This window comes from Tamandua tetradactyla, chromosome 7 (genome assembly GCF_023851605.1).
Source record: "Tamandua tetradactyla isolate mTamTet1 chromosome 7, mTamTet1.pri, whole genome shotgun sequence".
Classification (NCBI taxonomy): Eukaryota; Metazoa; Chordata; class Mammalia; order Pilosa; family Myrmecophagidae; genus Tamandua; species Tamandua tetradactyla.
This window is the reverse complement of record NC_135333.1, coordinates 131,333,276-131,398,394: the sequence shown is the minus strand read 5'-3', so window position 1 is coordinate 131,398,394 and position 65,119 is coordinate 131,333,276. Positions and strand designations below refer to the sequence as shown.

The 65,119-nt window shown below is 36.5% G+C and overlaps 1 pseudogene; it reads right to left on the bottom strand.

Annotated features, from left to right (window-relative positions):
- Positions 1 to 38,945: 38,945 nt before the first annotated feature.
- LOC143690679 (ubiquitin-associated domain-containing protein 2-like) lies at positions 38,946 to 43,775 on the bottom strand (annotated as a pseudogene).
- Positions 43,776 to 65,119: the final 21,344 nt, after the last annotated feature.

The following is a 65,119-nucleotide window of genomic DNA, read 5'->3' as shown; positions in this document are numbered from 1 at the left end:
GTCTTCAGTGTCTTGGAGCAGCTAGAAGGAAAAACCTGAAATTGTGGAACTCTAATACATACCAAACTCTGAAATCTGTTCTATAACTACATATTGAAATGTACTTTGAAATTTATTCCCTTTTATATACATGTGTTATATTTCACAATACAATTGTAAAAAAAAATGGCCCTGTAATTAAAAAAATATGAAAAATCAAAGCAAGACTGAGGAGCTTGCATACTGAAGAATACTAAAGAGATATGGCAACTCATTGTAATACATGGTCCTGTACTGGATCCTTTTGCTAAAATGAACACTAGTTTTTTTTTCTATGATTCTACTTATAAAAAGTATAAACAAAGCATACAATCAATGTTATTAGAAATCATGACAGTGCTCAGTCTTGATTAGGAGTTAATGATCATAAAGAGCATGAGGAAGCCTTTTGAAGGGTTGTTAATGGGTTAGTGCTGGTCACACAGATGTGTTCATTTTGTGAAAATTCACAGCACTCTATACTTTCAATACATGTGCTTTGTTGCATGTATAATAAACTTCAATACAAAAATATTATATACATACCTGGTGTTCTGGACAGCAAGACAGATCCTGAATATTTCTTTCAATCCCTCCCCTCCCAACAAAGGCAGCAGTAACCATTGTTTTAAACCCACCCAGACAGAGGAAGAAGTGGTGGATATTTAAAGACACAGCACTTCCTCAGGGTTGTGCAGGGACTGTTAGCTGTAAGGCTGCATTTGCTGGTCTGCTGGGAAAGCTCAGCTTTAGGGAGCCATTAGAGAAACTTTTGGTGCCTGTGCTGGTTTGAATCTGTTGTGGACTCCAGAAATGCCATGTCCTTTAATACTCATTCAATATTGCTGGGTGGGAGCTTTTTGATTATCCAAGAAGATGTGGCCCACCCAATTGTGAGTAGTAACTTTTGATTAGATGGGTTCCATGGAGATGTGTCTCCACCCATTCAAGGTGGGGTTTGCTCACTGGAGCCCTTTGAGAGGGAACCATTTTGGAAAAAGCTATAGAATCCATGCAGCCAGAGACCTTTGGTGATGAAGAGGAAAAACATCCCCTGGGAGCTTCAAAAAACAAGAAGCTGGTAGAGAAAGCTAGCTGACATCACCACGTTCACCATGTGTCTTCCCAGTTGAGAGAGAAACCTTGACTGTCATTGGCCTTCTTTAATTAAGGTATCTGTGCTGATTTGAAAGGATTTATATACCCTAGAAAAGCCATGTTTTAAGGCTAATTAATCTTGTGAGGGCAATGGTTCCTTCTAATCCTTATTCAGTATTATGGTTGGAATCTTGATTAGATTATCTTCATGGAGATGTGACTCAATCAATTGTGGGTATTAAACTTGATTAGTTGGAGATGTGTTGCCACCCATTCTGTGTGGGTCTTGATTAAGGTTTACTGGAATCCTATAAAATAGAAATTTTGGAGAGTTCCTTTTGAGGATGAGGAGAGAGTCACAGAACCACAACAGAAGGATGAAAGAACCACAGAGTCCACCAGCTAGTGACCTTTGGAGATGAAGAAGGAAAACACCAAACACCTCCTGGGGATCTTCATGAAGCAAGAGGCCTGGAGAGAAGGCTAGCAGGCATTGCCATGTTCACCATATGCCTTCCCAGTTGAGAGAGAAATGCTGAACTCATTGGCCTTTCTTGAGTGAAGATAACCTCTTGATAGTGCCTTGGTTTGGACATTTTTATAGACTTGCTTTAATTTGGAGATTTTCATGACCTTAGAACTGTAAACTTGTAACTTATTAAATTCCCCTTTTAAAAAGCCATTCCATTTCTGGTATATTGCTTTTCAGCAGCTAGCAAACTAGAACAGTATCTTTCTCTGGATGTCTTAGATTAGACATTTCTACAGCCTTGCTTTAATTTGGATATTTTCATGGCCTTAGAACATGTAAACTAGAACCTAATAAATCCTTCCCTTTTTAAAGCCATTCTGTTTCTGGTATATTGCTTTCTTGCAGCTTGCAAACTAGAACAGTGCCTTTCCTGTTCCCCTCTCCAGGACACTTTTGAGCTGGTCTTTGTCCCCTTCATGGGTCTCTGGGAAAGACTGATTTGGGGAAGTCTTGTCCTGGGTGACCCACCTCCTAAAATTTGACCTCAGGCAAAATCTGCATGAGACAAAAAAAAGGAGTATAAAAAACTATAGAGGTAGGCAGCCTGAAAAAAAAGCCTTCCAGCATCAAGACCTGGAGAGATAGGTCTGTTTCCTGGGAAACAGAGGAGACAACCAAACCAAACTCCTGTAAACAGGGAAACTCCAAAACAACTAAGAAGCAAAAGCCCAGGGCAAAGGGAGAGGCTCAGAAAGATGGAAAATCCTGCACAGTGCATTCGTCTTGGGCAGACCTTCCTGTTAGGAAGTGCTGACATTCAAGAAAATCTCTGTTGTACCACCAGCTGGTTTCAAAGCTGAGAAACAGAAATCCCAGGGAGTAAATCCCAGAGTTAACATTTTAAAATATTAAAATGTATGGTATATGACAAAAGAAACAGGAAATGATGTCCATCCAAAGGAAGAGAACAAAAATCCAGAAAGAAGATGAGAATGTGGACATATTGAACAACATCATTAAAAAATTGATGATCAAGCTGATCTGGTTGGGACTACAATCAGAATATAGGGCAAAGGATGATATTGTATGTATTCTAGAGCTTCATCTACTGTATGAGATCAAAGGCAGAGAGGCTTATTGTTTTTAGAACCTAAATTTTCTGTAACACAATCTAAATCAACCTGCCTGCATAGCCCATTTAAACAACTCAAACACATGGAGCCCAGAATGGGAATGAGGTCTTATAATTCTGTTCAGCTTAATTAATACACAGATACGTCCCAGACTATGATAAGCTGATAATTAAAAAGAGTTGGTAGAATCCCTTAAAGGGACTGGAGAGAAAATATGGAACTATTGAAGTTTCCCACCTGGGAAATCCCTGGTACTCTCTCAAACCTTAGGATTCCCAGTGAATTTGAACAAGATAATTGAAATGAGCCAGGCTGAGGAGCAGAAAGGAAAAAAGAAATATTATAAGTGAAAATAGTCTAGGACAGCCATGGGATACCATTAAGTGCACCAATATACACATTTTGGATATCCCAGAAGGACATGAAGGAGAGAAAGGGACAGAAGGAACAGTCAAAGAAATAATGACAGAACTTCCCAAACTAACAAAAGATATGAATATATACAACCAAGAAGGTCAGACAACACCAAACAGGGTAAGTATGGAGAAAAGTATACCCTGTTATCTATTGATCACACTATCAAATGCAAAGGACAAAGAGAAGTTCTGAAAACTGCAAGAGTAAATTAAAGCAATATGTTATGTTCATGGAGTCCCAATTAGATTGAATGCCAGTTTCTCATCAGAATCCATGGAGACAAGAAGGCAGTGGATTGAAATACTTAAAGTATTCAAAGTGCTGAAACAAAACAACTGACAATCAAGAATTTTACATCTGGCAAGACTTTTAAAAATGAGGGAGATGAAGATATTTTCATTAAACAAAAAGACATTCTCAAGTAAACAAAAGCTGAGGGAGTTCATCACCACTAGAGCTACTCTATAAGCAATACTCAAGGGAGTTCTTCGGACTGAAAGGAAAGAACATTAGACAGCAATTCAAAGAGGCACAAAGAAATAATGATCTGTGATAAAGATAACTATTTGGGTAATAGTTGTATTGTATCGTTTGGTATATAACTCCACTTTTTATTTCTTACAGGTGCTAAAATGCAAATGCATAAAATAATGATAAATCTAGGTTGATGAACATAAAATGTACAAAGTAATAAATGGTAACAAATACAAAAAATGGTGGGGATATAGAGGGGTACAGGATAAGTATATGTGCATGCTGTTGAAGTTAAGCTTGTATCAGCAAAATATGTTTGTTATATATTTAGGATTTTATATTTTAACCCCTTGGTAACCACGAGGAAAATAGATGAAAAATATATCCAGATGGAAGGGAGAAGGCACTCAATATGGTACAACACAAAAAGTCAAATAAATAAATAGATAGGCATTAACGGGAGTGAGGGACCAAAAAGTTATGAAACTTACAAAGGCTGTGCTGGTTTGAAGCTGTTATATAACCCAGAAAATCCCTGCTCTTTTAATCCGAGCTTGTGAGGGGAGACATATTATGGGTGGGGTCTTTTGATTAAGTTGTTTCCATGGAGATGTGACCCACCCAATTCAAGGTTAGTCTTAATCCTTTTACTGGAATCCTCTATGAAGAGTGTAAAAGACAAGAAACAGAGAGAGAGCTCAGAGTGGACACAGAGAACAGAAAGGTGAAACCAGGACACAGATGTTTGGAGATGGTACACTAAGAGATTAAATCCAGAGTTTGTCCCAGAGAAACTAAGTGAGAAACCACAGATGCCTAGAGAGAAAGCCACTGGAATCAGAAGCTGAAGGCAACAAACCAGGAGCAAAGTCCAAAGATGCCAGCCACATGCCTTCCCAACTGATAGAGGTGTTACAGATGCTGGCAGCCTTTCTTCAAAGTCAAGGTATCTTTCTCTGGATGCCTTAATTTGGACATTTTCCTGGCCCTAGAACTGTAAATATGTAAACTAAAAAATCCCCTTTGTAAAAGCCAATCAATTTCTGGTATATTGCATTTTGGCAGCTTTAGCAAACTGAAACAAAGGCTGAATAGTAAAATGGCAGAAGAAAGTCCTGTATCATCAGTAGTGACTTTAAATGTAAATGGATAAAACTGTCCAATCAAAAGGCAGATATTGGCAGAATGGATAAAAAGTATGATCCAACTTTATGCTGTCTGCAAGAGACTCTCCTTAAAGTGAAAGATACAAGTAGGTTGAAGGTGAAAATATGGAGAAAATATACCATGCAAGCAGTAATGAAAAAAGAGCTGGATGGCTATACTAATATCGGATAAAAAGACGTTGAGTAAAAAACAGCCATGAGGTACAAACATGGTCATTATAAACTAATGAAGGGGACTATTCAACAGGAAAATATTATATTATTAATATATGCAACCAACAGCAGAGCCTCAAAATATATGAAGAAAATATTGACAGATTTGAAGGGAAAAATCCATGGTTTTACATTAATAATAGGAGACTTTAATGCATCACTCTCAATAATTACAGAACCTCTACTCAGAAGATCAATAAGGAATTACAGGACTTGAATGATACACTACACCAACTAGACCTAACAGACATATATAGAATACTGTACTTAATGAAAACAGCATACACATTATGCTCAAATACATATGGATCATCCTCGGTCACAAAATAAGTCGCAATAAATTTTAAAAAATATTGAAATCACGCAATCTATGTTCTTTGACTACAGCAGAATGAAGCTAGAAATCAATAACAAAGAAAGAAACAAAAAATTCACAAATATTTGGAAATTAAACCACATACTCTTAAAAAAAACCAACGAGTTAAAGAGGAAATTTAAGCAAAATTAGGAAACATTTTGAGGCAAAAGAAAATACAATATACCAAGACTTATGGCTGCAGCAAAGGCAGTGCTGAGAGGGAAAGTATAGCTCCAAATGCTTACATTAATAAAGAAGAAGGACTTCCAATCAGAGATCTAACCTCAGAACTGGAAAAACTAGAGAAAGAAGAGCAAACTAAACCTAAAGTGAGCAGAAGGAAGGAAATAACAAATATTAGAGTCGAGATAAATGAAAGAAAACAAACAAACAAAACAATCTAGAGAATCAACAAAACCAAAACTGACAAACCTTTATCTGCAATCACAGAGAAAAAGGGAGGAGAGTCAAATAATGAAAATCAAAAGTGAAAAGGAGGGTATTGCTACCGACCCTGCTGAAATAAAAATGACCATAAGAGGATACTATACAGTATAGAAAAACTATACAGTTTTTTTCTAGATGAAATGGACAAATATTTAGAATCACACAAACTACCTACACTGACTTGAGAAGAAATAGAAGATCTCAACAAACCAATTAGTAGTAAAGAGATTGAATCAGTAATCGAAAACCTCCCAACAACAACCAAAAAAAGCCCAGGACCAAATGGCTTCACAGGGAATTCTACTAAACATTCCAGGAAGACTTACCTCCAATTCTGCTCAAACTCTTCCAAAAACTTGAAGAGGAGGGAAGCTCCCTAACTCATTCTATGAGGTCAACATCTCCTCATATCAAAGTAGATAAAGATACCACCAGTAAATAAATCTATAGTCCAATATCCCTTATGAATATAGATGAAAAAATTTCAACAAAATACTAGCAAACTGAATCCAACAGCACATTAAAAGAATTATACACCATGCTTAAGTGGTGTTCATCCGTGGCATGCAAGGCTGATTCAAGATAAGACATAAATTAATATCATACACCACATTAACACAATGAAGAGAAGAAAAGAGGCTCATCTCAATTAATGCAGAAAGACGTTTGCTAAAATATAGCGCCCTTTCTTGATAAAACACTTAGAATAGTAGGAATAGAAGGAAATTTCCTCAACATGATAAGGGGCATATATGAAAATCCCAGGGCTAACATTCTACTTAATGGTGAAAGACCCAATGCTTTCCCTCTGAGACCAGGAACATGACAAGGATGACCACTGCTACCACTGTTATTCAACATTGTACTAGAAGTTCTTCCAGGAGCAATTAGGCAAGGAAAAACAAAAGGCATCCTTTCATTGGAAAGGAAGAAGTAAAGCTTTCCACATTTGCAAATAATATTATCCTATATACAGAAAACCCTGAAAAAATCCACAACAAAGTTTCTAGAGCTAACAAATGAATTCTGCAAAGTGGTGGGGTACAAAATCAACACTCCCAAATCAGTAGTGTTTGTATCCATAAGCAATGAATAATCAGAATATGAAATGATGAAAAAAATCCATTCATAATAGCAACTAAAGAAATCTATTATGTAGGAACAAATCTAACTAGAATGGTAAAGGACTTGTACAAGCAGAACTACAAAATATTGATAAAAGAAATTAAAGAAAATCTAAATAAATGGAACAATATTCCCTGTTCATGAATTGGAAGATAAATATTATTAAGATGTCAATACCACTCAAAGCAATTTATATACTCAATGAAATCCCAATAAAAATTCCAGTGTTCTTCATAGACATGGAAAAGACAATCACCAAATTTATATGGAAGTATAAGGGGTTCTGAATAGATAAATTCATCTTGGAAAAAAAGAAAGAAGTTGGACGACTCATAAGTCCCAATCTTAAAAATTTATTACAAGGTCTCAATAATCAAAACAGCATGGTAGTCTCTCAAGGACAGATATATAGTCAAATGGAATAGAATTGAGAAGTCGGAACTTAACCCTCATATTTATGGCCAACTGTTTTTTTTTTTTTTTTGTATGCTATATGGCAGGGGTCACATTTCATTCTTTTTCTATGTGAGTATCCCCTTTTCACAGCACCATTTGTTGAATTTTTTTGTTTGGTGGTTTTTTCATTTTGTTTGCTTGTTTGTTTGTTTGTTTGGGAAGTGCATGGGCCGGGAATAGAATCCAGGTCTCCCACATGAAAGGAGAGAATTCTCCCACTGAACTTACCCTTGCACCCCTGGCCAACTGATTTTTGATAAGGTGGCTAAGACCACTCAATTGGGAAATAATAGTCTCTTCAACAAATGATGTTAGGGGAACTGGATCTCCATTTGCAGAAAAAAAAAGAGGACTCATATGCAAAAATCAACTGATAATAGATCAAGGACCTTAAAAAAATAGCCAGTACTATCAAACTGCTAGAAGAAAACCTAGGGAAGCATCTTCAGGACCTTGTGTTGGGCAATGGGTTCTTAGATTTTACACCCTAAGCACGAAAAATGAGGGAAAAAATAGATACATGGGACCTCATCAAAATGGAAAACTTTTATGTCTCAAAGGATTTTATCATGAACGTGAAATGACAACCTAATTAATGGGAGAAAACATTTGGAAACCACATATCCAATACAGGTTTAATATCCAGAATATATAAAGAAGTTATTTAACTTAACAACAAAAAGACAAACAACCCAATTTGAGAATGGGCAAAAGACTTGAACAGACATCTCTCCAAAGAAAATATACAAATGGCCAGAAAGTACGTGAAGAGATGCTCAACATCATTAGCCATCAGGGAATGCATATCAAATACACAATGAGATACCATTCCACACCCATAGAATGGCTACTATTTAACAAATGGAAAATACCAAGTGTTGGAGAGGATGTGAATAGGAACATTCATTCATTGTTAGTGGCAATGTAAAATGATGCAATGCTGTGGAAGACAGTTCCTCAGAAAGCTAAGTATAGAACTATCATATGACCTGGCAATCCCCCTACTGGATATCTACCCCCCAAAATTTAAAGCAGGGGCTTGAACAAACATCTGCACAGTGATGTTCATAGCAGCTTTATTCACAATTGGCGAACAATGGGAGCACCTAAAGTATCCATCAACCGATGAACAGATACACAAAATTTGCTATATACATGAAATAGTATTCATCCATAAAAGTAATGAAGTCCTGATACATGTGACAGCATGGATGAATCTTGGAGATATCATATGGAGTGAAATAAGCCACACACAAAAGGACAAATATTGTATGACTGCACTGTTCTGCAACAATAAGAATGAACAAACTGATGGAGTCAGTTTGAATTCTAGATTCTAGAATCTAGAATATAGGTTACCAGGCGATGGGGTGGGGGGGAAAGGGAATGGAAAATTAAGGCTTACTATGTTCAGGGGTTCTATTTGGAATGATGGAAATGTTTTGGTAATGGATGGTGATGATGGTAGCACAATATGATGAATGCATTTATCAGCACTGAAATATATATATATATAATCTGAATGTGATCGAAAGAGGAAATGTTAGACTGTATATATGGTAATAATATAAAATTATTTTAAAAACCCATGGAACTACACTACATAGTGAACTCTAAATTAAACCATCAACTTTAACTAACAGTACTATTATAGAAATATGCTATCATCAGTTATAACAAATGTTCTCCACCAATGCAAGGTGTTGGTGGTGGGGTGGTATATGGGAATCTTATAGATTCCAGAATCCAGAAGTCATGATTGTTCTATAAACCCACAACTTCTCTAGGAAAAAAAATACCCCTTCTCACCCCACCAAAAAAAACAAAACAAAACCCCACCTTGTTATTATAGGAGATTTCAAACATACAATAGTAAAGATCAGCTTCAGGTCTGATTTTGGCAAGGATATTTCTTAGCTAGTGCTTCTGATAACAAATCAGGAGGCATGCAATGGCCAACTGTTTCTCTTTTTGTGCTGTTGTGACTGATCGTTGGGTTCAGGCATTACCAACCAGGTCTAATCAGTATAAAGCTCCCATCAGCCTTCTTCTAGCACTAGAGACTGGCATGGAATAGAACAAGGAATTCAGATTATCCAAGAACAGAAGATTTATGGATACTGTGCTGGTTTGAAAGGATGGATGCCCCCTAGAAAAGCCATGTTTCAATCAAAACCCCATTTCATAAAGGTAGAATAATCCCTATTCAATACTGTATGTTTGAAACTGTAATCAGATCATCTCCCTGGATGATGTGATTTATTCAAGAGTGGTTGATAAACTGGATTAGGGGATGACATGTCTCCACCCATTTGGGTAGGTCTTGATTGGTTTATTGGAGTCCTACAAAAGAGGAAATATTTTGGAGAATGGGAGATTTGGAAAGAGCAGAGAATGCTGCAGCATCACGAAGCAGAGAGTCCACGAGCCAGCGACCTTTGGAGATGAAGAAGGAAAACGCCTCCTGTGGAGCTTTATGAAACCAGACGCCAGGAGAGAAAGCTAGCAGATGATGCCATATTCACCATGTGCCCTTCCAGCTGAGAGAGAAACCCTGAACTTCATTGACCTTCTTGAACCAAGGTATCTTTCCCTGGATGCCTTAGATTGGATGTTTCTATAGACTTGCTTTAATTGGGACATTTTCTTGGCCTTAGAACTGTAAACTAGCAACTTATCAAATTCCTCTTTTTAAAAGCCATTCTGTTTCTGGTATATTGTATTCTGGCAGCTAGCAAACTAGAACAGGTACAATTTATACTGGTTTGTTTTGCTTTTTTCCTGAGACAGCATCCCTTGTCTCTTTGGCTTCAGACTTAGTGCCCTTTCTTTGTTACAAATGATTCCTCTTATAAATGCCAGATGAATAAGTCATCTTAGAATGGCAAACAAGTATTTGAATATGTACATGTTTGTGAATGTCAAACATTTAAAATAGACCTTTTGAATTACTGCTATACCAAGAAAAATTTTATGAAGGAAATAAAATAAAGAATAGTTATAAGGCCATACCTTTGTTGATTAGCTGCTCTGTGGTTATCAACAATTTGTAAGAAACTGCAAAATTGTCTGCTTTGGGTCTTTTGAGGTCTATATCAAGTGGAGATGAGATAAATATCTTTTCTGCTGTAATTCTGGATGCCTGGATTTTCTTTGGATGAGTGTCAAATTAAAAAAAACAGCTATTTTCTTCATTATTACAATAATTTTCTTCATTATTACAATAATACATGTTCACCACATAAAATTATTAGACTAGCATTTTAAAATTCTGAAAAGCAGAAAGAAAAAGTAAGATTGCTCTTAACTATAACTCTGTGACAATCATTTTTAATATTTTTGGTAGATTTAGAGTCTTATTTCTCTAAGTACATTTTTACCAGAGTTGAGAACTTCTTGCAGGAAAGCACCTGGAACAGTGCCTGAGATATAGTAGGTATTTAATAAAGGTTAAATAGTAGGTATTTAATAAATAGTTAAATAAACTATTAATATAGATGTTATATGTTAATTTAAATTCTCTTTCTTAACTACTTTTTTTTTTTTTTTTTTTTTTTTTTTTTTTTTTTTTTTAAAGGAAAGACAGAGAGAAGGAAGGAAGGATAGAAGGAAGGAAGGAAGGAAGAAAGGGAAACATTTTTAAACATTTTCTTGTTTTATTGTATTCTGTTTCTCCGTTTTTGTTACATGGGCTGGGGCCGGGAATCGAACCGAGGTCCTCCGGCATAGCAGGCAAGCACTTTGCCCGCTGAGCCACCGCGGCCCGCCTCTTAACTACTTTTGATAACACAAATATTTTCTTAAGTTCTAACTAGAGACTTATGAACGTATTTTTAGCTATGTGGCTATCCATTATGAGGATATGGCATAATTTATTTAATTTTTTCTTATTCTTTGATATTTAAATCATTTCCAAACTTTATTTTCTTGTAAATAACATCATGTTGGCATATATAGGTAATCCAACTTTTTAACTTAGAATTTTTTTTGTTTTGTTTTGCAAGTAAGCTCCTGTCAATGCCCTGGGCATTCTGTCCATAGGGCAACACTTTTCTTTGCTGAAAATCATTCTCAGGGAGCTTGACCTTTTGGAATGCAATCCAGTGCTAGGAATCCTGCAATAAAATTTTATGAGCAGTCAAAAATGATGCTGTTCAATCTAAGCAATAAAGCTACTCTATTTAATGTATAACTGAGAGCATATTACTTTTCCAGAGCCCACTTATCCTCCATATATGCAATTCTAACCAGTTTTTCATCTGATTTCCCAACCCTTAGCACATGAGAAGTGGACAATTAGAAGGCAATTCGAGGAAAGTTGCCATATAGAGACACATCAGGCACTGAAGTAACTGACAGGTTGACATTGACCACGGAGAAGAAGGAAAGATTGTAAATTCAGATGCAAGAACACAAAAGCACAAGACTCTGAGGCCATATCATATACTTTCAGAGTTTTACACCATTATATGTATCCCCTTAGCTGAATTACAGCCTGCAACGGTAACTGATGTGTCTGATGATGATCCCAACAATAAAAAATTGCTTAGTACTTTCTGTTTAAATAAGGGCTGCCCTAAATAGCCATGGTGGTGATGACCCTAGGGCCTAGGGCTCAGACTACTTAGCTCTATCACTGATTTGAGTTTGATCTTGGGCCAGTACTTAAACCTCCGTACTCTTTAGTTTCTTTCTTTTTTTTTTTTAATTTTATTTTTTTATTAATTAACAGAAAAAAAGAAATTGACCCAACATTTAGAAATCATACCATTCTACATATGCAATCAGTAATTCTTATCATCACATAGATGCATGATCATCGTTTCTTTAGTTTCTTATTTATGAATTAAGGAAAGAAATATTACCTGTCCCATGGGGTTGTGCAAGGATTAAATTAGGTAATTCATTTAAAATGCTTAGCATGGAGCCTGGATAACAAGCACTCAGTAAATTACTATTATTATTTTTAAAAGATATTCTTTAGAAATTATTTTTAAATGATAAAAAGGTTTCATCAGGAAAATTAATGTAAATAAATTCTTTTTCTGTGATGATGTTTTATTAGTGAGGCATCATCATAATCAGTAAATACTAGTCAATTTATTAAAGTAGTTGTGTTGAGATTAAGATCAGGATTTCTAATTAAAGAAAAGTGTTCAGAATTTCAAGCATGAAGCATTTATTTTTTTTATGTTGTTTTAATAAAAGTCCATTTTACACAATGGCTTCTAGCTATTTATAGTAGAAAAAACAAATCATTATTAACATTTGCTTTTACAGATTTTTTTGCATGGATGTAGAATGCTAGAGGACATGATCATTTTATTCAGTCCAGCAACCCCATACTAATGCTGTAGTCTACCAGCCAACAGATCCAGAGAAGAGGATGCTAACTCTGCCAATGTTTTCTGTGAGATCCTGGGCAGGCCATTTTGGATCCATTGACCACAGTTTCATTACCCATTGAATGAACATAGAAAATACTATCACCAGCCTATGAGCACAGACAAGGTCACATTAATGCCCTGATTAGGACAACACTTTTCATCACCTGCTCACTAAGGATTTATCTGCAACATGGCAAATTCTTCTCAGATCATTATTTCTGATAGTCCTTGGGTGGTGGAGAGGGGTCATCTCAAATGTTCTCTTTGACAAGTCTTGTCTAATTGTCTGCTTTCTCTCCTTGTCATGGTGACTCAGCACCACTTCTTTTGCCACTTCTTTTACCACTTCAGGCAAATAGTGGCTTCAGGCACAGGTGTCCTTCATTTGTGTTGCTTAAATCCATAGGATACCATAACTGTACCTGAGCCCATAGCAGAATAAGGATAAGGTATTGCCTCCCATCTGTTCTGCCTGACATATTGTTAATACAATACCAAATGTGCTGTCCTTACTCTCTGAGGTTCATGGAATCAGCTCCGTAAGCATCTGTCACTGATGCCCCAACCCCCCCAGGCTATCAGCAGTCGGATACCATCCCATTCCCTGTCACACCCTTTCTCTCATTTCTCCCTAGAACTTTTATCTTCCTTCCATGACTTTCCGCCCCCCCCCAAAAAAAACCAAGCCCTTGCCTAGCAACTCATGGAAATATAGAATGATTAAAACTGAATTGATTAAAAAAAAATCTTTACTTAGTATATAGGCTGTATATGTGGTCAACACAAATTTGTACAGGGGCTATCAGAGTTATTTCTATAATTTTATAAAGGTCGTTGTGTCACACCATATAATCAATCATTCCAGACCTTTGTAAAATGGCTAAATTAAAAAGGCAGCCCGTGATACCACTTTTTCATTTCCTCAAGGCTGATGGGAAGAGGTGGTACAAGCATAGGGTTCTTGACATAGCCCCATGTGCATATTGATGTTAATTTATAATCTAGTCATTGAGTAATAAAAATGTTGAAAGTATTCCATTCTTTTTGATTCAGACATCACAACCAGCTAAATAACCTTACTGTAACCCTACCCTAACCCTGGTTTCCAAGCTGGTCTTCTCATTAGAAGCATTAGGCCAGGTGATATTTAAGTTTCTCCCATCTTTAATTTGTATGTTTACATTCTAAAGACAACACAGAATTGTGCTTTGGAAGAGGGTGATAAATACAAAATTAAAGAGCACAAGGGATTAACAGGGGTGAGAAATACAAAATTAAAGAGCACAAGGGATTAACAGCACACTGAAGGAAAACAAAAGAGAAGGAAAAATTGAATAGAGGATAAGAATTGGAAAACAGTACAAAAGCAATGGAAAAATACAGGGAACTGTAAACTATATTTAAATCAGCAATCCTATCTTATGTCTTTTAAATTCTTTTAGTAACATTTTACTTAAGCTATATCCTGTTTTTTCTGAATTTAGTCAGAATCCATGAAGTGGGTATTATAGTGGTGAGCAAGAACTAATTAGAGAGACACACACAAATTGGAGTGCTGCAGAATCTGGATTAAATGAAAATTCCACTTCGATTTTCGGTTTATTTAAACATTTTCTGTATGACTTTATGTGCAATCAAAGCATGGACTGTGCTGGGTGAGCCGTAACCGTTTCTGTTGGTGGATGTGGTAGGCAGCTACTAACACAGTCGCTGCATCCTGGAATTCATGTCCTTGTGTAATCAGTCCCTTCCTGGGAGTGTGCACTGGATGTGAGATTTGCTTCTAATAAATAGAATACAGAAACAGTGATGGGATTTCACTTTGAAATTGATTACCAAGAAACTCTGACTTCCATCTTGCCTCTAGCTGACAGGCCACAAAGAACTGAATTCTGCCAACAGTCCAGTGAGTGAGCTTGGAAGCAAATCTTCCCCAAGGCAAACCTTGCATTGAGATAGTGATACCTGGACTGTGGCCAAAGCGAGAAAATCTGAGCCAGAGGAATCAGGCAAGCTGCACCAAGATTCCTGACCCACAGAAACTGTGAGTCACTAAATGTTTATCGATTTAAGCTGCTAGGTTTTGGGGTATTGTGTTAAGTTCAGATAGATAGCTAATACAGTGGATAAAAGTGCAGGTGGAAAAATGATTATAAGACCAATAAAACCACATACAGGTAAATCAAGTCATGGCAATTAACGGAAATTGAAAAATCTCTTTCTTAAAATTGTACTCCTTTCCTAGTGGTTTAAAAGAGTATTTAAGGACTGTTGGCCCCCTGACTTAATGGTGTAGAGCTACGGTCCTAAAGTCATGAAGAAGTCTAGTCCAGGAAATAAGCAAGTACCCAAGTTGCATTTATATTGCCTATTTGTTTTATAATTCTTCGGCTGTATGTGGTATCCTCTAGGCCAAGTCATACACATTTGAATTCATCCATCATTCATGTCTTTGAAAATAAATTCTGAACGCAAATATTAATGACCCAATATGATTAAAATCAACTAGATGAAAAGAATGAAAAAGTAACATTAGGTTACATTATCTTTTCCTAGGAAAGTAATACATGGAAGGATTGATATTTCACTTTATTAAACATTAATTTACTGCTTTGACAACAACTACAAGGAGAATGACTCAGACACATGGGTGTTGTCTCATTTAAAAATATTAGACAATGGATTTAAAGAATTCTATTTTACTCCCCAGAAATTTAACACTTCTCACGGTGTAGGTCGCTATTAACTTTAGGTCAGTGCCTAACATGTCATCTTACACAGCTTCTGGATATTTTTTATGAGTGAATGACATTTATATTAAACCCTGTAGTAACAGAATCCTGATTTATTAATTTGTTAAATTATTCAGCCATATTCATAAAATTTAAACAAAGGTTAATTACCAACATTCAGTTGTACAACCTTTGTAACCACAAGTGACTGAGAAGTTTATGTCATTACATGATTGATTTTATGAACGTGTAAGTACATAGCAGAATAATACAGTTAGAATGATTAATATCCTAATCATGATGTTATTGGCCATTAAAAGAATTCTAGAGACCGGGAAACATCCTGCATTTGATTGTAATGAAAACTGCTCCAGGAGGGCAAGTAGGAAGAGGCTGTTAGATATTTATTAATTATCTAGAAGAGATTTCCACTGTTTGGCTTTGACAAGATATGGGAAATTTTTTTCCCATCACATTTTTTTTGGAAAAGCCCAGCTCCCTAGCTCCATAAGGTACTTAATGGAAATACGGCAGGATCCAAAGACATCTAGATTTTCTCGCAGGTTCTTTTACTTAGATGCTGCAGAAGCTTCCTGTGATGTCTCTCTAGATCTGATCTGAAACATCTCAAGTTAGTAGTTCACTTCTAGTTAACTTCTAGGTAACTTTTCTCAAGAGGACTCTTGTATTTCCCTAATTGCTAGATATTAGAGCCTGTACCATATTCTAGTTAGAGGGAAGAGAAAATAAAGAGGCACATTCTTGGCAGCATATAATTATCACAGCATGAGCCCACTTCTCACCCACGTGCCAGAACGAAAAAGCATTTTCCATGGAGACACACCTACCTTGTGCCTTCACTGACATTATTTCTGGAAATCTAGAATACATCTTGCTCTAAATTAATATCACAAAACCTGCGGCTCCCATGACAGCAAACTATAGGACTTCCGTGCCTATCTCTGAGAGTTGGTCAGTGAAGGGTTTGGTGAGGTCATCAAGTCAGTGCTCATGTACAGGAAATGAGGGCAGAGAGGTCCAGATTTATACAGTATTTCACTTGCTCAGAATCCTACTCTTCCTAAAAATAATATAAGGGAAGTAGCATCTTGTGGAAATTGCATAAAACTGAGATTTGGATTCACCTCATTCAAATCCTGGATTAGTCAAATGATGGCTATGTGACTGTTGGCAAATTCTGGCAGTTTGCTAAAGCTGCCAGAATGCAACACTCCAGAGATGGACTGGCTTTTAATACAGGGGGGTTTATTTAATTAAAAACTTACAGTTCTTCAGAGGAAAGGCAGTTAACTTTCATCTGAGGTTCTTTCTTACACAGGAAGGCACACAGCAATCTCTGCTTGCCTTCTCTCCTGGCTTCTGGGTTCCCACAGCTTTCCCTGGGGTGATTCTTTTCTACATCTCCAAAGGTCTGGGCTGAGCTGCCAGTGCTGAGATGAGGTATGCTGAGCTGTTTGGGCTGCATTACGTTGAGCTCTCTCATTTAAGCTTCTAGCCAATTAAATCAAATATCACTCATTGCAGGAGGCACTCCCCTTAGCCAACTGCAAATGCAAACATTTGCATGAGTTTCACATGCCAATGGCTCATGTCCACAAAACAGAACTAGGCACCTTCACCTGGCCAAGTTGACACCTGAACCTAACTACCACAGCAACCATCCAGAGACCTTAGTTTCCTCTTTTGTAAAAGGAGAAAAATTATACATCACTTATAGGATTGTTGTAAGACCCAAATTTTATGTCTTATATAGTGTTAGGCATATATTAAGCTAGGAAAGAATGTTAGCTGTTGCATAGAGTGACTCAGCTCATGAAACTGTTGACCAGACCCCACTTATAATGATAAATAGTAACTAGTATTTGTGTAGTGCCTCCCAGTTTACAAAAATACTTTCATACCCACTATCTTATTTGATATAGGGTCAGAGTCATTGAGAAATGTGGCTATCACAAACAAAAAATGGCAGGGTTGGGACTCAAAAACACATTGTCTGACTCCAAATTCCATGGTTTTATCACGAAGCACTGTATCTCAGAAATGCAATCTTCCTTTGAATCCTACGGATTATTTCTTTCACTACTCATTTGGCAGTTATTACCCATTGCTTTATACAGTAATTTTTTTTCTTATGGATCTATGTTCCATTTCCACAGTGAACTAGGGGCAGGCACCATACTTTATGAATCTCTGTAGCCCCTACGATGTCCTAGCTTAGTGCTAGATGTGTCTTGGGGTGTAAACAACAGAAATAGATGATTCTCACTATGCTGAGCAAATAGGAATCTACTGAAAGGCTTTTATGGGTTTACATAATTTATGGGAAGCTGAGGAACTGGGCTGGGAAATAGGTTCATCCAAGGCTGTTCTGGAGATAGAAGCAGGACAATGGGCTTATAATAGGGAAAGTATGGTCAGGATCCTGCTACTTAGGGGAAAAATCAAACGTTATTCATTTCTTATTTCTATGTCACACTGTTCAAGAGTGGGTATTTGAGTGACTTATATTGGATCGTGGGTCTGTCCCTTGTCTAGGGGAAGATAAGTACCTGCTTACAGTCCCACCAGCCCATATCCAATGGTGTAGTTAATTACTCATTAACTCAATGGGAAATCTGGATGCTGTTTGAAAGGAGAAATGAATCTAGGAAGTCAACCCCTCAGTCCTCAAAAACAAACAAGTGTTCTACTACAGGATTTGTTGAATCAGTTTAAAAATAAAGACTTGTTGCCATTTTCAATTTTTCATGACCTGGAATATAGGGTGTGAATACTGAATGACCTGGATCTATAAAGCTTATTGAAAATATCTTCTAGGATGCACGGTCCTATATCTTTAGTTTTCATTTCCCAAGATCTTGAACTGTACAAATGTGTTTGGAGAAAGCACCATGACGTTTTGTCTGGTTGAATGTGTATTGCCAATTCAATAATGGAGATAATTTTGAATCTCAATTCCATTATTTATCATATTGGCTTTATCAGTAGTCACATTAATTACAGTAACTACGATTTGTTGCACAAATACTACATTGCAGGCACTGAGCTAGGTGTTTTACATTTGTTATATTACATAATACTTAAACGGTGGGTGCTGTTGGTTTCATTTTACAAACAAAAAGCAGAGGCTAAACAAGATTAATGAATTTGCTTAATGAAGTTAAGCATTTCAGTTCAGATTCAAATCCAGGCTCTTATTAAATCATTCTACATCTCAATATCAAGGACTTTTATATTATAACTTAATTATGAATAAAAAATATGGTATGGTATGTTCATAGCACATTTCACCATCTTGCTCCACTTACAAAATATATTTCATAGCTGAATAGGAAACAACTAGCAGAAATAAATAGTACTCTAACATTATTTGGTAATATATGTACATGGAAGAAATGAAAAGATAATCATATTGTAGATTTAATTATGAATAATATACCATATAAAAAATTTAAATCCTGTATATTTTTGATGCTACAGAAGAAAAAAAATTCTCAGTATTTTAAAATTGTTTCAAAGTATTCAGGAAGCTGGCATATGGGTTTACATAATTATAATTAATAATAAAATGACAGATTTTTCCATCCAAGGTATCTAGGCAAAGGAATCATATTTTCTTAAATGGATTTTATTTTATTAACAGACATTTTACAATGTAGATAATTTACAATTTTAGTCTCTATTAGAAGGAATCTTTGCATCTGAGACTTCAGACTTGCATAAACTGGCAACATGATAATTTACCTAGGGATTTTTGTTTGTTTTTTTATGTGTCTGGAAGTCTTTATTTCACCTTTACTTCTTTTTGCCCAGGGTTTTGAATGGGAAAAAATATTTGTCTCATCTTTCCTATGCAAATGAAGCAATTGACTTCTGCTTGATGGGAAACAACTTTTTCAGAGGATACCAGTTAACACCTGGAATATAATTTAAAATAGGTGACAAGTAGCATCCACTAGATGTTTAGCCACGTACCCTAGTTAGTGCTTTAAATGAAATCATTGCATTTAATCCTCACAACAGACTTTAATTAAGGTTCCTTTTTGTTTCCACCATAGAAGGTAGTTCTGTATAAAATCCATTGAGGGATATTCAGAAAAAAAAGGCAGAGTGTCTGGGCTTCTATAAAGGGTGCTTTATTCTTCTATTCATTTGAAAGAGAACAAGAAGGGAGAGGGAGAAAAGTAAGAGTCTAAGGAACTCTTTGCTGGCTCTTGGATGATTTACTATGTGAAGGAGAAACAGGAAAGCCTTAATATTTGAGTGTCTTTGCTCATGAAGCTGCTCCACCTTGGGGCTGGCTTATTCAAGGTTTTAAATATTCTTAGTTATATGTGCCTGGCAAGAAAAGCGATAGAAGGTTGTACTCTAGGGCCCTCCAACCCGGGTGGAGGTTCTCACCTCCTCATCTATCCATGGGGCCTCACATTCTGTCTGTACTCTGTGGACCTTATGCTCTGATAGCATTGCAATTTAGCATTGCATGCCATTTTTTTTCTAGGCGCTCTCATCCCTTACCTATAAATAATATTTTTGGCTAATATATTTTTCTCTGTCATACTTTTAAATTATTAGAGAAGTGAATACATATGTCTATCTCCCCCAGAAGAAAATATTTCACCCAAGAAAATTACATATATAAAACCATACACAGGGTGGGCCATGGTGGCACAGCAGGCAGAGTTCTCGCCTGCCATGCCGGAGACCTGGGTTTGATTCCCAGTGCCTGCCCATGCAAAAACAAAACAAAACAAAACAAAACAAAACAAAAAAAACAACAACTATATACAGATGCTTTTTTCCTCCAAAGGGAAACAACTTATTTTATGGATCAGAAAACTTGAAGTTAAGTAAATTATCCCAGGACACAGCCAGAAAAGGATGGACTTGGGATTTGAGTTCAGGTTCGTGGTGGCCAGAGTATTACTGGTTTGAACAATGATCAGTTTACTCAGTACCTAATAATGGATAAAATACACAAGTAGAAATATTAGAATAAAAAAATAGGTTCTAGAGGTGTATCTATTTTGTGTTTAAGATTCACTTATTCTTTAAAATATATCTTGAGTCCTTAATACAATATACATGAATTAATCCTACAAATTTATTCCCAGGAAATGAGTGCCTGGGAATAAGTTTGTTGTCCGTTTGGGGTTCAACAATTTCTCAACGAACTCTAAAAATAAAAGTAACCGTTCATTGTCACATTCTTTACGTCACTGTGTGAACAGTTTTACTTTGCGTTTCCTGGAAATACTGACTCATGTTTCTCTCATTGGCAGCTATAAATCATATTTGAAAGACTTCTGAGAGAACATTTTTAGTGGAAATGGTCTTTTAATACGAAGATGCTCTACTGACTAATATGAAAGCACACATGGCTTTTAACTTTAGGTTTTACTGATGCCTATAGGGGTTAGACCAATTTAGATGTCCTCTGATAAAGCACTAGTTTCCGAGTAACAGAGGTGGAGATTAGCAGCAGAGTCTTTACCTCCTCTTCAATATGTATGGCTTTATATAGAAATCTGAACTCATTAAGGTATGTGTGATAGTTAGATTCAGTTGTCAACTTGGCCAGATGAGCATACCTAGTCTTGTTGCTGCGGACATAAGCCAATGGCATGTGAACCTCATCTGTTGCCAATTACATCTGCAGTCAGCTAGGAGGCGTGTCTGCTGCAATGAGTGACGTTTGACTTAATTGGCTGGTGCTTAAATGAGAGATCGCAATGTAGCACTGCTAAGCAGCTCGGCATTCCTCATCTCAGCACTTGCAGCTCAGCCCAGGCCTTTGGAGATGTAGAAAGAAGTCACCCCGGGGAAAGTTGTCGGAACCCAGGGGCCTGGAGAGAAGACCACCAGAGACCATCCTGTGCCTTCCACATAAGAAAGAACCTCAGTGGAAAGTTAGCTGCCTTTCCTCTGAAGAACCAACAAAATAAATCCCCTTTTATTAAAAGCCAATCCACCTCTGGTGTGTTGCATTCCGGCAGCTAGCAAACTAGAACAGTATGGATACAATGAATAGGTATTATTGCCACCAGATACCCCTATTCTCTCTGAGTTCCAGGGGAGAGGAAGAGGGGTGTGCTGGCCAAAGAGGGATAATGAGGATTACAATTTCTTTTTATTTCAAGGGCAATTTAGCTCTTGCCAGTTTTGAAAAAGAGGATCTGATCCTTTAGACTGCCTGAGGATATCTAAAGGAAACTGGTATCTCTGGTCAGTTTGGGGGGATCACTTCCATCAGTGCTCAGCATTGACAGTAGAAGCATGAACCTGATGGAGACCCTGTGGCCTCAGGCACACCAGCAGTGGTGGCCACCAGGCACTGCCTTCATGGCGACAACTGGTGTCTTTCCTAACACTAATTCAGACTAGCCAGGCATTTGGGAACTTGACTGCCCAAGCACAAATTACTCACCAGTTCTTTAAATATGTAGTAACAGCAAATTATACTCTTATGGCTCACAGCAGAATAGATGATTACAAAACAGCAACGTTATTAATTTGTCTTCTGCCAGCTTGTCATTTGAGTACTTCAAGTACTTTATGTGTGCTGTCCAGGGAAATATTGTAATTTTCTTAGGGAGACTCAATCAGTCCTCTTTTTAGAATGGTCCTGGAAACTCTTACCATGATACAGTTTGCATTAGCAAAAATATTTCATGCAACTGTGCATCCTGCCTGTCACTTCTTATTTTCCCTACAGCTATTTCCTCTTTCATTGTTCTTTCAATTTTTTTCCACACTTAAGGGACTTTTGTATACTGCTACACAATTTAATTGTTACTTTTCTCTTCAACATTATGTCATTAGCATTTTCCATACAGTTTTTTTTAAGAAACATTTTTTATTGAGGAGAAGACATGACAATATCACAAAAAGCAAATGGCTATAAAGTATTGGGGTGGTAGTATTTTGCCACGCTCTTGTTTAGAGCATTTGTGAGTATATATGTTGTCCATTTTAGATTATTATATTAGGTCTTTGAGGGATGGAATTGCATCTTCCTTCATGATAAGAACATAAGTTAGTAGTTTTTGTGGGTAAAACAAAAACTATAATAACTTTCTCCATCAAATATGGTAGAGAAATTAAACAATATCCCCATGTGAGAAATTAAATATGTCCCATGAGAGAAATTAAACAATATCTCTCCTCTTGGCCCCTTGTATCAAATACTTTCCTAAGGATTTGCACATACACACAGATGCAGGGTCTCATTTATTCTCAAACAACTCTCTGAGAAGGCATTGCTCATGATTCCTATTTTATAGCCAAGAACACTGGGTCAGAGAGGTTAAGTAACTTGCTGAAGCTCACACAGCTAGTAAGCAGCCACTAACTGGCATAGCTTTTTTTTAGACTACCGAGGTATAAACACAGCCAGAAAATTCACCTTTCAAATGTTTTTTAGTATTTTCACAGCCAACAGCACTATCTAATTCCAGAACATTTTTATCACTCAAAAGAAACCCTGTACCCACTTCCCTCTAGTCCCTCACAACCCCTAATCTACTGTCTATCTCTATGGATTTGCCTGTTTTGGACATTTCATATAAATGGAATCATATAATATGTGGCCTTTGGGGTCTGGCTTCATTCACCTCGCATAATGTTCTCAAGGTTCATTATGTTGTGGCAAGAATCAGAACTTCTTTGCTTACTAAGATGGAATTATCTTCCAGTGTATGGCATGGCCTTTTTAAATTTTAGTTTTAGAGATAGCATAATATCAGAAGAGTGGATACTGTATAATTAATAGTATCCTATAAAATTTTAAATTGTTTCATTTTTTTATTTCTATAACAGATAAAATAAGAGATTAACTACTTATGTATAATTTTTGTCAGATTTAGAATAATTTCTTTAGAACACAGTCCCAGAATTGGAAATCTTAGTTACCAATATTGCAACTAATATCAAATTGCTTCTAAATAAGTTTTAAAAACTTTGCTTTCACTGACAATATCTGATCATGCCCATTGCCTCCCATACTTGTAAGCTCTGACTACTACAATTTGGTAGATCAAACTTCTTTTACAGGTGAGAGTGAATATTTTTACATGTTTTAAAAATTTACTTTTCAATAAATTGCCTTTTATTTTTCCTCTAGAGACTCTTCCATGGATTTTGTTTTTATATAATCTTCTGTGGATTTTGTAATTTATACAAATTTTTTATATTATTAAAAAACCTAAACCTCTGTCAATTGTATTCATTGAATGTATGTTTGTAATATCTTGTTTATCTTAAATTTATTTTCTAATTCAGAAATTTTCATTTAAGTTTAGTAAAAGTTCCACCCAGATCAGCTTCATTCATATCTCTGATTGATGTTTGATCACTTTTCAGTGGTTTTATCAGTTACTGTGTGGGATAGTGCTGACTTTCATAGTTGCAGAATTCTAACTCTGATTCTCAGGTGTCACACAAATGCCCAAAGTTCCAAGAAATGACCAGGTTATAGGCAAATAGCTCAGCATCTCAGAATTTAGAAATATCAGTTACAAACTCTGGAATAGATGTGATTGCTCTAAGAGTTTACATTCTAGGAATCTTTACAGTAGGCCTTCACCTGATAACCTGTGCTCTTGAATTCAATTCTCAGAGTTTGCACATTATAGTTAGTCCATACCAGTGAGCATTGTAATACTTGTCTTTTCGTTCTGGCTTATTTCATTCAACATACTGTCCTCAAGATTCATTCACCTAGTTGCATGCCTCACAACTTCATTCCTACTTGCAGTTGCGCAGTAGTCCATTAAATGTATACTCCATGGTTCCCCCTTCCATTTCTCAGTTGATGTACCTTTAGGCTACCTCCATCCTTTGCAAATCACTAATATTGCTGCCATGAATTCCCGTGTGTAAATGTCCATACAACTGCTCTCAGTTCCTCTAAGTATACACCTAACCATGGGGTTGCAGGTTATATGGCAACCTCATCCCTACCCTCTTGTGGAGCCACCAACTGCCCTCTAAAGGAGATACACCACTCTACTGCCCTACCAACAATGAATAGGTACATCTCTCTTGCCACATTTTCTCCAGCACTTGTATCTCTCTGTTCATTTTAAAACCATTTTATTCACACATCATACAAACCAAGCTATGCAAAAATCAGTGGTTGGGCAGTGCGACCATGGCTCAGCGGGCAGAGTTCTCACCTGCCATGCCAGAGACCCGGGTTCAAGTCCCGATGCCTGTCCATGCAATAAATAAATAAATAAATAAGTAAATAATCAGTGGTTCCTGTATTATCACATGGCCATATGTCACCATGTAAGGAGGTTTTTGATACTGATTTAATCTCTTCATTTGTGATCAGTCTGTTGCAGTCTATTTCTTCTTGAGTCAGTGTAGGGTCTTTGTGTGTTTCTAAAAAGTGAATGAAACAGCATTTTATGGAAGTTGTCTAGTTTGTTGGCCTCCAGTTGTTCATGGTATCCTCTTATGATCTTTTTTTATTTCTTTGGGTTTTGGTAATGACCACTCCCTCCATCATTCCTGATTTTATTTATTTACATCTCTCTTTTTCACTTTGTCAGTGTAGCCAAGTTTTCGTTGATTTTATTGATCTTCTCATAGAACCAGCTCTTGGTTTAATGAATTTTCTCTATTGTTTTTATGTTCTCCATTTGATTTATTTCATGCCCTACCTTTGATATTTCTTCTGCTTGCTTTGTGATTAGTTTGCTGTTCTTTCTCTAGTGTCTCCAGTAGGTCAGTTAGGTTTTTGGTGTTAGCTCTCTTTTCCTTTTTAGTGAAGGCATTTAGGGCAATAAATTTTCCTCTCAGCATCGCCTTCCTTCTCTACATCTCAGACATTTGATATGTTGCACCCTCATTTTCATTCATCTCAAGATATTTACTGATTTATCTTGCAATTTATTTTTTGATCCACTGATTGTTTATCAGCGTTTAACCTCCATATATTTGTGAAATACCCGGTTCTCAGGTTGTTATATATTTCCAGCTTCATTCCATTATGTTCAGAGAAAGTGCTTTTATAGTTTTAGTCTTTTAAAATTTGTTAAGACCTGTTTTGTACCCCAGCATATGGTCTATCCAGGAGAATGTTCCAGGGTACATATACCCTGCTGTTTCAGAATGCAACCATCTATATACATCTGTTTGGTATAATTCATTTATCATATTATTTAGTTTCTCTATTTCCTCACTGATCCTCTGTCTATTTGTTCTTTTTATAGAAGAAAGTGGTGTGCTGAAGTTTTCCACTATTATTGTAGAGACATTTATTGCTCCCTTTAGTTTTGTCAGTGTTTGCCTCATGTACTTTGGGGCACCTTGATTAGGTACTTAAATATTTATGATTGCTATTTCTTCCTGGTGAATTGCCCCTTTTATTAATATATAGTGTCCTTCTTTGTCTCATAACATTTTTGCATTTAAAGTCTATTTAGTTTGATGTTAGCTGCCCCAGCTTTTTTGTTTTTATTTTTGTTTGAGTGGAATATCTTTTCCCCTCCTTTCACTTTCAACATATTTGTAGCTTTGTATTTAAAATGAGTCTTTTCTAAAAAGCAAATAATTGGATCATATCCTCTTATCCATCCATTTTGTTAAACTTTGTCTTTTCATTGGGTTGTTTAATCCATTAACATTCTGTGTTATTATGGGAAAAGTCATTCTTACTTCAACCATTTATCTTTTGGCATTTATTTGCCAGAGCTATTATTTCTCTATTTTTTACTTTTTGTTACCCTTAATGATAATCATCATTTTTATACTTTCCTCCAAGCCCCCTTTCCTGTCTTTTTTTTCCAACCAGCAGAACTCTCTTTAATATTTCTTTTAGGGCAGGTATCTAGTCAACAAATGTTCTTACTTTTTGTTTACCTGTGATATTTAAAATTTTCCCTCGTGTTTGAAGGACAACTTTGCTGGACAAATAATTCTTGGTTGTATGCTGGTTTTGAAGCTGTTATGTAACCCAGAAAAGGCCACGTTCTTTTAATCTGTTCCTGTGGATGCAGACCTATTGTGGGTGGCACATTTCAGTTAGGCTATTTCAATTGAGATGTGACCCAGCTCACTCAAGGTGGGTCTTAATTCTTTTACTGAAGTCCTTTATGAGAAGATAAAAGACAGAAAAAGCCCAGAGACCTTAGAGAAAAATCACAGGAGGAGCTGAGAGAGAAAGCCACTGGAGCCAGAAGCTGAAAGTAATGAAACTGGGAGAGAAGGACCAGGAGACGTGGCCATGTACCTTCCCACATGACAGAGGTGTTCACATGCTGGGGGCCTGTCTTCACAGTCCAGGTGTCATCCTGTTGATGCCTTAATTTGGACATTTTCATTAATTAAAAACTGTAAATTGTAAGTTAATACATCTTCATTGTTAAAAGCCATTCCATTTCTAGTGTAATACATTTTGGTAGCTTTAGCAACCCAAAACAGCTGGCAATTTTTCTCTTTCAGTATCTTAAATATATCATATCACTGTCTTCTTGCCTCCATGATGCCTGGTGAGTGGTCAGCACTTAGCCTTATGCAGTGAATCTCTTTTTCCTGCTACTTTCAGGATTCCTTCCTTCTCCTCGGCATTTGACAGTCTGATTAGTGTGTTGGAGTGGGTCTATTCAGAGTTATTCTATTTGGAGTACTTTGGGCTTCTTTGATTTGCATATTTATGTATCTTTTATAAGGGTTGGGAAATTTTCCACATTTATCTCCTCAAATATTCTTCCTGGCCCTTTACCCTTCTCCTCTCCCTTTGGGATACCTATGATTTATACAAGTGTGCTTCATGTTGTCAATCACATCTTTGAGATCCAGTTCAGATTTTTCCATTTTTTTTTCCATTTGATCTTTTGCGTGTTTGCTCTGTCTTCTTGTTTGCTAAACTTTTCTTCTGCCTCATCAAACCTGCTGTTGTGTATTCCAGTATATTTTAAATTTTATCCATCATATCTTTCATTTCTATAACATCAGTTATTTTTCTATGTACCCTTTCAAATTCTTCTTCATGCTGTTCTAATATCTTCCTGATATCCTGTATCTCTTTAACTATCTTTTTTTTTTTTTTAGTCCTCTAATGCTACCAGTATGCAACATACCAGAACTATGCTGACATTTATAAACGGGATTCATTAAGTTACAAGTTTACAATTCTAAGACTATGAAAATGTCCACACTAAAGCATCCAGCTAAAGATACCTTGATTCAAGAAAGGCTGGTGATATTTGGAACAACTCTGTCAGCTGGGAAAGCACATGGCTGGTGTTTACTGGTCCTTTTGCTTATGGTTTGAAACAGCTTCCCCTGAGGCATTTTATTTCTGCATCTCCAAATGTCTCTTTTGGTGTCACCTCTGAGGTTTTTACCACAGTGGTTCCCTCTTAAAGGAGTCTAGTAAGTGGATTAAGACCCACCTTGAATGGACAGAGATACATCTGCATGGAAACCATTCAATCAAAAAGTCTTGACCCAATTCCATGGGTCACATCTCCATGGAAACAACTTAAACAAAAGCTCCCACCCTACACAATAGGTCTGCCTCCACAAGATTGGATTAGGAAGAATAGCATGACTTTTCTGGGTTACGTAACAGTTTCAAACCAGTATACCATCTCATTGAAGTTATTTAGGATATTTGTTTGAACATCTTTGATTAGTTGTTCCAAATTTTGTGTCTTTTCCAGCTTTTTAATTTGATCATTTTGCTTAGCCATATCTTCTTGTTTCTTGATGTGCCTTGTAATAGTTTGCTGGTTTATAGGCATCTGATTAACCTGATAATATTAATTTGAAAGTTGGTTTCCCTCTTTTGTTTTAGATTTTGCTGTTACTTGAATTCATGTTGAAGGTCTCCTGTGGCACCTGATTTGTCAGTATTTTCCAGCCAAACCAGCACCAGGGTCTCATGCAAAAGGTGCAACCCCTTTCAGAAAGATCTTAAAGGGGGGCGGGGGGAGGGCAGAAAAGCAGCTTCCTGGACTGCACTTTCCCAGACTTCCCAGTAGATGGTGTCCTTGGGCAACCAATTCCCCACAACCCTTTTCTCCCAAACTGCAGCAGCCCGCTGGGCAGATTCCAGACCAAGGTTCCATTCAAGGCTGTTTAAGTGACCCAGAGGGGCAACTTGCCAGCCAACTCTCAGATCAGGACTTTTCCGCATCCCCCTCTCTTCCTGAGGGGAGGGCCTCCCCATTTCCACCAGATCCTGATGCCAGAAGCCTCAGGCGTGGGGAATGGGCACTGGGAACCACAGTGGGATCTTTGTGGAATAAGGGAGCTGCTGGCTCCTGAACTCACATGTAGAAAGACTCAAGGCTGTGGGACCAAGAAGGTTAACTTTGCCAGCCAGCCACCAAACCAGGACTGTGAGATGCTTCATCAGTCTACAAGAACCAGGCTGATGCACAGTTGCTGGTCTTGGGGGTATAGAACGGACAGTTTGAGTTCACTAACCCTTATTTCTCAGTCATAGTTTGTCTACTTTTCATCCAGCTCTTCCTTCTATGTTGCAGTAGTACTTCCCTGGTCTCTCAAGCCCCCAAACTATTGCACTGGACAGTTTCTACCTGATCGCAAGGTGTTTTTGGTGGTGAAGTGAGGTCTGCCTGTCCTTTTTCCACATCTTGGAGGAGCTGCTTTTAGCAATGTTTTGTAGTTTTCTTTGCACAAGTACTTTACATCCTGGTTAAATTTATTCCTAGATATTTGATTCTTTTATTTGCTATAAATTGAATTTTAAACTGAATTTTTTCCTTGATTTCCTTCTCAGCTTGCTTATTGCGTGTTATAGAAACACTGATGATTTTTGCATGTTGATCTTGAACCTGCCACGTTGCTGAATTTATTAGCTCTAGTAGTTTGTTGTCAAATTTTGGGGGCTTTCTACATATAGGATAATGTCGTCTGGAAAGAGTGAATGTTTTAGTTCTTCCCTTCCAATTTGGATGCATTTTATTTCATTTTCTTACCTACTCACTCCGGCTAGAATTTCCAGTACAATGTTAGATAACAGTGGTGACAGTGGGCATCCTTGTCTTGTTCCGTGTCTTAGAGGGAACATTCTCAGTTTTTCACCATTGAGTATGATGTTAACTGTGGGTTTTTCATATAAGCCCTTTATTATGTTAAAGAAGTTTCCTTCTATTCCTATTTTTCTAAGTGTTTTTATCCAGAAATGGTATATTTTGTCAAATGCCTTTTATGCAACAATTGAGATGATCAGGTGTTTTTTCCCTTTGATTTGTCAATGTGGTGTATTACATTAATTGATTTTCTTATGTTGAACCACCCTTGCATACCGGGGATATGCATACACTTGATCATAGTGTATAATTCTATTAATTCATAGTGTATAAACCCTTGCATACACTTGATCACGGTGTATAATTCTATTAATGTGCTGTTGGATTCAATTTTGCAAGTATTTTGTTGAGGATTTTGACATCTCTATTCATTACAGAAATAGCTTATAATTTTCTTGTGGTATCTTTATCTGGATTTGGCATTAGGGTGATACTGGCTTCATAAAATGAGTTAAGTAGTATTTCCTCCTCTACAATTATTTTGGAAGAGTTTGAGCAGAATTGGACTCAAGTCTTCTTGGAATGTTTGGTTAAATTCCCCAGAGAAACTATCTGGTGCTGGACATTTCTTTGTTGGGATGTTTTTAATGACTGATTCAATCTCTGTACTTTTAATTGGTCTGTTGAGGTCTATGTCTTATAGAGTCAGCACAGGTTCTTCCTGCATTTCTTGGAATTTGTCAATTTCCTCTAGGTTGTCTAATTTGTTGGTACACAGTATCCTCTTATGATTCTTTTTATTTTTGTGGGATAGCAATAATATCCCATTCTACTTGGCTAGCTGCTGGAATGCAATATACCAGAAATGGAATGGCTTTTAAAAGGGGGAATTTATTAAGTTGCAAGTTTGCAATTCTAAGGCCATGAAAATGTTCCAATTAAAGAAAGTCTATAAAAATGTCAAATTAAGGTACCAAAATGAGGTTACCTTCACTCAAGAAAGGCTGATGAAGTTCAGGGTTTCTCTCTCAGCTAGAAAGACACATGGGGAACATGGTGACGTCCACTAGCTGTTTTTTGTTATCATTTTATTTTTTTGGTATTATTCAAGTGCCATTGCTGCAGACTACTAATTCCGTGACCAGGGACAAGTCACTTGGTGGTAGTAACAGGCTCCTTCCATTTCATTTCCTTTTGTGTGCATAGTGTTACTGAGTTCTGGCCAAATGGAATGTGAGTGGAAGTCATGTGAGCCATAGACTCTGAGTATCCAAGGTATGGCAATCTCACAAGATGAAAAGAATCTGAATCCCTGCATGACCACATGGAAGTTTGCTCAACTAATATACCCGTAATTGGATGTGATATAAGAGAAAAATTAAGTTTCATTGTGCTAACCTATAGGAATTTGGGAATTTGTTTATTGGCACAGGTAATATAACTTATCCTAACTAAAATGGTTACCATATATGAACTGACAAGTCTTTAGCAGAAAATGGGGACTGTGCTGGTTTGAAAGGATTATGCACTCTAGAAAAGCCATGTTTTAATCCTGATCCAATATTGAAGGAGCAACTGTATCTTTTAATCCCTATTCAACAATGTAGGGTGGAATCTTTTAATTAGATTATCTCCATGGAGATGTGATACACACAATTGTGGGTGTTCACTTTTTGATTAGATGGAGATGTGACTCTACCCATTCCAGGTGGGATTTGATTAGTTTAGTGGAATCCTTTAAAAGAGGAAGCATTTTGAAGAGAACCACAGAATCCACCAGCCAGTGACCTTTGGAGATGAAGAAGGAGAACACCCCTGGGGTGATTCATGGAACTATAAGCCTGGAGAGAGAGCTAGCAGATGTCACCATGTTCACCATAGGCCTTTCCAGTTGAGAGAGAAACCCTGAATTTCATCAGCCTTCTGGAACCAAGGTATCGTCCCCTGGTTGCTTTGGATTGGACAATTCTATAGCCTTGCTTTAACTGGGACATTTTCACAGCCTTTGAACTGTAAACTTGCAACTTAATAAAAACCGCCTTTATTATTATAAATGATAGTGTAGTATATTTGTAGAAACATATTTATTGACATGAAAAGATGTATGAAATATATCTTAGGCTTTAAATCAAAGAAGAACAGACACTATATTCCCATATTTTAATAAATATGTAGAAGTCAAAATGTCTGAAAGTGTATATCCTAAAATGTTAGTTTCCTACCTCCAGACTTTAAAAGTTGTATGACATTGAAGCAGTCACTTGACCACTCTGAATTAGTGTTTCATAGAAAATATAAGAAAAGAAAAGGTAAAGTGATTAAAAGGTCATTAGCTACAAAAATGTTTTGGACAAGAAGCATGTTGCAAACTTCTATTTCCCTTTTGGTGACTAAGACAGGACTAAATAGTAGAAGATGCTCCATAAATGTAGTATTACATTTAATTTAATTGTATTTAATGGTTACAATATCTGTAGGTCATCTTACATTAATGAAAAAATGCAGAAAAAAACACTTTGCACAGAGCTTTACACATAGAAAGTGGTCAATAAACTTTAGTTATAAGTATCATCATTATTAATGATTTTATGACCCATAAAAATTTGTAAGTCTAAAATCACTATAAAATATCCAAGTGAGTTTGGGAATGATACTACAGGCAAGATGTTTAGACTAATTACTACAATGAAAACTGGCTTAATTAAAAACCTGTAGCCTGAAGATCTGAAAAGAAGAAAAAACACTTAGAAGCTAGGAATAGAAGGAATATTCCTCAGCATGACAAAGGGCACAAATAGAAACCCATGGCTAACATTGTGCTTAATGGTGAAAGACAGAAAGCTTTCTCTTTCAGATCAGGAATAAGACAAGGATGCCCACTGTCACCATGGTTATTCAACACTGTACTGGAAGTTCTAGCCAGAGCACGTAGGGAAGAAAAAGAAGTAAAGGCATACACATTGGAAAGGAAGAAGTAAAACTGTCCCTATTTGCAGGTAATATGATCCTAAAAACAGAAAATTCTGAAAAATCTACAACAAAGCTCCTAGAATTAATAAATGAATTCAGCAAAGTAGTGGGGTACAAGATCAACACCCCAAAATCAGTAGTGTTTCTTTACACCAGTAATGAACAATCTGTAGAGGAAATAAAGAAAAAAATTCCAATGACTGTAGCTAAAAGAATGAAATATCTAGGAGTAAATTCAATCAAGGATTTAAATGGAAAACTTCAAAATATTTCTAAAAGAAATCAAAGATGACCTAAGTAAATGGAAGAATATTCCATGTTCATGGATTGGAAGACTACTAAATATTGTTAAGATTTCAATTCCACACAAAGCGATTTACAGATTCAATGCAATCCCCATCAATATTCACACAACCTTCTTTGCAGAAATGGAAAAACCAATCATCAAATTTCTAAGGAAGGATAAAGGACACTAAACCATCAAAAACATCTTGAAAAAGAAGGATGAAGTTGGAGGACTCACACTTCCTGATTTTAAAACTTATTACAAAGCTACAGTAATCAAAACAGCATGGTAGTGGTAAAATGATAGCTATATAGGCCAATGAAATCAAATAGAGAGTTCAGAAATAAACACTTACATCTATGGCTAGCTTAGTTTTCTGAGCATTTTTTAAATTGTGAAATACGACATGCAAAAAAGGGATAAACTTCAAAGTCATTGTGACAAGTACTTATAGAACATATTTCAGACTTTGGTATGGGTTGCAGTCCCATAATCTTAAGTTTTTCCTTCTAGGTGCTCCAAGACACAGGAAACTTAAACAAATAACATAATGATTCAGCATCCATACTCATCTGTTAAATTCTATCTTCCCTGTTATAATGCCTCCTTCTCCTTTGATCCTTCTCCCAATCTTTAGGGGTTTTTGGACTCTTCCGCTTCTAACTTTTTCACGTTGGAAAGGGCTGTCTATAATATGGGCTGGGGGATGGCACTAGTTGATGTTCTAGAGAGGCTGGCCCCTCTGCAATTCAGGACTTATATGGTCTAGGAACCCATCTGGAGGTTGTAGGCTTCTGGAAAGTAATCACAGTGTGTGAAACTTTTGTGGAATCTCAGATAGAGCACTAAGCACTCTTTAGGGTTGACAGAAATGGTTTTGGGTAATGTTTTAGTTTGAAAGCTGCTGGAATGCAATATACCAGAAAGGGAACAGCTTTTAAAAAGGGAATTTATTAAGTTGCAAGTTTACAGTTCTAAGGCTGTGAAAATGTCCAAACTGAGGCATCCAGGAAAAGATACTTGATTCAAGAAAGACCAATGAAGTTCAAGGTTTCTCTCTCAGCTTAGAGGGCTGAGACCTGGCAATGTCAGCTAGCTTTCTCTCTTCATATCATAAGGCTTCCCTGGGGGGCATTTTCCTTCTGTATCTCCAAAGATCTCTGGCTGTGTGTGCTCTGTTAGTTCTGGTGGCTCTGTAGCTTTTTCCAAAGTGGTTCCCTCTTAAAGGGCTCCAGTAAGCAACCCGATCTTGAATGGGTGGAAACACATCTCCATGGAAACCATCTAATCAAAAATTACCACCCACAATTGGGGTGAGTCACATCTCCATGGAAGCAATCACAATGATCCCATCCAGCAATATTACATGATGATTAAAAGACATGGATTTTGTGGAGTACCTAATAGCTTCAAACTGGTACAGTGGGGTTTGGCAAACCATGGTAAATAGCAATATCTAGCTGAAGCTTGTATAAGAGCAACCTCTAGAATGGCCTCTCAACTCTATTTGAACTCTGCTAGCCACTGATACCTTATTTTGTTACATTTTTTCCCCCTCTTTTGGTCAGGAAGTCATTGTCAATCCCATGGTCATTCCTGGGTTTTATATTCCATGTTGCCAGGGGGATTTTCGCCCCTGGATGTCATGTCCCACATAGTGGGGAGGGTAATGATTTTACTTGTAGAGTTGGACTTAAAGAGAGAAAGGCCACATCTGAGCAACAAAAGAAGTTTTCTGGAAATAACTCTTAGGCATAACTATAGGTAGGCTTAGCTTCTATGCTACATAAGTAAGCTTCACAAGAGCATGCCTTAAGATCGAGGGCCTGGCCTATTAACTTGGGAATCCCTAATGTTTGAGACAGTATTAGGGTTACCCCAGTTGTAAAGGTCAATATTTCCATAATTTTTCTCCCACCCCTCAAGGATTTTCCCAATACTTTTAATCTCTTCAACATACTCTTGGGTGTGTCCACTCTCCTTGCCCAAGAGTTCTTGACTTCAGATCTCAGTCTCCATGGTTCTACCTCTGAAGACATTTTACCTTCACTTTGTCCCTTTTCTGAGACTTTTACCAGACTGGAAGCAGTTCCATTTGTACAGATCCTACAACACTCTTGTTGGCTTTCTAGTCAGTATGCTCAGATCATGCCATCAGACAAAAGGAGTTTCCACAAATCCTTTCTGGATAATTCCATCCAATCCTGGCCTTTTCTGAAATGGCTGACTGGTTCCACATTTGGTTAAATCCCCACATGGGGCTCTATTCTCTGGGGTCTTCCTTTCTGGAAACCCAGAATTTTCCAGAACATCTATTTCTGGTTTCTTTATACCCAAAAGTTCACTTCTCAAATTATCTCTTCCCTATCACATTTCACTATAAGCTGTAAGGAGAAACTAGGCTGCACTTTCCACATTTAATTTGGAAGTCTTTTCCGTTAAATATCCAAGTTCATGGCTTTTAAAATCTGCCTTCCAGCCAAAACTACTTGTCAATTGTGCCAAATTACTTGCCATTTTAAAATAAGGGCCACCTTCCTTCCAATTTGTGATGACACATGCCTTATTTCTGTCTAGAGCTTCACCAGAGATATCTTGAGAGTCCACATTTCTACCAATAGTCTCTTCAAGGCATTCTAGGTCTTTTCTATCACGCTCCTCATAAACCCTCCAGAACTTCCCCTTATCCATTTAAAAAGCTGTTCCAACATTTTGGTATTTGTAAACTGCAGCACCCTACTCTCTGTACCAAAATCTGTTCTAGTTTGCTGGCTGCTGGAATGTGATATACCAGAAACAGAATGACTTTTAAAAAGGGGAATGTATTAAGTTGCAAGGTTACATGATCTAAGGCTGTGAAAATGTCCAAATTAAAGTAAGTCTATAGAAGTATCCAATCTACATCATCCAGAGAAAGATACCTTGGTTCAAGAAGGTTGATATCATTCAGGGTTTTTTTTCTTAATTGGAAAGGCACATGACAAATTTGGCGATGTCTGCTAGCTTCCTCTCAGGCTTCTTGTTTCAGGAAGTTCCACAGGGAGCATTTTCCTTCTTTATATCAGAGGTCTCTGGCTGTGTGGGTTCTGTAGCTTTTTTCCAAAATGGTTCCCTCTTAAAGGACTCCAGTAAGCAACCCCACCTTGAATGGGTGGAGACACATTTCCATGGAAACCATCTAATCAAAAATTACCATCCACAATTGGGGTGAGTCACATCTCCATGCAAACAATCAAAAAGCTCTCATGCAGCAATACTGAATGAAGATTAAAGGACATGGCTTTTCTGGGGTACACAACAGATTTAAACCAGTACAAAGTTCCTCCTCCATAGCTTGAGCGCAATTAGGCCCTACCTCTCCAGGGCTGACCTAGCAAAAGACAATTTTCTGAGGAGTCTTGGCTTGAACCTCCATGTGAAAGAAAACCAGAACTTTCAGGTTTATGTTACATCCAGCTGCTGATTGGGGGAGCACCTTCTCCATTTCCTTCATGCAATACCATTCTTAATAAATAAGAAAGGTACATTTTAAATTCTGAGTCTATGATAGCTTTTCCACAAAAGCAGAGGATAACATGAAAGTTATGTCCAGTCATGCATCCCTTTGTGGTAGAGAGGATAAAGAACTATTATATTAATTTTAAAAGAGCATGTTTAAATTCTCATTGTAAATATGTCTTAGTTTTACTAGTCTCTTTAGATAAAAAGAAACTTGCTAATTTTGCTGGTACATATTACTCACCATTTAGTGCACAAAGTGTTATAGCCTTTTATTCTGAAATTATTTGATTTCAGATTTATTGGTGATTTTGTTTTAGTTTGTGATTATTTTTCCCAAATCTAACCAACCATAAAATCTGATGTCAAATACATTTCCATTTTTTCCTTTGCCTTCCTAAAATTTAATTAAAGCTCAATCTGTTAAAACATAAGTGTTTTTGCATGATTCCTGACTTAATACATATTCAAATATACTTAAAATTCAAATGTAGCAGTCACTGAATTATAGCTGACAAAAATATGGTACAATTTAAACCATTTTTTTACAGTTTTTCAAAACACAGTTCAATACCGAGTGATAATTAAGCAAGCAACTGAAACTTGTGACTCAATAAATGTTTTGAAGTTTATGTCAAAGCATCCATATGTTCTTCAACTGTTAGCAAATTATCCTATCATTTAGTATGGTACTTCTTTCTTCATATTGGAAAACTGAGGTTCAAGAAAATACATTTTCTCTAGGCTCAGCCAGTCAGTAGAAAAGCTAAAAAGGAATCCCTACATCTCATGATTCTTAATTTTGGTTCAGAAACTTTTCTTTTCTTTGCAGCTTTTTCCCCCAATTAGCTCAAATACTAACTAGTAGCAATTTGGTATGTGGACAGGAATTGAGAGTAACTGGGGAAGGCAATACCAAACAATAGGTCCTTGCAATAGTCCTACTAGATATTTTGAAGGCTTAAAATAAAGCAATAGTGATAAGGATGGAGAGAAACTAGAGAACTCAAAGACAAGCAAAACAGTTCTGTGATAAAATTGTTTTGATTTGGTGCTTTGTGAGATGCAAATATTCAGGCTGAAACAGAGGTTGAAGATGATATTGACTTGTCTAGTATGGATGGCTAGGTGAATGATGCTGCCTTTTACCCAAAGAGAAAAATTTGTAAAATGGAATAGGTGAGCTCATGAAAGAAGATGACAAATTCAATGAAAAAGTATTTTAAAATAAATAGTCTATAATTATGCTTTAAACGTTAAGACTGTATGAGTATACAATGGAAAATAAGTTTCACTTGCACACTCAACCCCTAGTTTCTCAATTTCCCTCCCCAGAGTCAATCACTGTTAGCACTTTTTGTGTCTCTGTGGCAGAAACTGCCAATTACTTATGACAAAGCAGTTCTCCCTTTCTTCTTTACCAACAGAACCTCATATTTTTGGATGGTTCCGCAAACATATTTTTCAGCTCTCCTTGAAAATAGAGGTGACCATGTGACTTAATTCTGATCAATGGTATTAAACAGAAACTATTAGATTGAACTTACAGGAAAGCTACATAAAAGGTATCAGGCAGCTTTTGCGTTGTCTCCCTTTGCTCCTCATTGTCTGTTGGCCTGGAACATTGATGAGATGACTGGATATCTAGGTGCCAGGGAGAAACTGCTATCAGCAGAGCTAGGTGTGAACAGTGAGGGCCAGGCAGTTTAGCTCTGCAGTTGGGCGAAAGTCAGGCAAAACCACAGGTTCAGATGTTTTGTCTTCTCTTCTCTTCTCACAGTCAGCAGACCTGGGACCACTCCCTGAACACACTGGTGGGGCCATCGTATGGCTTCAGGAAGCCCACTCTTCTCTTTTTCATGTTTTCATCCTCTAGCTTTAGTAGTTAACTCTGGATGTTCTGTGTTAAATTAACTCCAGTTAAGTTCCATAGCGTATTTCAGAATGTTGAACTAGTACTTTATTATTATTATTTCTAGTGGAAGTAGGGAGAAGGAGCTGTGGAAAACTCCCTGGACTGGACTGGGCTAGAATGAAGTGGAGCAGGATTTAGCTCCCGGTTCCTCCCTCAGCACATAGGCCTGGCTAACATTGTATACAGCAGATGGGTATTGCTCATCTCCTAGGAAGTCTGTGTACCAAACAGCCACTGGGGCTTAATAACAAATTTGAGAAGAAAAATACTGATTAAAAAATGCATGACAAATAATTTGACATACCCTTTCTAAAATAACATTGACCTTTTCCCTTTAAGATTATGATGATCAAATATTATATAGGATAATGCATTATAGTAAAAAGAATATTAAGACAGCAGTAATTTCCCATCTGGATTGCAATATCTGGATTGCCATTTAACTGCTTGCAGAAATCTGTAATTTCAATATGTATGGAATAAGTGATAATTTGCCAAATTAAGGAAAATATCCAATAAAAATAAAGATAGACAATACATGCTAATTTAATGACAAATTCATTCTGATACCGTTAACTGCAGTGATCTTGGAGTTTTGGATGGGGAGCAGTAGGGACTTCCCTGTACCCGCGAGAATATTGTATCTATAGAAAGTGCCTGGTCCACCTGGGCTGATTCGCAAGTGGGGACTGTACCCCTGTCATTCCACAGCACTGGGCCTGCCCCTGTGTTGGTGCCTCAGGACTGTTAGCGCTGCAGTAAGAAGTTGGTAACCACTATAAGGTTATTATTTGAATCTCTCAGGGTGTCCAAACATCACCTCTGGAAGATCCCATCTCCATGAATCAGGATACTCCATGATCTTCAGAAACCTCTAGAGGAGGAGGTACTTGTTCATACTTCCAGCCATCCTGATAGTTTATGTTTCATCCCTACTGTTAAGGAGGGAAAGGACTATTCCAATTGATCATTCCTCCCTGCTGCACTCTTCGTTGCCTCTCTTATGCAAACCGAGAGCATCAGTTGACGGTTAAGCTCCATTCTTTGCTGCCTCCAGACATCTACTGTTGCTCCCATCCTGATTCTCACTTCATTGGTGGGTTCTGATGATGAGAAATGGTGCAAGTGTCCAAGAAAATAACTTTGCCATCCAGTAGGGGATGCAGAGCACCTGATGAACCTTTTTTAAAAAACATTTTTATTGAGATATCTTCATGCACCACCATACAGTCCACCGAAAATATACAATTAGTTGCTCACAATATCATCATATAGTTGTATATTCATCATCACAATCATTTTTAGAACATTTGCATCACCCCAGAAAAAGAAATATAAAGAAAGAAAACCCCATATATCCCAGACCCCTTTACCCCTCCCTCTCATTGACCACTAGTATTGCAATCTACCCATTTTTTTTTTTTACCCCTTATCCAACCCGTATTATTCATTTTTTTGTCTTTATTCTTTTACTCATCTGTTCATACCCTGGACAAAGGAAGCATCAGTCACAAGGTTTTCACAATCACACGGTCACATTGTAAAAGCAATATTACTATACAGTATTCTTCAAGAATCAAGGCTACCGGAACACAGTTCAACAGCATCAGGTACTTTCCTTCAGCCATTCCAATACACCAAAAACTGAGAAGGGCTATTTACATAATGCATAAGAATAACCTTCAGGGGTGGGCCCTGGTGGCTCAGCAGGTAAGGATGCTTGCCTGCCATGCCAGAGGACCTGGGTTCGATTCCCAGTGCCTGCCCATGTAAAAAAAAAAAAAAAAAAAAAAAAAGAATAACCTTCAGGATAACCTCTTGACTCTGTTTGGAATCTCTCAGCCACTCAAACTTTATTTTGTCTCTTTCTCTCATCCCCCTTTTGGTCAAGAAAGCTTTTCCAATCCCTTGATTCCAGCTCCAGGCTCATACCTGGGAGTCATGTCCCACATTGCTTGGGAGATTTATAACCCTGGGAGTGATGTCCCATGTAGCAGGAAGGGCAGTGATTCACCTGTCAAGTTGGCTTAGAGAGAGAGAGGCCACATATGTGCAACAAAAGAAGTTCTCTGGAGGTGACTCTTAGGCATAATTATAAGCAGGCTTAGCTTCTTCTTTTCAGGAATAAGCTTCACAGGGGCAAGCTACAAGATTGAGGGCTGGGCCTATTAAACTGGTTGTCTCCAATGCTTGCAAAAATATCAGGAATTCCCCAGATGAGGAAGTTTAATACTTATTCCTTTCTCCCCAGTCGACTGCCACAAGGGGACTTCCCAAATACTTTGCTATTTTCTGCTCTGGGATGTATCAGGGCATCACACCAACCTGTATAAACCAATAAGATCTCACTCCTTATTCAAGATTCCATGTAATTATGGTGTTTGAAAAAACTGACCATACAAGTTAAATTAGATAGCATGCTACCAAAAATATAAATTTTGCACCAAATAAACATATCTTCCTTTGGTCTCAGACAGAAGTTGATGTTTTAAAATATAGCCCATATACCTGATGAACTTTTAATACATTGCTGTTATAGCAGACACCAGAAATGAATCCATTTATGACTACAATGCAAATGTAGGAGCCAGAAGTGAAAAGATAGAGTTCCAATACATAAATCAATGTCTTATCTGTGATGGAAAACTGACCCAGGACTTGTGTCATGTCACTTCGAACTCTTGGAATGGAGGAGTAAAATGGTACAAACAGAGGAAACACAGGTGCCAGGAATCCAGAAGGCAAACTGCTGGCTGCAGTGATAGTAATTGAAAATTGCATAGTTTCAATGAGGATAAAGTCAAACAAGTCTGACAAAAACCAGTGTTCTAGTTTGCTAGCTGCTGAAATGCAACACACCAGAAACGGATTGGCTTTTAATAAAAGGGGATTTATTTTGTTAGTTCTTCAGAGGAAAGGCAGCTAACTTTCCACTGAGGTTCTTCCTTATGTGGGAAGGCACAGGATGGTCTCTGCTGGTCTTCTCTCCAGGCCCCCGAGTTCCAGCAACTTTCCCTGGGGTGATTTCTTTCTGCATCTCTAAAGGCCTGGGCTGAGCTGCGAGTGCTGAGTTGAGGAATGCCGAGCTGCTTGGGCTGTGCTACGTTGCACTCTCTCATTTAAGCACCAACCAATTAAGTCAAACGTCATTCATTGTAGCAGGCACCTCCTAGCCCACTGCAGATGTAATTAGCAGCAGATGAGGTTTACGTACCATTGGCTCAAGTCACAGCAACAGAACTAGGTGTCTTCACCTGGCCAAGTTGACAACTGAATCTAACTACTACATGTCCACCCTTTGTCAACTTGGCAACTACACGCATCACCTCAAACAGGTGCAAAAAATTCTTTTCTGGCTGTGGACCTGTGAATCTCAAAACAAGTCATCTGATGCCAATATGCAAAGGAGGACAGTCACAGGATCCATAGGGAGAAAGTGGAAGAAAAACCCGCAGGGAAAACACCATTGGATTTCAAAGCCTGAAAGTCATACATCCTTCGGCTTTAAAAAGTGGCAGTCACACCCTTTCCGAGGGCCTATGCAGTGGCCTGCCTCTTTCCAAATCAACCTCAGGGAACATTGAGGAGACCATCTCTCAGCTCCACTCTCTCCAGGCATCAGGGCCACCCCTGGGCTCTCTGCCATTTCTGGGGCACACGCTCAACCCCTCCATGTGTTGGCAGCCAGGCTCTCCCTGTTCCCCAAGGAGCGTGCAACACCTTTTCCAAGGCCTGAGGCTGCACAACTCTTCCACTGCAATGAGAGGGGAGATTCATCCTCGCCCTTCAGGGTAAACTCACCCTCTCCATGTATATGGGTGGGTCCACTCTCCTGGCCGAGGTTTCTTGGCTTCAGACCTGAGCTTCCATGGTTCTCACTCTGCAAACTCCAATCTCTCCCTTTTGTGTTCTCCTTTGTCAAGATTGACAGTGGTTCCATTTACACCAACAGTCACTTCAAGCACTCCAGGACTTCTCCATCATTCTCTTCACAATTCCTCCAAAATCTTCCCCTTAGCCATGTTCCAACATATCTAGTATTTGCAAACCACAGCAGCAGAACTACCCTGAGCTCTGCTGGTCTACAGGTTTTAGTTCCAAAATGGAGTGTGCTTCCTCCAGGAGAAGCAACAATGATTCCACTGAACTGGAAGTTAAGACTGCCACCTGGTCACTTTGGGCTACTTATGCCACTGGATCAACAAGAGAAGAAGGAGAATATATTTTTGTCTGGGGTAATTGACCCTGACTATCAGGAAGAAGTAGGACTGCAACTACATAATGGAGGTAAAGAAGAGTTTTCTTGGAATATAGGAGCTCCCCAAGGGTGTCTTTTGGTACTACCATGCCCTATGATTAAAATCAATGGAAAACTGCAACAATGCAATCCAGGCAGGACAACTAATGGCTCTGAAACTTAAGGAATGAAGGTTTGGGTCACCCCACCAGGCAAAGAACCATGGCCAGCTGAAGTGCTTGCTGAGGGTAAAGGGAACATGGAATGGGTAGTGGAAGAGGGTAGTGATAAATATGAACTTCGACCATGTGATCAGTTACAGAAACGAGGACTGTAATGCTGTTTTGTTCATGTTATACTACTTAAGTTGTAAGATATCAAGTTTAAGAACGAATGTTTCCCAAGGATTTGCCCCCTATTCTGGAGAGATTTAATGTGTTTCCAGTATATGCAGGACAAGTGAGTATTGTCAGGTAAAAGGAAAAAAATGTGTTTTATTGTTTTCATTTGGAAATTAAGTATGGTTTAAGGTGATATATATATAGCTGCCAAGTTGACAAGGGGTGGACTGTCATGGTCAGGGACATGTGTCAACTTGGCCAAGTTGTGGTACCTGTTTATCTGGTTGGGCAAGTGCTGGCCTGTCTGTTGCAATGAGGACATTTCATAGAATTAGATCATGATCATATCAGCTGCATCCACAGCTGATTCCATTTGTAATCAGTCAAAGGGAAGTGTCTTCTACAATGAGTGATGCTTAATCTAATCATGGGAAGCCTTTTAAGGAGGATTCAGAGGGGACAGTTTCCATTCCTGCTTTGGCTGGTGAGCCTCTCCTGTGGAGTTCATCCAGACCCTCCATTGGACTCGTCGGCTTCACAGTCTGCCCTGTGGATTTTGGACTCTGCATTCCTGCGGTCACGTGAGACACTTTTATAAATTTTATATTTGCAAGTGTTTTTTATTCTGATTTGATTCTGTTTCTCTAGAAAACCCTAACTAATACACCCAGGAACCCAAGAAAAACAATCCAAATTTTCTGCTGACATATCTTCTTTCAAAGAAGATAATAATATCCTACAATTATAAATTAAAAGAAGATTATACTATCCTACAATTATAAATAAACAGACAATACAGAAAGTATCTTTCAAATCAAGGAAAATTGTTCTTCCTTACATCAGCCTCCAAATCTAGAAGTCATTCTTGACTTATTCAAAGAACTTCTGATAGTGTGGCTGGAGGAAGGTCTGTAAAAGGGACAGGGTACTGGTGACCAGTAAAAGAATCTTGGACAGAGGTGCCTTGCAAACCCCACTTGAACCAGTGCTGGTGAACATAGTCCCACTGGGACTATATGTGGGGGGCCACATATAATCTTAACTGATATAAGATTCTGTCACAAATTCCATTTTGAGCAAGTTAAGTAGGAGATGACTGCAAGATATCCAGATGTAAATATCAGGTGTATAGTTAAGACATGCATTGTAAGTTCTTCAAGTGCTTGAGATATAATGGATGCTTAATAAAATATTTATTTAGTGAGCTCAAGGGTGAGGTCTGGAGGTGACATATTCTTAAATTATTGGCATATGACATGTGATTAAAGAATGACTCCAATCAATGGAGAATACATAGAGTAGAAAGAAGAACACAACCAAAGATAAAAGCATTTAGACACAACCATCTAAGAGGAATTAAGTTTTCTTATTCATCAACATTTCATATCTCTCCATTTATTTAGGTCTTTTTTTTTTTTTATTAATTAACAAAAAAAAGAAATTAACCCAACATTTAGAAATCATTCCATTCTACATATGCAATCAGTAATTCTTAACATCATCACATAGATGCATGATCATCATTTCTTAGTACATTTGCATCGGTTTAGAAGAACTAGCAAAACAACAGAAAAAGATATAGAATGTTAATATAGAGAAAAAAAATAAAAGTAATAATAATAGTAAAAAAAAAAAAAGACAAACACACAAACAGACAGACAAAAAAAAAAAAAAACCTATAGCTCAGATGCAGCTTCATTCAGTGTTTTAACAATGATTACTTTACAATTAGGTATTATTGTGCTGTCCATTTTTGAGTTTTTGTATCTAGTCCTGTTGCACAGTCTGTATCCCTTCAGCTCCAATTACCCATTATCTTACCCTGTTTCTAACTCCTGCTGGACTCTGTTACCAATGACATATTCCAAGTTTATTCTCGAATGTTGGTTCACATCAGTGGGACCATACAGTATTTGTCCTTTAGTTTTTGGCTAGACTCACTCAGCATAATGTTCTCTAGGTTCATCCATGTTATTACATGCTTCATAAGTTTATTCTGTCTTAAAACTGCATAATATTCCATCGTATGTATATACCACAGTTTGTTTAGCCACTCATCTGTTGATGGACATTTTGGCTGTTTCCATCCATCTCTAGGTCTTTTTAATGTCTTCAGTCAAATTTTATAATTTTCTCTGTAAGGTCTTGTACATTTGTTAACTTTATTCCTAGGAACAATGTATTTTAAAAATGCAATTGTGAGTTTGATTTTTTTTTAAATTTTATTTTCCAATTAGATACTGTTAGTGTGTCAAACCTGTATGTTGATCTATGCCCTTTCTGGACTCTCTTAACGCTAAAAGCTTTTCAATTAATTCTTTAAACTGATGATAAGATAACTGCAAACATTTTCATATTACTGTAAAAAGTTTCATCTCTTCTTTTTCATTTTAATTTATTTTTTCTTATTTCATAGGCCAGCATCTCTAGTCCAATGCTACATTTTAGTGGGAATTGCTGCCATAGAAGATATACTTCTAATATCTGACCATTGAGCATGATTTCACCTGAGGTTTCTCTTGAAGATATGCTTTATCAAGTTAGAAAATCACCCAATAAACAACACTTCCATTCTATGTCCCAGACCAACTTCTTATTCCCTTCACGTCTAGTCATACAGCAACTTTGGTATAGCTCACATTTTCTAAATATGTACCCTTTTGTGTGTATCCTGGGTTACAGTTTCTCTCTTCAATGTGGTCCTGTACACTTCCAGGATTTTTGTAATTCTTCACATTTTCTGGTCTGCTGAGAGTTCTTGTTTTAGAGCATGGCTATGGATTGATTACTGTATCACTTTGATATAATTTCTGTGAATGTGATACAGGAGAGGAATATTTATGGTTTGCATGAACATTAGTGAACATTTATAAGAATTTAGTGAAATTCTGAAGATTCATTTAAACTTAAAAAATGTAACAAAAATTTTAAACTTTGCCAAATACTTTTCTATGTGAACTTTATGCAGCATATCATATGTGTTAAAAATAATTGCATACATTTTTAGCAGTTAATGAAGAATTTGATGTTTTTATAAATTTTCTTAATCAAAACTGAAGTTTAATTAAGCATGTAAATTTCTTAATTATGTAATTCCATTTCAAAGATGATTATCTTTTAAATTGTTGAATGTAGAATATATGATGTCAATTCTTTAGCTGAGATTTTGTTTGTGGTCTAAAATTCTATCAATTGTAAGTATTCCATCAGTGGTAAAAAAGAATGTGTATTAAATCAAGCTTATTGATTACTAATAATTTTCTCTACATTAGCCTTTTTTGTTCTATTTGATATTTAAAAAAAATGAATTAGGCTCTGTTGCAATGGTAGTGTATTTTTAAATTTCTCCTTATAATTCCATCCATTTGCTACAATTTTGTTGAAGTTATGTTACTGGGCACACAAATATTCATGATATATATTAATCTTGAGTTTAAAAATATTAACAGTGTTAAACTTCTCCCTATAGCTTTCACTATTTGTTTTCTTTGAATTCTGTCCATTTGACATTAAAATGCATCACAAACCAACTTTCTTTATATTAGCGCTTTAATCATAGTAGCATTTAAATTTTTTTCTATTTGTTTTTTAACATACCTGTATCAATTTGGTTTACTTTTTTATAATGAGTACTTACATTGATTTTTAAAAATCAGTCTGTCAGTCTTATTACTGGGAAGTTTATCTATATTTATTTTGATTCTGCTATATTTTGCCCACTTAAGTCATCTTATTTTGTGTTTTTCATCACATTTTTCTTTCTTTTTTTTTTTTTTTAACTCTCTTTACTTTATTCGGAATAATGCCACTTTCCTTGTTTTCTTTTTCCTCTATTGCATTATATATATTCTCCACACCTATTGTTTTGTAGTTTCTCTTAGGAAAATGCATATAAAATATTTTTGTGCAATATTTAGAATCAAATCTTTCCCAAAACAAGACTAAAATTTAGCATGTTTTACTTTCTTTTGTATTCCACTTTGATTCCATTCCTTTCTTCAAACTCATATTTTGATACAGCCTGGACTTTTAGATTTTTTAAACAGGTCAATTTAAAATTGTTTTTAGCTATTTAATAATTTTAAACAGATGTCTTTCATACCATTATTTGTTGCATTTTATTATTCTTTTTGGATTCCTGTTTCCTTTTGGTATCAAGCATAACTTACTAAATTTTCTAGAGATAATTTGTTGGTATAAATTTGTTGGTATAAACATAACTGTTTCAAAATGTCTGCATTTTACTTTGAATGATAGTTTGGTTAGGTATAAAACTGTATCTCAGAGCTATGACAGTGTTTAGTTTGCTAAAGCAGCCAGAATGAATGTATCAGAAATGCAACATCTTTTAAAAAGGGAATTTATTAAATTGCAAGTTTACAGTTCTAATGCCATAGAAATGTACAAACTAAAGCATCCAGATAAAGATACTTTAACTCCAAAGAAAGGGCTGATGATGTTCGGGGTTTCTCTCTCAGCTGGTAACATCTGCTAGCTTTCTCTCCATTTCACAAGGCTTCCTCAGGGGTGTTTTCCTTCTGAATCTCCAAATGTCTCTGGCTATGTGGGCTCTATTGGCCCTAAAACTTTTTTGAAAATGATTCCTTCTTAAAGGACTCTGGTAAGCAACCCCACTTTGAATGGGTGGAGACACATCTCCATGGAAATCAACTAATCAAAAGTTACCACCCACAATTGGGTGGGTCATATCTCCATGGAAACAATGAAGAAGATACCACCCAGCAATACTGAATGAGGATTAAAGAAAATGGCTTTTCTGGGATACACAACAGTTTCAAACCAGCACATTCCACCCTTTGGGCCCCCAAAAGACATTTTATTTCCAAATGCAAAATATGTTCATTCCATCACAATATCACAAAGCCTTAAAACATATCAATAAAACTGCAAATACAATACAAAATTAGAAACAGTACAAACTCTCAACAAAGTCAGCTACAGGCATGGTCTGTCCTAAGGCAAAGTTCTTCTCTGGCTGTGAACTGTAAAACTCAGAACAGCTTATCTGCTGCCAATATACAAAGGAGGAGTAGTCATAGGGTACATATTACCATTTCCATAGGGATGAACTGGAGAAAACACAGGGGTCACTGGACCCAAACAGTTCTAAATACCTGCAGGGCAAACTCCATAGGATTTATAAGTCTGAGAGTCATTCATCCTTGGGGCTTTAGAAAATGGCAGTCCCACCCTTTTCAAGGGCCTATTTAGTGGCCCTGCTTTCTCCAAATGCTGCTGTGAAGTTTGCAACACTGGAGGACATTGGGGAGCCCACCTTTTTCTTGGCCCCACCCTCTCCAATCATTGGGCAGAACCTGGGCCCTCTGTCATTTCTGGGGCACCAGCTCAGCCCCCTCAGAACAATGCAGTTGCAGCCAGGCTTCCCACAATCTCCAAGGAATGTACTCCACCCTCTCCAAGGCCTGAGGCACTGAAACTCCTTCCCTCAATTTTGGGAGCAAACTCACTCTCTCCAAGTGCTTGGGTGGATCCACTCTCCTGGCCTGATGTTTCTTGGCTTCAGACATTAACTTCCATGGTTCTACCTTTGAAGTGGTTTTTCCTTCAGTGTGTCCCTTTTCTATCCTTTTTAGTCTGGACTGGCAGCAGTTCCATTTATACAAATCCCACAGCACTCTTTTTGGTTTTCTATGCAATATGCTGGGATCATGCCCAGCAGACAAAAAGACTTTATACAAATCCTTTCTGGATAACTCCATCTCAAATCCTCACTTGTCCTGTAATGGGTGACTAATTCTATGTTTGGTTAAATCTTCATCTGGGGTGCGATTCTCTGGGTTCTCCCTTTCTGGAAGCCCAGAATTTTCCAGAACAATACTTTCTGGTTTCTTTGTACCCAGGAGTTCAGTTCTCAGCTATCTCTTTCCTGTCAGTTTTCACTATAAGCTGCAAGGAGAAACAAAGCCACACTTTCCACATTTAGTTTGGAAATCTCTTCTGCTAAATATCTAAGTTCATGACTTTTAAAATCTGCCTTCTATCCAAAACCAGTAGTCAATTTTACCAGATTATTTGCCACTTCAAAACAAGGGTAACCTTCCTTCCACTTTGCAATAATGCATGCATTATTTCTGTCTAAGCTTTATTAGAGGTCTCTTTGGAGTCCACATTTATACCAACAGTCTCTTCAAGGAATCCTTGGCCTTCTCTATCAAGCCCCTCACAACTCTTCCAAAATCTTTCCTTTATCCATCTAAAATGCCATTCCAACATGTTTGGCATTTACAAACCACAGCAGCAACCCACTTCTCTGGTACCAAAATCTGTTTTAGTTTGTTAAAGCTGCTGGAATGCAATATACCAGAAATGGAATGGCTTTTAAAAAGGGAATTTATTAATTTGCAGTTCTAAGGCCAAAGGAATGTCCAAACTAAGGCATCCAGAGAAAGATACCTTAACTCCAAAGAAAAGGCCAGTGACGTTCAGGATATCTCTCTCAGGTGGGAAGGAACATGGCTAGCTTTCTCTCCATTTCATAAGGCCTCCCCTGGGGCATTTTCCTTCTCCATCTCCAAAGATCTCAGGCTGTTTGGGCTCTATTGGCTCTAAAGCTTTTTCCAAAATGGTTCCTTGTTAAAGGACTCCAGTAAGCAACCCCACCTTGAATGGGTGGAGACACATCTCCATGGAAACAATAAAAAAGATCCCACCCAGGATTATTGAATGAGGATTAAAGAACATGACTTTTCTGGGGAACATGACAGTTTTATACTAACACAGACAGATTGCAAAAATGGCCCTTATTCTTTACACAAGCCCACTCTTCATATTCATGCCTCTTGTGAGATAACTTTGAAATCTACTTCCTTCTAATTCTGGGTTTGGGACTCAAGACTTGCTTTGGCAATGGGACAGTAGCAAATATGACACAAGCAGAGTCTTGAAAAGCACTTGTCTTGATTGCTTTTGTCCTCAGCCACTACCATGAGAACATGCTTGCATAAACTTACCCCAGTTACTCCACCTTGAAGCCATCCTAGATTGGCAAATAGCCAGCTGGACCCCAGACATGTGGGTGAGCCCAGCCAAAATCAGAAGAACCACTGATCTGAGATCAGCCTAAATTGCCAATTTACAGATTGGTGAACTAACTAAATCCTCATTTTTTTCAAGCCATTGTTTTAGGAATTTTTTTTTTTATATAGCATTTTTTGTGTGTGTGACAGTGGTTGATACAAAAGGTGTTTTTCTTTGCTACTTGGAAGATACGGCTCTGTTACCACCTTGCATAGAGTGCCACTGTTGACATGTGTAATGGAATATGATTGCCTTTTTTAATAGATAAGCTATATATAGATAAAAACCTTCAGGATATTCTCTTTGCTTTGATGTTCAGAAGCTTTACTACTATCTATTTATATTACTAGTATGTATTCAGTAGGATGTATTTGTAATTATGTAAATACAAACAAAAATGTCTATAAGTATATTGGATGCTTGGGAATACGAGAATATTGAATTTAACACACCACTTCAGATCTGTCTTGAGTTAGAGTTCAAGGTGGAATTGGAAGAGTTGAGGTTTACAGCAATGGCAGAAAATTGAAGCCTACTGGTACAAAACAAAAGTTTCTAGACTAACATGGAAATTCAAGGTTCATGACATGATATCATTATGACTGTGGGTGCCTGTCTATAGATTAGTGATTTAGAATTGATAAACCCTGGAAAACAAAGGTCTGGCCTTTTAGCTTCTACTCAGACTGCAAATCAATAACAGTAGAAAGGGGCTGCTAATGTTAATAGGAATCCTCACAATGTCTTTTTCAGAAATGACTATAAAGAACAATGGACAAAAAAAAAAGAACTAAGCTAGTCATATTAGTTGGCAGTCATTTGTGCATTTTTCCTCTCTTCTAGGCCAGTTACTAGTTTTGTATCCATTTTCTGTCTTTGAGGTTTTGTTAACATCTCTAAATCATTAATAGAGTCAATAGAGTACATGTTCTAGCAAGAAGAAAAATTAATCCATGAAGATTTAAAAATTAAACAAATAAAACAAAAAAATATCTCAGTGTTTGTTTTTTATTAAAAAGTTGAATTCATCCTTCTAGCCTCCAATGTTTTGGAGCAGCTAGAAGGAAAAATCTGAGATGATGGTATGGCAGCCCATGACAAACTCTGGGATCTGTCCTGTAACTACTTGTTGAAGAGTGCTTTGAAAACTGTTGCTTTTTTCTTTCTTTGCATTATATGTTATATTATATAATAAAAAAAGTTTTAAAAGTAATTCAATTCATGGGATTTCTTTGCTCTCTTTTATTGTATTGGTCTTTAGAATCCTGTTCTATTGGAAATCTGTATATAGATCAGTTAGAAATTCAGGTTGCTTCTCCCACCACAAATAATAACAGATATTTATTTGATGAGATATGTTATAGAAGTGAGGATACCAGATTCTGTGAATGGTGAAAGCTCTAGCTCTTACTTACTTCTTTGATTTATGAAATTTTATAGCAAACCATGTATTCTCCCTTGCCCATTGTACTCAGGCAAGAGACTGGAATATTCTTTTATTGAAAAATAAATGTTAGGATATCATTGGAGTATGTTAGGACCACAATGAAGACATGAGTTGATAAAGTCCATTCACTAAGCACAGAGAACTTTCAAAATGAGGTTTTAAAGTTTTGTTCTTAAATATAACATTTAATTAAATTTCATTAGGCACTTAGGGAATGACTTCAGATTGAAATACAGATTAAAATAAACATGCACACAGATAGAAAAATGTAAACTCTAGATTACCAATAAAAAACTCTGGGAAAGCCATAAATAATGTCCTCAGAGAGATACTATAAAGTAAAAACAAACAAACAAACAAAGTATTATGAAAAAGGAAGAAACAGAGGACAGGAAACTCTTATAATAAATATGATCATTAAAATAAAAGATTAAATAAAATGGAAAGAATTTCCCAGAAAGCTGGACAAAATATCAAATAATATGGAAAATAGGAGAAGAAAGAAGGGAAAATTAGAGAATTAATTTTGGGAGGCCAACAGCTGACCACTGGTAGTTCCCAGAAGTAAGAATAGAGGAAGTATAAGGGAGAATACAATTAAATAACAAGAACATTTAAAAAAACTCAAGGGTGTCCAAGTTAAGATTGATAGGGCATACAATGCTCAAAGAGAATTAATTTTTCAAAGGCCCATATGTCAATTTCATGTCACCTTGAGAACAACAAGGATATAGTGAAGATCTTAAAGCTTTCAGAAAGAAAAAGAACCAAAGGCATACAGAGAAGTTGGACTGGCTTTAAGTTTCTCAGTATCAATACTGGAAATTAGAAGATAGAGTAGAGTTTTCAAAATGCTGAAAGAAAATGTTTTCTACATTTTCATTCTATAACTAGAGAAACTATTAATCAAATGTAAGGGGCAAATAATGTTTATATATCTTTATATATGTAAGCTCCAAAATTAAGCTCATATACACCCTACTCTCAGGGAGTTAGTGGGGTACATGCTTTAGCAAAATCAGAGAATAAACTAAGAAGTAGGAACACTTGGCATCCAGAAAACAAAGAATTCAGCATACGAAAATAGCAAAGGAAGTCACAGAATGACAACTATGCTGAAGCTCAGGTCAAAAGTTCCTGAGATATGTAGGAGGAAAGTCTCCAGGAGTGAGCACCATAGAAAAAAAAGGGAAATTGTTATGTTATTTGATATGTTTGAAAAGTGGAGGGATAATTAGAATTGCAGTTCTATAAGAAAGGAAAAGTAGTTCTGGAACATGACCTGCACCAACTACATTTACAGCTCATGGTAATCTAAGTGCCAACTATGACCTCAGTGGGATGAGGGTGGAAGGAAAATGAGGTGGAAGAGACAATATCAGGGAATCAATAAATAATGACAAAACTGATAAATCAACAAGTTTCAATATACACATATTTAGGAATACAGAGGGCGATGAAGAAGAAAGTGCCAAAATGGTTGCCCCTGGGGGTGGGCATATAATAGGGGAAAACTGTTCTTTTTAGATAAATCTTTTGGTAATATTTAATCTTTTTAAGGCATGGGCAATTATTACAACAATTGAAGCTATTTTTAAAAACAAAAGGGATAGATATCTTTCATACTAGACTATGTCCATATAATGGAAAATTCATTTTTTTTTAACTTTTGTTATTAATTGAAAAAAATTAACAAATAAAACATTTAGAAATCATTCCATTCTACATATATAATCAGTAATTCTTAATATCATCACATAGTTGCATATTCATCATTTCTTAGTACATTTGCATCGATTTAGAAAAAGAAATAAAAAGACAACAGAAAAAGAAATAAAATGATAATAGAGAAAAAAAACTATACGTACCATACCCCTTACCCCTCGCTTTCATTTACCACTGTTTCAAACTGAATTTATTTTAACATTTGTTCCCCCTATTATTTATTTTTATTCCATATGTTCTACTCTTCTGTTGATATAGTAGCTAAAAGGAGCAGGTTTTCACATTCACAGAGTCTCATTGTGAAAGCTATATCATTGTTCAATCATCATCAAGAAACATGGCTACTGGAACACAGCAGCACATTTTCAGGCAATTCCCTCCAGCCTCTCCACTACATCTTGAACAACAAGGTGATATCTACTTAATGCGTAAGAATAACCTCCAGGATAACCTTTCGACTCTGTTTGGAATCTCTCAGCCATTGACACTTTGCCTCATTTTACTCTTCCCCCTTTTGGTCGAGAAGTTTCTCTCAGTCTCTTGATGTTAATTCTCAGCTCATTCTAGAGTTTTTCTCAGTCCTTTGATGCTGAGTCTCAGCTCATTCCAGGATCTTTTTCCCACATTGCCAGGAAGGTCCACACCCCTGGGAGTCATGTCCCACGCAGAGAGGTGGAGGGTGGTGAGACTGCTCATCATAGTGCTGGAGAGAGAGGCCACATCTGAGCAACAAAAGAGGCTCTCTTGGGGGTGACTCTTAGGCCTAAATTTTAAGTAGAGTTGACCTATCTTTTGTGGGGTTAAGTTTCATGTGAACAAACCCCAAGACTGGGGGCTCAGCCTATAGCTTTGGTTGTCCACACTGCTTGTGAGAATATCAAGAATTCAACTTGGGGAAGTTGAATTTCTCCCCACTCTCACCATTCCCCGAAGGGGGCTTGCAAATGCTTTTCCAGTCACTGATCAAATCATTCTGGGATTCATCGGGGGATCACTCTGGACAAACCAACAAAATCTCATGTGCTACCTGAGATTCCAAGTACTTATGACATTCAATCACACTATCTACATGAGTTATATTAGGAAATGCTCTAGTCAAAATCTAAATTTTGTAACAAATAAACAATTTTTGCTTTAGTCTCACACATAATGTGACATTTTAAAGTATTAGTTATCATCTATTTTCAGCACCCTGCAATAATGACAATCCTTTGTTCTTCCTCATGCAAAAACATTTTTAAAATTTGTACATTGTACAGGAAAAGTCATTTTTAAGGATATAACAGAGAAGAACTATAAGAATAAAGAGTCTCTGAGAAGAGAAAAAATGTGAGGATATCAAAGGACATATTACTAATTTTATTTACAAAGAAATCAGAAGATGAAGGAAAAATGATCTTAAACCTTATATTAAATGGAAGAAATTACATTAGAATAAAGGCTTTTTGCTTTTAAAATAGAAACCCAATTCTAAGTATCCCATTACTTTCATAGAATTGACATTCCATTTGAATGAAATTGACATTTCAGTCAAACCATTTTAGAAAAGTTGCAATACCATATTCTTCAAGTTAGTGGATTATATTTTTATTTTGAAGAAAGTGGAAGTCAAATGATTAGGAAAAAGGGTACAAAACAATTGTGGGAAGATGACAGAGAATGAAGCTCCAGGAATCAGTCCGTCCACCAGAAAAATTATTAAACATTCTATTTGAATGAAATTGAATTGAGATTGACATTTCAGTCAAACCATTTTAGAAAAGTTGCAATACCATATTCTTCAAGTTAGTGGATTATATTTTTATTTTGAAGAAAGTGGAAGGCAAATGATTAGGAAAAAGGGTACAAAACAATTGTGGGAAGATGACAGAGAATGAAGCTCCAGGAATCAGTCCGTCCACCAGAAAAATTATTAAACAGGCAGGAACTGCATCAATTATTTTTAAACTCCAGAATCTAGTAGAAAACTGTGCAGCTTCCAGGGAAGACTGGGAGAAAGAGGCTGGTAAATCATGGTAAATTAATAGTAAGGGATTTATGGGACTTCTGTATTTTAAACACAAGTTTTCAATAAACCTACAACTTTAGAGAAGGCAGAAAAGAAAAGGGGAAGCTTAAGGACTGTATGTTGAATAAAATGTCAGAAACAAAAAAATAAATACTATCATGCCTCACTCATATGGAACAAGTATAATATAAAAATTTGGTGAACTGAAGTCGAGAGCATGGGTTATCAGGTTGGCAGCTATTGTAAAGGTTTCTAGATTGTAAACTCTTACAGCAGTCACATACATTAAGGAGTTGTAACTGTTATTTCTAAATTCTGAAATACTGAGCTGTTTGTATATAACCTGGTCATTCCCAGAAACTTCGTATATTTATGTGACACCTGAAACTCAGAGTTGGAGCTCTGAAGCTATGAAAGTCAACACTACCCCATACAGCAGCTGTTTACAAAGTTGAAAATCTCTTTGACTAGACTTATGAATGAAACTGATCTGGATAGAACTGGGGTAGATCAGAATACAGGGTAAAGGATAAATATCGTCTATATTTTAAAACTTCAACTTTTGTGTGAGAACAAAGGTAGAGATGTCTAGTCAGTGCAAAATTTATATTTTTGGTAGTTCATTATCTAATTTAACTTGTATATCCAGTTTAGTTAAACAGCATAAGTACATGGAATCTTGAATAGGGGGTGTGATTTTGTTGGTTTGTTCAGGTTAGTGTGATGTCCTGAAACATCCCAGGGTAATTTTGGCAGTGAATAAAGAAGTATTTGCAAAGTCCCCTTGAGGGATGGGGAGAAATGAGGAAATATTCAACTTCCCCATTTGGAGAATTTCTGATATTCTTGCAAGCTGTGCAGACAACCAAATCAATAGACTGAGCCCTCAATCTTGGGGTTTGCCCCTATGAAACTTATTCCTGCAAAGGATAGGTTAAGTCTACTTTAATTATACCTAAGAGTCTTCTGTTGCTCAGATGTGGTCTTTTTCTCTAAGCCAGTTTGGCAGGTGAACTCACTGCCTTGCCCCCTATGTGAGACATAACTCTCAAGGGTGTAAATCTCCCTGGCAATGTGGGACAGAACTCTTGGGATGAGCCAGGAGCCTGCATCATGGGATTGAGGAAGTCTTCTTGACCTAAAGGGGGAAGAGACAAATGAGACAAAATAAAGTTTCAGTGGCTGAGAGATTTCGAACAGAGTTGAGAGGTTATCCTGGAGGTTATTCTTATCATTATATAGAAAGCTCTTTTTAGTTTATGGTGCATTATAGTGGCTGGAGGGAAGTATCTGAAATTGTTGAGCTGTGTTTCAGTAGCTTTGATTCTTGCAGTCGATTGTATAACAATATAGCTTTTACAGTGTAACTGTGTGATTCTGAAAACCTTGTTTCTGATGGTCCTTTTATCCAGGGTATGGACAGATGAGTAAAAAATATGGAAAAAAAATAAACAATAGGGGGATAAGTGGTAAAATAAATTGGGAGATTGAGATGCTATGGTCAATGAGAGAGAGAGAGGTAAGGGGCATGGAATATATGAGTTTCTTTTTTCTGGAGTGATGCAAATGGTCTAAAAATGATCATGGTAACAACTATGTGATGATATTGTGAGCTCATTGATTGTATATCATGTTTGGCCTGTACATGCATGAACATTTGTCAATAAAAATATTTTTCTTAAAAAAGGAAACAAAGTTATAAAAAGCTGCTCAAAATATTGCTCAAAATATAAATTAATATGAGATATGAAAACCCAATAAAGAAGCATTATTGTATAAGGAATCATTGCCAAAGACTTCTGGGAATCAAAATGTCAGAAAATAGAACAAATAATAAAGTGAAATGAATCTGAAGAATGCAAAGGAAAAAAATGGTGCAATAAATGGTATAGAAATTGTATTGTACTTCAGAAGCAAAGACCTGTTGATAAGGGGGTGTACCCAATGAAGGAACTTTTGAAATGAATGTGTACTGTAATTTGTATATTTGTGTTTAAATTTACCATATAATTTTGTGCTTTCTTTTTTGGCCTATCAAATCTAGTCTCTTTTTGCCTCCTTTCTTGTCTTCCTCTAGATTTATTACCTTTTGTTATTCTATTGTTTCTCATTTACCAGTTTGGACTTTGATTACAGATGTCTAAAAACTAATAGTGGTTATAACATTTCGTTTCTGCCAATTAAAAAACAAAGATAGATAATCTCAACCTGAAGTAAAATATATTTGACAATTAATTTATGTTCTATTCAAACACACTTTAATAATAATTGTAGCATGTGTTCAAATATGGATTTTCATATGTTCATGGAAAAAAGAAAAACAAATAAGCTGAAACCTGACCCCTAGAATTAAGAAGTTGGTCTTCTGGGAATAACAGTAAGCAATTAAAAACCAATAATAGTATATCTATACTTTCTCTATGCTTCTATTAATCACTCTAAAATATTCCTCCTGTTACTATTATTTATAGAACTAAGACTAATGTATCTATATTATTCTTTGTTTATGACAACCGTTCTATATGAACTTCTTTGAACTCAAATCTGAATGAAAGGATCAAATTCTATTAAATTTTACAATGATAATCTGGATGTGAAATGGTTTACTTTCTTAAGGGTGCTTGTATGTTAGAGCAACTCTGATTTCATTAGATCTAGTCCATGAACTAAAAATCTTTTCCTGGAATGTATTCTTAAGATCTCATTTGCTACAGTCCTAACCTCTAGACAATGCCATTATTTCCATTAAGTTCTGAAGGAGCTGAGGCTGAGTAGTTAAGTAGCTGGCTTAATCCCCACAACTGTGAAGTGACAGAGGGAAAGGTGAGAACTGAGAATCTCATGTGGGCAGCACAATATTCTCACAGTAAAGCAAGTTGATCCTCTTTCTGGTGCATTTAGTTCAGAAATCAGAATGTAAAGGAGATAATTCTAATTAAGCATTCATCTGTTTTCCACATCCTCTAAGTCAGTGTACCACAATTCAATCTATTCCTCCCCCCAAATTAAGGGGAAAAAAAGATTCATACCCTTTAGTGGAAATGACTTCATTCAAAGTAAGCATTTCACAGTTTTTTATTTCCTCCTGAAGTTTACTTTGTTCAGTAGTTAGAAGAAAAGAAGAAGACAGTATGGGATTATTTTCAGATGTCCTGATACATTTCCTATGATTCCTCATTCCGTTTCTTGGTTGGGAGTACAGTTTAATACATCACCACATTCTACGATTAATATATTTTTAATAGATACTTGATTTTATAGGTGCTAGTTACAAAATAGGTCTGAAAGACAAGTTAATGGACTTCTTAGAGTTCCCCGTATTGACTGCACCATTGCATATTGCATATTTATTGCAACTCCACTGGTAATTAGATACCTAGTTTTAGCACATCATTTCATTTTGGTTTTCCTCTTCTTCAACATATAAAAATCCAATTCAACAAGAAAAAGAGGACACAATTCAAGGGTTGGGGATGAGCAATACTTGGTTTCACTGAATTTATTCACATATGAAGAAATCGACTTTGATTTCAGCTCCATTCTAAATTATGTTGCCCTTGGGAAATTTGCTTTAAAAATCCTGCTCCATTTGGAACTATTTTTTTAGTGGCCTGAAAACTTGTATGTGCCAAATAGTTCATAGTTGTTTTTGTCTGGAATAAGCAGAGCCCAAATTGAGTTATTAATATCTTCATGAGATGTTTTTACAAATGTTAAAGATTAACAAATTGGTGTACTGGATGATTTCATATCTCCATGGTAAATCAGCATTTAGAACTAAACATCAAAGTCCCAAATATTATTGGCATTCATGATGATTCCCATAAAATCTATTTCAAGTATCCTGTTCACATTTTAGCTTTGGCTAGACTGCTGAGTGCCACTTATGGATGCAGTAGAATAAAGATTGATTCTTTGCTGGCAAGGCCTAGTATGGGATTTCTCAAACTGGAATCCCACAGCTCTGTGGCCCATAGATATATTCTCTACAAGAATTTTAAAATTTTGTTTTTTTTCAAAGATAATCTTAACAAATAATGTACACACGTTTTTGGCTATCTACATGCCTACCTTATAACCGAAGGTAGCAACTTCAGGGTTTATGTTTGGTTTGTGCTTATTCTGATATTAACTTAATTGATGTTGTTTAAGTTTTAATGGGGGAATATGTTCTTCAGATCACTGGGGATCAGAAAATTTATCCTCAAGAACCAAGAATTCTCAGTCTGATATTTATTGACCACGTTCATTAGAAATGAGAACAAAATCGTTGACTTTTGTGCAGAATAAACAGAAGTTATTGACACTTGCTAATGTTGAGTCACTGTACTGAGCGATTTTTGGGTATAAGTAAATTAAATATTCACACAACATAGGGGTGCAATAGGTACTATTATTATTTCATTCCTTTTGAAATATTCGAATCTTTTGGATTTTGACATTTCCCACTTAGCGTATAGACATTTTGATTGCAATTATGAATATGTTGTGGAGAAAAGTTCAGATCAGGTTTGCTTGCCAATTGTTTTACTTTCATGGATTTGTCTTCCCTTGCTTTTCCACATCTTCATTTAATATTCCTGTGAAGCTTCCTCAGTGTCATTTAGAGTAAGGTTCCTTTACTTATTGTATTCATGCTGATAAGGTAAGATACAAGGCACTCTTGTCTTCAAAGCAAAATCACATTGCAAAACATGATATTTTTAAAATTTCACATTACCTTGCTGATCTAATCAGTTCTATTACAGGAGCTCTTGCTCCCAGACTGATAGAGATAACTTAATAACTTATGACTTTTTTCATTTGAATAGCAGTCTATATTCATTGCTTTCTTAGGACAAACTAGCATCATTTTTCTTTGCTTTAACTAGTACGAAGTGTCATTTTTCAAGACAGATTCCTCTGTTTACACAATTAATACGCTTTTAAATTTACCTTAGAGATAAGTAATAACAAATCAAGGAAAATAGAATTTTTTTAAGTTTTAACAGACAGATGTTTCCCATTTACTGGACCTTTTATTTTATTTGCTCCTGGCTATTATACATGTTAATTTCAAACAATTTTGTATGTCAGTCAAGCCTTTGTACTATACTGCTTTACTTTTGACAACTAAAGGACTCCCTACTTATTGAGTCTAAACTGTAGGAAAAGTTCAATTTTCTCTTATTCTTCAAACATTTCTTTAAAATAATTTATTGAACTAAAGTCGCATTAATTTTTTTTTGCTGAGAATGTCTTAACAATGTTTATAATTGTATTGGTCATTGAATTCCTAATCTTTCATTTTTATATATTTAATCTATTTCTTAGTATTGTTTTCCATTTTAAAAATTAAAGTTTTTCAGTGAATAAGTATTATAACTAGCTAATTAGATGAAAACATTTCCATATATTTTACTAAATTTGAATTCAACAAAAATTTCTTGAATGTATACTACATACAAGGCATTAAGCTGAATGGTGGGAATTTATGGAATAATGCAAAAAACCCGTCTCTGACCTCCAAAGTTTTTGGTGACTTTATAATATTCTTGCACTATCATTTTGGTATATGTGGGTCCCCACTTTAAACCTAAAATGAGAGTGTCTTAAAGAAAAATCTGCCTTTACCTTTATTATTATTATTCTTTTGCTTGGGTTAGAACCTGCATAGGTATGGGGCTGAATACTGGCCCCTGAAGATACTGGGTCTTAATGCTTGTAATCCATAAATGTCACCTTATTTGGCCTAAGGGTCTTTGCAGATGTGATTAAGATAAGGATTTTTGAGATGGGGAGATTATTCTGGATTGTTCAAGTAGGACCAATTGCCATCACAAGTGTCCTTATAAAAGGGACAGACAGAGATTTGAAACACATACACAGGCAACATGAAAATGCAGACAGGAATTTGAGTGATGTGACCACAAGCCAAGGCATGCCAGCAGTCACCAGAAGCTGAAGAGGCAAGGAATGGATCCATCCATAGAGCTTCTGGAGTGTGTGCAGCCCTACTAACACTTTGACTTCAGCTCAGTGACCCTGATTTTGTACTTCTTGCCTCTACAACTATGAGATAATAAATTTCCCGTGTTTTAAGTCACCTGTGTGTTGTAATTAGTTATAGCAGCCACAGGAAATCAGTACAGTAGGTACCCACAAATGATAAAGGACAGGGTATGAGGTAGCAGAGAATGAGCTTGAGACTGTGGGTCCCAGCACACCTGAGTTTGTCTTCGGGCTCTGCCAATTTCTAAAGCAATTTAATTAAATAGCATGAGTTTCAATTTCCTTGTTTGTAAAAATGGGAATGGAAAAACATCTCAATGTAGTCGAAGTAAGGTATTGATTTTTAAATACTTAGGATCTTTTGGATTGAATATATCTTTAAGAAACCATAGCCTTATCATAGTTATCATTAATGCTTACAACCTGCTAATTCTGACTCCCACACATAGAACTTGACACTTTGCTTCACATGCACAAGTGGCCAAAAAAATAGTGGCATAAAATAGAGCCACAGAGAACCTTGTGCAAATAATATATCAAAATAAATTCTTGGAAGAGTTTGAGCAGGATTGGTGTTAGTTCTTTTTAGAATGTTTGATAAAATTTCCCTGGGAAGCCATCTGACCCTGGGCTTTTCTTTGTAGGAAGAATTTTGATAACTGATTGGATCTCTTTACTTGTGATCTGCTTGTCAAGCTCTTCTATTTCTTCTTGAGTCAGTGTAACTTGTTCATATATTGCTAGGAATTTGTCCATTTCAGCATTGATTTTTTCTATTGTATTTGTATTTCTCCAATTCATTTAATTCTGTCTTAATCTTTGTTATTTCTCTTCTTTATTTGCTCTGTGGTTCATTTGCTGTTCTTTTTCTATTTTCTCCAGGTGAGCAGTTAAGTCCTTCATGTTTGCTCATTCTTCTTGTTTAATATAGGCATTTAAGGCAATACATTTTCTTCTCAGCACTGTTTTTGCTGTATCCCATAAATTCTGATTTTTTTTATTCTAATTTTCATTAATCTTCAGATATCTACTGATATCTCTAGGAATTTCTGATTTGATCCACTGATTTAAGACTGCATTATTTTATGTCCATAGATTTGTGAAAGTTCTGTTTCTTTGGTGGTTATTGGTTTTTAGCTTCATTCCACTGTGGTTAGAGGAAGTGCTTTGAGTAATTTCTTTTCAAAGGTTTAAAGACCTGTTTTGTGCTCCAGCATATTATCTATCCTGGAGAACACTCCATGAGCATTAGTGAAGAATGTATAGCCTGTTTTTTGGGGGTGTAATGATCTGTATATATCTGTTAGGTCTAATTCATTCATCAAACTGCTTAAGTTCTCTATTTCTTTGTTGATCCACTGTCTGTTTGTTCTATCTATAGAGGAGAATGGTGTATTGAAGTTGCCAACTATTATTGTTGAAATGTCTATTACCTCTTTCAGTTTTGCCAATATTTGGCTCATATACTTTGGAGCTCCTTGATTGGAAGTATAAACACTTGCAATTGTTATTTCTTCTTGGTAATTGTTCTTTTTATTAACATATAGTGTCCTTCCTTGTCTCTTATGACATGTTTTTATTTAAAGTCTATTTTGTCTGATATTAGTGTGGCTAATCCTGCTTTCTTTTGGTTACCACTTGCATGGAACATCTTTTCCTATCCTTTCACTTTTAACCAATTTGTATCCTTGGGTATAAGATGAATTTTTTTGTAAGCAGCATATAGATGGATCATATTTCTTAACCCATTCTGCTAATCTGTATCTTTCAGTTGGTCAGTTTAGTTCATTAACATTCAAAGTTATTACTGTAAAGTTATTTCTTGCATCCACCACCTTATGCTTTGTTTTTTATCAATCAGATCTATATATTCTTTTCCCTGTTTCTCTTTTTATCCTTTAAGTTATGCTTACTGGTACACTTCAATTCTGTGCCCTCCTCCAGACTCCTCTCTCCTGTCCTTTTATTTTCAGGCATCAAAACTCCCTTTAGTATTTCTTGTAGGGTCAGTTTCTTGTTGACAGATTCTTTCAGCCTTTGTATGTCTGCAGAAATTTTAATATCTCCCTAAATTTTGAAAGACAACTTAGCTGGACAAAGAATTCTTGGCTGGAAGTCTTTCTCTTTCAGGACCTTAAATATATCATACCACTTCTTTCTCACCTCCATGGTGCCCATTGAGTAGTCCAAACTCAGTCTTTTGTGGTTTCCCTCATATGTGGTGAGTCAGTGTTCTCTTGCTACTTTCAGAACTTTGTGCTTCTCTTCAACATTTGACCATCTGACTAGCATGTGTCTTGGAGTAGGCCTATTTGGATTTATTCTATTTGGGATTTTTTGGGCTTCCTTGATTTGCATATTTATGTCTTCTATAAAGTTTAGGAAGTTTCCCCCAATTATTTCTTCAACTAATCTTCCTAGTCCTTAACTCACCTCTTCTCCTTCTAGGACACTGAGGATTCTTATATTTGTGTGCTTCATGCTGTCCATCATTTCCCTGAGATCCAATTTCAATTTTTTCCAACTTTTTTGCCATTTGTCATTTTGTGCATTCGAATTTAAGTGTCCTTTCCTTTAGTTCACTTATTCTTTCTCTGATTCTTCAAATCTGCTCTTGTGTGTCTCTAGTAGATTTAAAATTTGGTCTACAGTATCTTTCATCTGTATGACATCTACTATTTTCTACTTATTCTTTCAAATTCTTCCTTATACTCTTCTAATGCCTTCTTGATGTCCTTTATGTCATTAGTCAACCCATTGAATTTATTTAGGAGAATTGTATGAGCACCTTTGATTAGTTGTTCCAAAGTCTGTCTTTTTAAGTGGTTTTTTTTTTTGCATTTTTGTTATTAATTTAAATTAAAAAATATAACTAATAAATGCAAACATTCTTAACTTTTGATCATTCCATTCTGCATATATAATCAGTAATTCACAATATCATCATAGTTGCATATTCATCATCATGATCATTTCTTAGAACATTTGCATCAATTCAGAAAAAGGAATAAAAAGACAACAGAAAGAAAATCATGCATGCTATAGCCCTTACCCCTCCCTTTCATTGATCACTAGCATGTCAACCTAAATTTATTTTAACATTTGTTCCCCCTGTTATTTATTTTTATTCCATATGTTTTACTAGTCTGTTGATAGGGAGATAAAAGGAGCATTAGACACAAGATTTTCACAATCACACAGTCACATTGTGAAAGCTATATCATTGTACAATCATTTTCAAGAAACATGGCTACTGGAACACAGCTCTACATTTTCAGGCAGTTCCCTCCAGCCTCTCCATTACATCTTGACTAACAAGGTGCTATCTATTTAATGCATAAGAGTAATCTCCAGGATAACCTCTCGACTCTGTTTGGAATCTCTCAGCCATTGACACTTTATTTTGTCTCATTTCGCTCTTCTGCCTTTTGGTCAAGAAAGTTTTCTCAATCCCTTTATGCTGAGCCTCAGCTCATTCTAGGATTTCTGTCCCACTTTGCCAGGAAGGTCCAAACCCCTGGGAGTCATGTCCCACATACACAGGGGGAGGGGAGTGAGTTTGCTTGTTGTGTTGCCAGAGGAGAGAGAGAGGCCACATCTGAGCAATAAAAGAGATTCTCTAGGACTAATTTCAAGTAGGCTTGACCTATCTTTTGTGAGGTTAAGTTTCATATGAACAAATCCCAAGATTGGGGGCTCAGCCTACAGCTTTGGTTATCTGCACTGCTTATGAGAATATCAAGAATTCAACTTGGGGAAGTTGAATTTCTCCCCACTCTCACCATTCCCTGAAGGGGGCTTGCAAATACTTTTTTATTCACTGTTCAAATCACTCTGGGATTTATTGGGGTATCACTCTCAGAAAAACCAACAAAATCTCATGACCTGCTTAAGGTTCCATGTACTTAAGGTGTTCAATTAAGCTGTCTACATAAGTTATTTTAGGAATGCACTAGTCAAATATAAATTTTGTACCAAATAAACACGTTTTGCTTTAGTCTCACACATAAGTTAAAATTTTAAAATATTAATTATCATCTATTTTCAACACCCTGCAGTAATGACTTTCCTTTGTTCTTTCTCATGCAAAAACATTTTTAAAATTTGTACATT